This window comes from Hypanus sabinus, unplaced genomic scaffold (genome assembly GCF_030144855.1).
Source record: "Hypanus sabinus isolate sHypSab1 unplaced genomic scaffold, sHypSab1.hap1 scaffold_1964, whole genome shotgun sequence".
Taxonomy (NCBI): domain Eukaryota; kingdom Metazoa; phylum Chordata; class Chondrichthyes; order Myliobatiformes; family Dasyatidae; genus Hypanus; species Hypanus sabinus.
In genome coordinates, this window is record NW_026780062.1 from 1 (window position 1) to 56,557 (window position 56,557).

A 56,557-nucleotide genomic window follows, 5' to 3' on the forward strand; every position below is an offset into this window, starting at 1 on the left:
TTCTACAGTGGAATAATTTCTCTGGTGCACATTGAACTTCCTCGAGAAATAAGCCGCTGGGTGTTCAATTTCGTCCTCAGCTTATTATTTTCAGTAAGACTGCCCCTTCAGCTCGACACCAACCTTTTCAGTCAGTGGAACACCCCAATGCCCTTTCAGACTCTTGACTTTCTTCTGCTTGAAATTAATCTCTCGACAAAGACTAACCTTTCTCCTCCTCCGCACTCTCCGAATCCTGCTGTAAAAGGAAATGTAGAAAAGTCTCCGAAAAACTTCCATAAATTAAACTCCTGTCTTTGACAACGGCGTCTGTATCTGTTCTTGGGTTGCCAGCTACAAGCCTGCTCGTTCGCTGGTCTCCCGACTTAATTTCACCCGGGATTGGCGCCAATTTAATGTTTACCAAGCTCAACCCTATTACTAAGCTTAAGAAGACCATGTTTACATTCTGAATTCTTATTCACTTTGCCTTTCACCCTGACAGGAACATGCAAACTCTGCACTCTCAAAATTTCCCCTTTGACGGCCTCCCACTTACCTACGACATCCTTGTCGAAGAACAAGCTGTCCCAATCCACGCCTTTTAGATCCTTCCTCATTTTTTTTTTTCAAATTTGGCCTTTTGTCAGTTCAAAACCTCAACGCAAGGACAAATTCTATCTTTATCCATGATCGAGTTGAAAGTAATGGCGTTAGAATCATAGGAACCAAAGTGTTCCCCTACACACACTTCCGTCCCCTGTCCTAACTCGTTTCGTAATAGGAGATCTAATTTTGCATTCTTTATAGTCTGTGCCGCTATAGTCCTGAGTCTCCCGCTCCTAATCTTAAGGAGAGAGAGAGAAAGAGAGAGAGCGAGAGAGAGAGAGAGAGAGGGAGAGAGAGAGATAGAGAGAGAGAGAGAGAGAGAGAGAGAGAGAGAGAGAGAGAGAGAGAGAGAGAGAGAGAGAGAGAGAGAATGCGGCGAGAGATGAGCAGCTGCAGCAGGCAAACCTTCAGTTGCCTTTTTGTTCCGTTCTACCATTGTGGTCACCGATTATGACCCTTCCGTTGCAGGCCAGACAATTTTTCAGTGGTGTTTCGTCACCCAGCCGAGGGTGGACACACACACAAGCCCACATTGGCCTAACTTCACACACTGTGGGCCTCTGAAAGATTCCCCCGAATCGACCCTCCAAGCCCCCAACTTCCTGTGGGTGCACAAAACTCGTTCAGTGTCCTGAGGCGTGTCTGCCTGTGTCTCAGCAGATTCGTCTTTTATCTCTGCTGCCGGAGTTCCAGCCATCCATCAACTGATCATGTCCATGTCCAACAAACTGGGCCATTCCTTGCTGTCACCAGCAGGCACCAGACACCACTCCGCAGTGTCAGCAGGGATTCACACAAGCAAGCAAAGTTCTGAGGAATTAAAGTCAACAATCAGCGAACTACAGCCATAACTATAAATCTTTGTTTCTCTCTCTCATTATCAGCATGTGCAGCATGGTGCCTCTCTCCCTCTTTATCTCTCTCTCTCTTGTTAGTAGCATAGCTCAGAGAGGGGTCAACTTTGGACCCCATCTCCTCATGTTTTGTTCATCACACACAACAATGACAAAGGTTTACCATACCTCCAATATCATCCGAGCAAAACGTGAACAATTTCCAACTTAATATCTGGATAAACAATCAGCTGTATTGTTAGTAACTTTCGCAAGCTTTATTTTTAAAAAAGTCGTCAGATTCCCGCAAAACCTGTCTCTGTTACTCAACGTGGCGTTTGGTCAACCATTGTCCCTTTTCCACTTCGGAAGAGAACTCTTAACCATCACGTGATCAGCTCGAACAGGGATTTCACGGACGCCCTGAACTTTACCCTGCGCTGGTGCTAACTCGTCACTCATATTTTCCAAAGTAAGCACATTCATTAAATCCCCAGACATGCCCTTCGTTTCAAACAAGTCATGAATTTTAGCTTGAAAATCTTCAGTTGGAAATGTTTCCCAAGTAATACCTGCACATAGTCTCTCCAAATCACAAACTTGAACATCACCAAGTTGTTTATCTTTAAATACCAAAATATAGCTTTAGAAATCAGCATGTACAGTCTCAGCATCTGACAGGTCGGTGTGAAGGGAATTCACTCTCTGTCTGATCCCGAGACTGTGTGACGGGACGGTATGGAGGGAGCATCACATCGAGTCTGACACCGGGAGTGCGTGCTGGGACGGTGTGGAAGGAGATTCACTTCGGGACTGACACAGCAAGTGTGTAATGGAACAGACTGGAGGGAGCTTCACTCTGTATCTTACCGCAGATCCCTGTGAGGGGCGGTGCGGACGGAGATTCACTTCGGGTCTGACCAAGCAAGTTTGTGATGGAAAAGTCTGGAGGGAGCTTCTCTCTGTGTCTTATCGCGGGACTGTGTAATTTGATGGAGTAGAGGGAGCTTCACTCCGTGTCTGATCCCAGGACTGTGTCAGGGGACGTTGCAGAGTGAGCTTCACACAGGTTCTGATATCGGGCTTGTGAGATTGGACGGTGGTGGGTTGGCTGTTGGAAATGTTTCTCAGAGATAGAATCTGTCAGAGGAAGGCTTTTTACTCAGTGAGTTATTGATGCGTGGAATGCACTGCTTGAGTCAGTTACACTAGTGAAATTTAAGAGACTACTAGACACGTATATGGAGGAATTTACGGTGGGTGGTTATATGCAAGTCAGGGTATAAGGGTCGGCACAACATTGTGGGCCGAAGGGCCAGGACTGCGCTGTACTTTTTTCTGTTCAATGTTGTCCCGGGGTCAGACACAGAATGAATCTCCCTCCACAAAGACCCATCACACACTCCCGTGGTCAGACACAGAGTGAATCTCCCGCCACACCATCCCATCACTCACTCCCGGGGTCAGATACTCTCCGCCCCATCCCGATACATACTCCCGTGGACAGTTATGAAATAAAATACTCTCTGCACCATCCCGATGCCCAATCCCCGGTCAGATATGGAATTAAATACTCTCTGACCCATCCCGATGCACACTCCCGTGGTCAGATAGGAAGGGAAATAGTCTCTGCACCAACCCGATGCACACTCAATTGGTCAGATAGGGAATGAGACACACGGTGCACCATCCCGATGCACACTCCCGTGGACAGAAAGGAAATGAAATAATCTCTGCACCATCCCGATGCATACTCCCGGGGTCAGATAAGCAATGACGAAATCACTGCACCATCCCAATGCACACTCCCGAGGTCAGTTAGGAAATGAAATACTCTCTGCTCAATCCCGATGCATACCGCCGTGGTAAGATAGGAAAAGGAATACTCTCTGCACCATCCCGATGCCCAATCCCCTGGTCAGATAAGGAATTAAATACTCGCTGTCCCATCCCGATGCACACTCCCGTGGTCAGATAGGAAATGAAATACTCTCTGCACCATCCCAATGCAGGCTACTGAGGTCAGGTAGGAAATGAGACACTCGCTGCTACATCGCGAGGAAAACTCCTGTGGTCCGACCGTATACAAAATATCCTCTGCCCCTTCCCGAAGCACCCTTCCGTGGTCAGATAAGAAATGAGAAACGCTCTGCACCAACCCAATGCACACTCCCGTGGTCAGATAAGAAATGAGAAACTGTCTGCACCATCCCGATGCATACTCCCGTGGTCAGATACGCAATGACAAAAACTCTGCACCATCCGAATGCACACTCCCGAGATGAATTAGGAAATGATATACTCTCCGGCACATCCCGATGCATACACCCGTGGTCAGTTAGGAAACGAAAAACTCTCTGCACAATCCCGATGCATACCGCCGTGGTAAGATAGGAAAAGAAATACTCTCTGCACCAACTCGATGTATACTCCCGTGGTCAGATAGGAAATTAAATACTCGCTGACCAATCCCGATGCAGACTTCCGTGGTCAGATAGGAAATGAAATTCTCTGCACCATCCCGATGCACACTCCCGAGGTCAGTTAGGAAATGAAATACTCTCCGCCCCATCCCGATGCATACCGTAGTGGTCAGTTAGTAAATGAAACACTCACTGCACAATCCCGATGCATACCGCCGTGGTAAGATAGGAAAAGAAATACTCTCTGCACCATCCCGATGCCCAATGCCCTGGTAAGATAGGGAATTAAATACTCTGTGCCCCTTCCCGATGCACACTCACGTGGTCAGATAGGAAATAATATACACTCTACACAATCCCGATGCATGCACCCGTCGTCAGATGCGAAAGGAAATACTCTATCCACCATCCCAAAACACACTCTCGTGGTCAGATAGGAAATGAGACACTCTCTGCACCATCCCGATACATACTTCCGTGGTCAGATAGGAAATGATATACTCTCTGCACCATCTCAATACATAATCCCAAGATCAGATAGGAAATAAAATACTTTCTGCACCATCCCCATGCTGACTCCCGTGGAAAGATAGGAACTGAAACACTCTCTGCGGCTTCTCGATGTATACTCCCGTGGTCATATAGGAAATGAGACACACGTTGCAACATTCCGATGCACACACCCGTGCTCAGATAGAAATGAGAACTCTGCATCATCCCGATGCATACTCCCGTGATCAGATAGGAAATGAAATACACACTGCCCCATCCCGATGCGCACTCACGTGTTCAGATAGTAAGTAAAATACACCCTGCATCATCCCGAAACACTCTCCCGTGGTCAGACAGCAAACAATATAAACTCTGCACCATCCCGATGCATACTCCCGGGGTCAGATAAGCAATGACGAAATCTCAGCACCATCCCAATGCACACTCCCGAGGTCAGTTAGGAAATGAAATACTCTCCGCCCCATCCCGATACATACTCCAGTGGACAGTTAGGAAATAAAATACTCTCTGTACCATCCCGATGCCCAATCCCCTGGTCAGATATGGAATTAAATACTCTCTGACCCATCCCGATGCACACTCCCGTGGTCAGATAGGAAATGAGATACAATCTGTACCATCCCGATGCATACTCCCATGTTCAGATATGAAATGAAATACTCTCTGCCCCATTTCGATTAATACACCCGTCGTCACTTAGGAAATAAAATACTCTCTGCATCATCCCGATGCCCAATGCCCTGGTAAGATAGGGAATTAAATACTCTCTGCCCCACCCCGATGCACATTCCCGTGGGCAGATAGGAAAGGAAAGAGTCTCTGCACCAACCCGATGCACACTCAATTGGTCAGATAGGAAATGAGACACTCGGTGCACCATCCCGATTTATACTCCCGTGTCAGATAGGAAATTAAATACTCTCTGCACTATCCCGATTCGGAATCCCGTGGGCAGATAGGAAATTAAAAATTCTCTGCACCATCCCGATGCATTCTCCCATGGTGAGATAGGAATTGAAATACTCTCTGCACCATCTCGATTAATACTCCCGTCGTCACTTAGGAAATAAAATACTCTCTGCACCATCCCGATGCCCAATGCCCTGGTCAGATAGGAAATGAGAAACTCTCTGCACCATCCCGATGTATAATGCCGTGGTCAGATAGGAAAGGAAAGAGTCCCTGCACCAACCCGATGCACACTCAATTGGTCAGATAGGAAATGGGACACTCGGTGCACCATCCCGATGCACAATCACGTGGTCAGATAGCAAAAGAAATACTCTCTGTCCCATCCCGATGCACAATCACGTGGTCAGATAGGAAATAATATACACTCTGCACCATCCCGATGCATGCACCCGTCGTCAGATGCGAAAGGAAATACTCTATCCACCATCCCAAAACATACTCTCGTGGTCAGATAGGAAATGAGACACTCTCTGCACCATCCCGATACATAATCCCAAGATCAGATAGGAAATAAAATACTCTCTGCACCATCCCCATGCTGACTCACGTGGTAAGATAGGAACTGAAACACTCTCTGCGGCTTCTCGATGTATACACCCGTGGTCATATAGGAAATGAGACACACGTTGCAACATTCCGATGCACACACCCGTGCTCAGATAGAAATGAGAACTCTGCATCATCCCGATGCATACTCCCGTGATCAGATAGGAAATGAAACACTCTCTGCACCATCCCGATGCATACTCCCGTGATCAGATAGAAATGAAATACACACTGCCCCATCCCGATGCTCACTCACGTGGTCAGATAGGAAATGAGAGACTCTCTGCCCCATCCTGAGGCAAACTCCCGTGGTCAGTCGGCAAACAAAATACACTCTGCCCCATCCCGATGCATACTCCCGTGTTCACATAGGAAATGAAATACACATTGCACCATCCCGATGCACATTCCCCTGGTCAGATAGGAAATGAAACAATATCGGCACCATCCCGAAGCACACTCCCGTGGTCAGATAGGAAATGATATACACTCTGCACCATCTCAATGCATAATCCCGAGATCAGATAGGAGATAAAATACTCTCTGCACCATCCCGAAGCAGAATCCCGTGGTTAGATAGGAAATGAAAAACTCTCTGCACCATCTCAATGCATAATCCCGAGGTCAGATAGGAAATGAGACACTCAGTGCAAAATCCCGATGCACACTCACGTGGTCAGATAGGAAATGAGAAACTCTCTGCACCATCCCGATGCATACTTCCGTGGTCAGATAGGAAATGAAACACTCTCTGCACCATCCCGATGCATACTCCCGTGGTCAGATAGGAAATGAAATACCCTCTGCACAATCTAGATTCATACTCTCGTGGTCAGATAGGAAATTATATACTCTCTTCACCATCCCGATTGTTTACTCCCGTGGTCTGATACGAAATAAAACAATCTCTGCCCCATCCCGATGCATACACCCGTGGTCAGATTAGAAATGACACTCTCTCTGCACCATCCCATCACATAATTGCGTGGTCGGATAGGAAATGAAATACTCACTGCGCCATCCAGAAGCACACTCACATGTTCAGATAGTAAATAAAATACTCCCTGCATCATCCCGAAACACTCTCCCGTGGTCAGACAGCAAACAATATAAACTCTGCCCCATCCCGAAGCATACTCCCGTGGTCAGATAGGAAACTAAACACTCTCTGCCCCATCCCGATACATAGTCCGTTGGTCAGATAGGAAATGAGATACTCTCTGTACCATCCCGATGCACACTCCCCTGGTCAGATAGGAAATCAGACACTATCTGCACTATCCGGATGCATACTGCCGTGGTCAGACTGGAAATGAAATACTCTCTGCACCATCCCGAAGCACACTCCCGTGGTCAGATAGGAAATGATAGACTCTCTGCTCCATCACAATGAATACTCCCGTGGTCAGATAGGAAATGTGAGACTCTCTGCACCATCCTGAGGCAAACTCCCGTGGTCAGTCAGCAAACAAAATACACTCTGCCCCATCCCGATGATACTCCCGTGTTCACATTGGAAATGAAATACACATTGCACCATCCCGATGCACATTCCACTGGTCAGATAGGAAATCAGACAGGAAATCAGATAGGAAATCAGGAAATGTATAACGACAAGATGATGAGAGGCATTGATCGTGTGGATAGTCAGAGGCTTTTTCCCCAAGGCTGAAATGGTTGCCACTAGAGGACACAGGTTTAAAGTGCTGGGGAGTAGGTACAGAGGAGATGTCAGGGGTAAGTCTTTTACTCAGAGAGTGGTGAGTGTGTGGAATGGGCTGTCGGCAACGGTGGTGGAGGCGGATTCGATAGGGTCTTTTAAGGGCCTTTTGGATAGGTACATGGAGCTTAGAAAAATAGAGGGCTATTGGTAACCCTAGTAATATTTTTGAAGGCAGGGACGTGTTCGGCACAACATAGTGGGCCGAAGGGCCTGCATTGTAATGTAGGTCTTCCATGTTTCTATCTTTATTTTATCTTGCTAATGAACCCGCCTTGCTGATTGGTTGTTGTTCAAACAAACGCGGGGCACTGGTTTATAATGGACACATTTCCCGCTCTCGAACTCTGATTGGAGGCTGTCCCAAGGGGGAAATATATATGAGTCTCTGACACCGTCAGTCAGACCCTGAGCGAGACTCCTCCATACCATACCATGATACAAACCCGGAGTCAGACGCTGATTGAAGCTCCCTCACCAACATTACATCACACAGGTTCCGGGTCAGACAAGGAGTAAAGTTCACTCCGCGCTGTCCAAAATTTTCGGAAAAGGAGTGAAGCTCCAACTCACAGTCATATAGCGTATTTCCGGAGTCAGAGAGAGACTGAATCTCCCTCCACGCCGTGCTAAAACACACTCCCGGGATCAGACACAGTGTGAAGATCCCTCCACACCGTCCCATCACACACTTTTTGGAGCAGACACAGAGTGCAGCTCCCTCCACGCCGCCCCATGGCAGATCCTTCGACACTGTCCCATCACATTCTTTCTGGTACAGACACACAGTGAATTCCCTGTTCCCATCCCTTCACTCACGCATGATTCAGATATTGTTTAGTTCAACTACAACTCTCCAACTCAAAACCCGCACAATCACTTCATACACTACCCAGGTCAATCGGAGAGCTAAACCCCTCCGTCCTCCACTCTCCCCTCTCAGCAATTACCAGCACTCCGCCATCCCAGTCGTTTGGAATTCTGTCCCGGATACTGTGTGTGCGCGTGACAGGATGTGGATTATTCAGCGCGCGCGTGCTCCCAGTTTTAATCAGCGACTCCAAATCCCGGGCTGGTGTCTGTCCCTCTGCAACGGGATGATAGACTCCCTCATCCGGAAACCACAGTCGGCAGCAACGTTATCGAGCCACAGGTTTTGTTGAGAAAACAAGGGGCTGGTGAAGGACTCAGGCAAAATCGGAGAATGAGAACAGATGGGGCAGATAGAATACATTGCCGGGAATCGTTTGGTCCTGCAATTTGAAAATAAGATAAATAAAAGCATCGACTATTTACTAGATGGAGATGATTTCTTTTTTAACGCAGGCAAACAGTTATATTTTCTATTCCTTAACAGAATAGTCCGGGACAATTTCAACGCGGCCCAATAATCCCCTCATAACAGGTGTCTACACAAAATTCAGAACCACAGATCTGCTTAGAATGTATAAATTGCCTGTCTGACATTAATAAATGGAATGATATACCCTTAATTAATGTTTCAGAGATCAAAAATCCATTTCAATAGATATGGATCTAATCTGACCCGGAGCAGCTTCAATGTACAAATATTTGTTGCACCTGTACAAAAGTTTGAAATTTTTAGGTATTTCCATGTTTGAGCATTTTGGGTCATTTTAGGAAAAGTCATCAAATTTCGGCTGAGAATGGCATTTGGGTGTTTTTACTGCTGTCACATGTCAGAACGGGTCAAACATGACCGGCAGAGTATGTAAGGGTTAAAAACAATTTGCGGTGCAGAGGGACTTGGGAGACTTCGTGCAGCTTTCCCAGAAGTTTAACCTGCAGCTTGAGCCGGTGGTGAGGAATGCAAATGCGATGACATCATTCATTTCGAGAGGACTGGGACGTAAACGCAAGGACGTCAGTCTCAGGCTCAATACGTCACTGGTGAGGAGACATTTGGAGTTCTGTGAGCAGGTTTCCATCGCTTATCTCACAGGGGATGTGAGACATTGGAGAGGGTTCACGGGAATGATAACGGGATTGGACGTGGTATTGTAGGAGGAGTATTTGACAGCTCCGCGAGACAGAACACCCACACACAGAGATTCAGCAAAAGCTTCTTCCCATTCGCCATCTCATCTTTCAACATATCAGCAAAAACTCGACATATTTGCGGTGTTTATTAATATTTGCAGTTTACATTTATTGTGCATCTTTGCGCCGTACTGATCCTTCAAAAGAACAAATTCCAGGCGTTATAAGTTTCAGATAATAAATGAAATAGCGATTCCTGAGGAAAACATCCGATAAGAGTGGACAGGACACTTGGCCCGCTGGTCTTCACCAGTCACACTGAGTACAGGAGTCGGGAGGTCACGTTGCCGTGGTACAAGAGGGGCACAGACAGAGGGAATGCGGACAGACTTTCACCCAGGGTTGGGTTATCGAGCACCAGACGGGACAGGATTGAGGTGAGAGTGAATTGAAAGCAGAAAGAGAGAGGGAGAGAGAGATCAGGGAGACGGAGGGTTCAGAGAGAACGGGGAGGGTAGAGAGAGAGTGTCTGGGGGAGCGAAGGAGAGAGGGATGTAAGAGGTGTGCAGAGGGAGAAGAGAAAGAGTGGGCGGAGAAAGTTTGAGGAAATAAGGGGAGGCGAGGGGGTAGAGAGAAAGGTAGAGGGAGCGCGGAAGAGCGGGACGGGGGAATGGCGAGAGAGAAGGGGATAGACGGCAAAAGGGATTTGTCGGTGTCTGGTGGGGAGAATATGGTTGCAACAAGAGGAGATGTAGGAGGGAGGGGCAGAGCATGTGGGGAGGGAATTTGAAAGGATTTAGGAGTGAGTGAGAAGGAGGAGAAAATGGGGGCAGTCACTTGATTCATGTCGACTCCACTGGCTGTTGGCAAAGACCCTGGATCTTTTCAGGAACATCCGGGAACAAAGGTGCCGACTTCTCGCAGATGAACCGCCGATCAGGAACAGCACAAAGGTTACCACTTCCACACTGACTGCAGACGGGCTTTCCAGAGTTCTTGTACAGGAGACTCTGGCCCACATTCCTATCCAGGAGAGTTAAACAATTTCAACAAACAAAACAGCTTCAGTAGAGGACCCGAGCGGAGTCCGTCCTCAAGCTAATCCCATGAATTCGATCTCTCCTAATTGCCTGTGTGAGTCCCCAAACATACCACACAACCACTCTCCCCCACGTCTCCGTGCCGGTATCCAGAAAAATACCACGTTCCCAATGTCTCCCCACAACCCTGTCAGTTCCCTAACTAATCGTACTGACCCAATGTTTCCCCACAGCCCCGTATCCCCCAAACTAATCCCACCGAACCGCTTTCTCATAACAGTCCCCTTTCAGTCCCCGAACAAACCCCACTGTCCCACCGTCTCCCCACAGACCTATGACTGTCCGAAATGAATCCCACTGTTCCACCCTCTCCCCTCTGATCTGTCTCAGTCACTGAACAAACACCACTGTCCCACCGTCTCCCCACAGACCTATGTCTGTCCGAAATGAATCCCACTGTTCCACCCTCTCCCCTCTGATCTGTCTCAGTCACTGAACAAACCCCACTGTCCCACCGTCTCCCCAAAGACCTATGTCTGTCCGAAATGAATCCCACTGTTCCACCCTCTCCCCTCTGATCTGTCTCAGTCACTGAACAAACACCACTGTCCCACCGTCTCCCCACAGACCTATGTCTGTCCGAAATGAATCTCACTGTTCCACACTCTCCCCTCTGATCTGTCTCAGTCCCCGAACAAACCCCACGGTTCCACCGTCTCCCCACAGACCTATGTCTGTCCCGAAATGAATCCCACTGTTCCACACTCAGACCTCTACCCAGAGCTTCGAGTCTGTCTCCTGACATATCCCACGACACCGCGCTATCCCCATACCCTCTGGTCCCCCTCCAGACTTATACCACTGGCACCCTCTCCCCCACAACCTTGCCTCATTTCGCAAACTAATTCCGTTAACCCACTGTGTACCACCGCCCTGTATCTGTCTCCAAACTAATCCAAACTACTCTCGCCACTCAGATACATGTTATTCACCAAACTCATCCCACTGTTGCTCCCTTTGCTCACAGCCAGGCGACAATCCCACTGCACGTCGCTTACCTCACCCACATGCGTCAGCACGAAAATAATCTCTGTCACTGATCTCTCACCACTGCACTCTGTCAGTTTCCGAAATATTCCCACTGCAGTGTCCACCCCGACAGACACGTGTCGGCCCGAAAATGTTCCCATTGTACAGCACGCTCCCGAAAAACTCGGACAGTCTACAGACAAATCACAATGCCGTTCCCCTTTCCCACGAAACTACTTCAGACCGTAATCCCATTTTCTCCATTCAGGACTATGTCAATAACCAATCTTCACCCCACAGATAAGTGATAATCTCACCCGTTTTCGCATTTTCCAATCCAGTAAGCAAGTTTGCTGTCCAGAAGATTGTGGGATACAAAGCGCTGGGAAGTTAAATTAACTTGATTAATGCCTAGAATCGAAAAATATGTACTTCTCTCAGCTGACACCGGGAATGTGTGATGGGACGGTTTGTAGGGTGAATCACTCTGTGTCTGATCCCGGGAGTGGATGATGTGATGGTGTGGAGCGAGATTATCTCTTTGTCTGACCCAGGGAGTGTGTGATGGAAAAGTGTGGAGGCAGATTCACTTTGTGTCTGACCCCGGGAGTGTGTGATGGGACGGTGAGGAGGGAGGTTAACTCTTTGTCTGACCCGGGGATTTTGTGATGGGACGGTGTGGAGGGAGATTCACTCTTTGTCTGACCCCGGGAGTGTGTGATGGGAAAGTGTGGAGGGAGATCCACTTTGTATCTGACCCCGGGAGTGTGTGATGGGACGGTGAAGAGGGAGCTTAACTCCTTGTCTGACCCGGGGATTTTGTGATGGGACGGTGTGGAGGGAGAATCACTCTGTTTCTGACCCCGGGAGTTTGCGATGATTCCTGTGTTACTGTGTGATCTTCTCGAGCTGTGACACATACCGCTTCATCACTTGAATTGATTTCCAGCAGCCTTGAATGAAGGTTTGAACACTCTTGTTCCGCTTTTTGGAAAGATGTATCAAACGTGGATACGTAATAACACTGGTCTTTATTTGTGACCCAGTCCTTGAAACACGTTTGCTCTGGAAATCAGGATAAGAAACAGTGAGACACAGTGTGAATCTCCCTTCACACTTTCCTGTCACGCACACCCGGGGTGACACACAGAGTGAAATTCTCTCCATGGGGTACAATCACGCACACCTGAGGTCAGGCACAGAGTGAATATCCCATACATAACGTCTCATTGTAAATTTACAAGGATCAGACACAGTGAATTTCTCTCCACACCATCCATCACACCCTCCCGGAATCAGGACACAGGATGAATAGAACATGGAACATACAATAATACAGCACAGTACAGACCGAGTGGCCCAAAATGTTGTGCCTATACTTAACCCTTCCTCCCATATATCCCCCTACCTTAATTTCCTCTAGAAACCTGTCTAGTAGTCTCTTCAATTTCACTAGTGTATCTGCCCACCACTGACTCAGGCAGTGCATTCCACAAACCAACCACTCTCTGTCTCAAAAGCCTCCCTCTAATATCCCCCTTGAAATTTCCACCCCTTACCTTAAAGCCATGTCTTCTTGTATTCAGCAGTGGCGCCCTGGAGAAGAGGCGCTGGCTGTCCACTCTGTCTATTCCTCTTAATATCTTGTATACCTCTATCATGTCTCCTCTCATCCGCATTCTTTCCAAAGAGTAAAGCCCTAACTCTCTTAATCTCTCTTCATAATGTATACTGTCTAAACCAGGCAGCATCCTGGTAAATTTCCTTTGTACCCTTTCCATCCTTCCTCTAGTGAGGGGATCTGAACTGGATACAGTACTCCAAGTGTGGCCTAACCGGAGTTTTATGGAGCTGCATCATTACCTCGTGACTCTTAAACTCTATCCCTCGAGGAATGCAAAATAACAGTCCTTAAGCTTTCTTAACTACCCTCTCTACCTGTGAGGCAACGTTTAGGAAACTGCAGACATACACCCGCAGATCCCTCGGCTCCTGCACAGTACCAGTTATCCTGCCATTTACATTGAACTCTGCCTTAGAGTTTGTCTTTCCAAAGTGTAGCACCTCACACTTCTCCGAGAGGAACAGAATCTGCCGCTTCTCAGCCCACTTCTGCATCTTGTCAATGACTCTCTGCAGTCTTCGACAATCCTCCACACGATCCACAACACCACAAACCTTCGTGTCGTTTGAAAACCTGCCAACCCAGACTTCTAATTCCACATCCAGGTCGTTAATAATATTCACGAAAAGTAGGAGTCCCAGAACCGACATTGTGGGAAACCACTAGACACAGCCCTCCAATCCGAATGTACTCCCTCCACCACGACCCCCTGTTTTCTTCAGGCAAGCCAACTCTGAATCCACCTGGCCAAACTTCCCTGGTGCCCATGTCTTCTGACTTTCTGAATAAGCCTACCGTGTGGAACCTTATCAAAAGTAGGTTCCGGTGAGTTTTGTTTCGTTAGTTTAGAGTTATAGAACATGTCAGGCAGGATGTTGGAATGTACTCCTTGAAGGGTGAGGGTAGTCAGGGAGACCTTCTCTGTCGCTAACAACGACACCTGCAGGAAGTGCATCCAGCTGCAGCTCCTAACCTCCGGATCAATCCCGAGAATGATGAGTTTATAGACAGTGGTTTCAGGGAGGCAGTTACGGCAAAGAAGCAGCGCACCGGTAATTGGGTTATCGTCAGGCGATGGAAGGGGGAAAGGGCAGACAGAGCAGGGATCCCCCGTGGCCTTTCCCCTCAACAACATGTATAACGATTTGGATGATCTTGGGAGGGATGACTTACCAGCGACAAGCTGCGGCTGCCGGATCTCTGGCACTGAGGCTGGTTCTGCGGTGCAGAAGGGAGGGGGTAGAGGAGGAGAGCGGTAGTGCTAGGAGACTCGATAGTTGGAGGTATAGAGTTAAAAAAAAGCTTCCTTTAATATCCCCCTTGAACATCCCACCCCTTAACTTAAAGTCATGTCCTCTTGTACTGATCAGTGGTGCCCTGCAGAAGGTGCTGGCTATCCACTCTATACATTCTTCTTAATATCTTATACACCTCCGACATGTCTCCTCACATCCTCTTTCTCTCTTTGTAAAACCCTCGCTCCCTTAATATCTGATCATCATCCATACTCTCCAAACCAGGTAAATCTCCTCTGTACCCTTTCCAATGCTTCCACATCCTTTCAATAGTGAGGCGACCAGAACTGGACACAGTACTCCAAGTGTGGCCGAACCAGACTTTTCTAGATCTACACCATTACCTCGTGACTCTTAAACACAGAACATCGAATAGTACAGAACGTTACAGGTCCTTCGGCCCACAATTCCTCCATATACTTATCTCGTAGTTTATTAAACGTCACTGGTGTATCTGTTTCCCCCACTGACTCACGCAGTGCATTCCACGCACCAACCACTCTCTAAGTGAAATACCTTTCTCTAATATCCCCGGTGAACTTTCTTCCCCTTATCTTAAAGCCATATCCTCTTGTATTGAGCAGTGGTGCCCTGGGAAAGAGGCGCTGGCTGTCCACTATATCTATTCCACTTAATATCGTGTATACCTCTATCATGCCTCCTCTCCAGGCATGCGTTAACGTTCCATGTGTCAGACACACGCATGAACGCAAACCCAAAACCTCTCACCCAACCCCCATTCCCGCCATAGCTACTCATCACACGCGCATAGTGTCAAACTCAGAGTCCCATCGTACATACACAGAGTGAGACACAGTTTTAAGTTCCCTGCACCGTCCGATCACACACTAACACGGTCAGACGCAGATTGAATCTCCCTCCCCGCGGACCCATCACATACTCCAGGCGTCAGACGTGGAGTGAAGCTCCGTGCTCACTGCCTTTTATAAACGCCCGGGCTCAGATGTGGAGTGAAGCTCCGTGTTCACTGCCTTTTATAAACTCACGGGCTCAGACGTGGAGTGAAGCTTCCATCCATATTGTTCCATCAAACACTCTCGGAGACAGACACAGACACTCATTCCAGCGGTCAGACGTGATGTGAAGTTTCTTGCACACCATCCTGTCACACTTTTCCCAAGTCAGATTCTGAGTGTTCCTCCTAGTTCACCGCCCCTCACACACTCCCGGGGTTAGGCACAGAGTCCGGCTCCCTCAACACCGCCCCTCACACACTCCCTGGATCAGAGAACAGAATTTAGATCCTCTACAAAGTTTAATCACACACAGCTTGATTAGACACAGCGTGAGACTCTCTCTCCACGGCCCCATCACCCTCTCCAGCGGTTAGAGACAGAAGGAAACTCCCTCAGCGCACACGACGAATATCGGAGTGAGAGTGATTATCCATCGTCTGCTTCTCAACGCAGCAAATTTCAGACACAGAGTGAAGCTGCCTCCACACGCCCCCATCTCACAATCCCGAGTATACAACAGTGTGAATCTCCGTCTTTACGTCCCATCACGCAATTCCTGGAGGGTCACAGAGTGAGGCTCTCTCTGAACCATTCCATCACAACCACCTGTGTTTTCACACAAAGCGAAGCTTCGCCCAGACCCTCCCATGGCACACTCATGGGGTCAGACTCCCTCCAATCACACAATCCGGTGTCACATAGAATAAACATCCATCTGTACTGTCCCATCACCACTCCTGGAATCAAACACAAACTCTCACTCTCGGCGATCCCTTCATACACTCCCGGATTCAGACACAGATTGAATCTCCCTCCACACAATCCCGTCAAACACTCCCGGAGTCAGAAACAGAGTGAATCTCCCTCCACACCGTCCCATCACACACTCCCAGGTCAGACACAGAGTGATTATTCCTCTACACGGTCCCATCAAACACTCCCGGGGTCAGACACAGAGTGAATCTCCCTCCACACCGTCCCATCACACACTCCCGGGGTCAGACACAGAGTGAATCTCCCTCCACACCGTCCAATCACACACTCCCGGGATCAGACACAGAGTGAAACTCCCTCCACACCGTCCCATCACACACTCCCGGGGTCAGAGTGAAAAGCTCTCTCCACGGTGCCATAACACACTTCACGGATCAGACATGGGGTGTATCTCTCTGGGCAGTGTTCCGTCAGACAATCCCGCTGTCACACACAGAATAAATTTGGATCCATTAGACACTCCCAGAGTGAGACATGGAGTGAAGCAGCAATGTTACGTCTCACAATCCCGAGTTCAAAAACAGAGTGAATCCACCTCCACAACCTCCCATCACACTGTCCTAGATTCAGTGACAGAGGGAAACACCCTTCATGTAGTCCCATCATGCTCGCCGGGTCAAAGACAGTGTGAATCACCCTCCATCCCAACTCTTCACACACTCCTGATGCTAAGCACAGAGTACCGCTTCCTCTCTCCATGCCTACCGTGTGATGAGGAGCAGGTGAAAGAGGGGGATGATGCATCACCTCTTCTGCTGATCAGCAATTCACAGATTTGAGCTTTGGCTTCTTTGACAGATCTGTATTTCGTTTCCATCTCAGTGAACTGGAGACGGAGATCGTTGTTCATTCGTTTAAGATCGGACAGATTAGATTTTCGGTGACATGTTTCGTAAGACTGACGAATCTGTGACACTGAGAGAGATGGTGAGGGATGTTTAGCGTTTACAGTGATACATGAGTCAGCGTCACGCTACCGAACGGGTCACAGAGAGTGTTTTGTCAGTGTCACGGTGAAGAGTGTCACAGTGAAGGATGTGCTGTTGGCACAGTGAGAAGCGTCGGCGCCACATTGTCGGGCGTGTATGTTTCACACTGAGGGGTATATCAATGTCCCGGTGAAGGTGTTGTTATTTCCATGGGCGAAGAAAATGTGTGGGTGAGGGGACTTGTGGTGTCACGGTGGGTGGAGTATCTGTGTCATGGTGTGAGGTTCGCTGGTTCCACAGAGAGGGGTATGTCTGTGTCACGGAGAGAGACATGACATGGCCACGGTGTGAGTGAGAGGGTCACACTGAGATGTGTGTCGGTGTCACGGAGAGCACTATGTCGGTGTTATTGTGAACTTAGGTGTCTGTATCCCGGTGATGGTTTTGCCTGTGTCAGGGTGAGGTGTGGGTTATTGTCTCAGTGATCTGTGCATCGGCGTTATGTTAAGGAGCGATACTCTCACGGTAAGGGGTGTTACATAGACGTCTGAGTCTTTTTCAAGATGCGGTGCGGAGCGGATCACATTGAGGAGCGTGAAGATGCCACGGTGTACGCAACCACAGCGTCACGGTGAAGAACGTGTCAGTGTCACTGTGAGGTGTGTTTGTTTGGTGCCTTGAGGAGTTTATCAGTAACACCGTCAGGGACATGTCGTTGTTACTGAAGGGTAACATATGGTCAGTGTGACAGACTTGTGCGTGTCACTGCGATGGTCGTGTCGGTTTCGCGGTTAAGTGTGTATCTATGTCTCTTTGAAGGTCGTGACCGTAATACGGTAAGAGCATTGTCAATGTAATGGTGAATGGCGTGTCGGAGTCAACATGAGTCTTGATTGTGTTACGGTAAAGACCGTGTTCTTATCACGGTCAGGGGAGTGTCCGTGTTTTAGGAGATAGAGCATAGAATTGTACAGCACAGTACACGCATTTCGGCCCACAATGTTATGCCGACCCGTAAACCTTGCCTCGCATATAACTCCCCACATACCTGTCCAGCAGCCTCTTAAGTTTCTCTGATGAATCTGCCTCTGCTATTGACTCAGGAAGTGCATTCCACGCACGAACCACACTCTGAATATTTTTTTAAAAAAGAATTTCCTCTAATATCCCCCTTCAACTTCCTAACACTTACCTTAAAGCCACGTCCTGTTGTATTGAGCAGTGGTCCCTTGGGGAAGAGACGCTAGCTGTCCACTGTACATATTCCTCTTAATATCTTGTATACCCCTATCTTGTCTCCGCTCATCCTCCTTCTCGCCAAAGAGTAAAGCCTTAGCTCCCTTAATCTCTGATCGTAATGCACACTCTCTAAACCAGGCAGCATCCTGGTAAATCTCCTCTGTTCCCTTTCCAATGCTTCCACATCCTTCCTATGGTGTGGCGATCAGAACCGTAGACAGTACTCCAAGTGTGGCCTAACTTGAGTTTATAGAGCTACACCATTACCTCACTTAATTATGCTGTTGGCGAGGAAAACCGACCAGGTGTGAGCCACAGTGACAGGGCCTCTGGCACTGAGTCTGACCCTGTGGTGCAGAAGGATGGGACGGGGACGAGGAGAGCTGTTGTCATTGGAGACTGTATAGTCAGGGGAACAGACAGGACATTTTGTGGATGTGAGAAGGAAACCCGCATGGTTTGTTGCCTCCCAGGTTCCAGAGTCCGGGATGTCTCTGACCGAGTGTTGACATCCTGGCACGAGACGGAAAGCAACCAGAAGTCGTGATACATGTTGGTACCAACAACACAGGCTGAAAGAGCGATGAGGGTCAGAAGAGTGAGTTACGGGAACTAGGCAGAAGGCTAAAGAACAGGACCTCAAGGGTTGTGTTCTCAGGATTACTGCCAGGGCTACGTGATAGTGATGGTAAGAATTGGAAGAGTTGACAAATGAATGCGTGGCTGAGGAGCTGGTACATGGTGCAGGGTTTGAGATTTTTGGATCATTGGGATCTATTCTGGGGATGTTAGGACGTGTGCAGATTGTATGGGTTGAACCTAAACTCAAGGGGGAGCACTATCCTTGCATGTATGTTTTCTGCTATGGTTCTGGAGAGTTTAGACTAATTTGCAAGGGTGATGGGACCCGGTGCGATAGGAAAGTGCAAGAAGTGCATGGAGTAAAGCCAGATCTAAAATATAGGGAGGCACTGAGGAAAGAGAAGCCGAATAAAGGGTTTAAAGATAGTAAAGTAGAAGGGCTAAATTGTGTGTACTTCAATGCAAGAAGAATCAGGAACAAAGGTGATGAATTGAGAGCTTGTGTACATACATGGAATTATGATGTAGTGGCCATGACAGAGACATGGTTGGTACCAGGGTAGGAATGGATTCTCAATATTCCTGGTTTTCAGTGCTTTAAAAGGAACAAAGAGGTGGGAGAGGGGCGGAGGGGTGGCATTACTGGTCAGGCATACTATTACATCTACAGAAAGGGTTTGTAATGTTGCAGGATCCTCTTTTGAGTCAGTATGGGTGGAAGCCAGGAAAAGAAAGGGAGCTGTTACTGTACTGGGGTGATTCTACTGGTAGCAGCAGAGGTACAGCGGAACAGATTGGAAGGCAGTTATGAAAGGTGCAAAAATAACAGGGTTGTTATCATAGGTGACATTAACTTCCCTAATATTGATCGGCACGTGTTTAGTTCCAAGGGCTTAGATGGGGCAGAGTTTGTTTACTGTGTCCAGGACGAATTACTATCACAGTATGCTAACTTGCCGACTAGGGGGAATGCCATACTAGATCTAGTATTAGGTAACGAACCCGAGAGAGTCACGGATCTCTCAATGGGTGAGCATCTGGGGGACTGTGATCACCGCTCCCTGGCATTTAGCATTATAATGGAAAAGGATAGAATCAGAGAGGACAGGAAAATTTTTAATTGGGGAAGGGGAAATTATGAGGCTATAAGGCTAGAACATACGGGTGTGAATAGGGATGATGTATTTGCAGTGAAATGTACTATGAATATCTTGCAGGACTTTAGGGATAAATTTGTCCCGGTGCAGAAGAGAAAGAATTGTAGGGTGAAGTGAAGTGGAAAATCTAGTCAGGTGAAAGAAGGCAGCATACATGAGGATTAGGAAGCAAGGATCAGATGGGTCTATTGAGGAATACAGTGTAGAAAGAAAGAAGCTTAAGAAGGGGTTGAGCAGCGCAAGAAAGCGTCATGAGAAAGCCTTGGCGTGTAGGGTAAAGGAAAGCCCTAAGGCATTCTTCAATTATGTGAAGAACAAAAGGATGACAACAGTAATGGTAGGACCAATCAGAGATAGAAGTGGGAAGATGTGCCTAAAGGCTTTGGAGGTGAGCGTGGTCCACAATGAATACTTCTCTTCGGTATTTATCAATGAGCGTGAATTTGATGACGGTAAGGACAATATGAGTGAGTTTGATGTTCTAGAACATATTTATATTAAGGGAGAGGAGGTGTTGGGGTTGTTAAAATGCATTAGGACGGAAAAGCCCCCGGGGCCTGACGGAATATTCCCCCAGGCCGCTCCACGAGGCGAAGGAAGAGATTATCGAGCATCTGGCTAGGATCTTTCTGTCCTCGTTGTCCACGGGAATGGTAGCAGAGGACTGGAGGGAGGCGAATGTTGTCCCCTTGTTCAAAAATGTTAGTAGGGATAGGGATAGGGTAGTAGGGATATAAAACTCTGCTTAGGCCAAACTTGGAGAACTCTGTCCAGTTCTGATCACCTCACTATAGGAAGGATGTGGATTACTGGAAAGGATACAGAGATTTACCAGAACGCTGCTTGGTATATAGAGTATGGATTATGATCAGAGATTAAGGGCGCTAGGGCTTTACTCTTTCGAGAGAAGGAGGATGAGAGGAGACATGATAGAGGTGTACAAGATATTAACAGGAATAGATACTGTGGACAGCTATAATTATATTAATTATAGCAAGTGAGCCTTACGTCTGTGGCGGGAAAGCTTTTGGAAACGATTCTTAGAGATAGGATCTATGGGAATTTAGAGAATCATGGTCTGATCAGGGACAGTCAGCGTGGCTTTGTTAAGGGCAGATCGTGTCTAACAAGCCTGATAGAACATTTGAGGTGGTGACCAGGCATATAGATGAGTGTAGTGCTGTGGATGTGATCACCATGGATTTTAGTAAGGGATTTGATAAGGTTCCACACGGTAGGCGTATTCAGATAGTCAGAAGGCATGGGATCCAGGGAGGTTTGGCCAAGTGGATTCAGAATAGACTTGCTTGCAGAAGGCAGAGGGTCGTGGTGGAGGCAGTATATTCAGAATGGAGAGCTTTAACTAGTGGTGTCCCACAAGTATTTTTTCTGGGACCATTAATTTCCGTGATTTTTATTAACGACCTGGATATGGTGGTAGAAGTGTGGGCTAGCAAGTTTGCGGACGACGCAATGGTTGGTCGTGTCGTAGATAGTGTAGGGGATTGTCGAAGTTAAGGAGACGGAAGTTCAAGGGGATATTAGAGGAAGGTTTTTCACTCAGAAAGTGTTTGGTGCGTGGAATGCACTGCCTGAGTCAGTGGTGGAGGCAGATCTAAGAGAGAAGTTTAAGAGGCTACGAGACAGGTATATGGAGAAATTTAAGTAGGGGGGTATATCGGATGCAGTATTAGATATTTGGCACAGCATTGTGGGTTGAAAGGCCTGTAATGTGCTGTACTATTCCATGTTCTATGTTCTCACAAATCATAAACTCTACCTCTCGAAATTTGATTGCTAATACCCCATACGCTGTCTTAAGTACCCTATCTACCTGTGAGGCAAACTTTAGGGATCGGTGGACATGTACACCCAGATCCCTCTACTCCTCCACACTACCATGTGTTCTGCCATTTACGTTTTACACTGCCTTGGAGGTTGTTCTTACAAGGTGTACCACCTAACACTTCTCGGGGTTGAACACCAACTGCTTCTTCTCAGCCAACTGCTGCATCCAAACAATGTCTCTTTGCAATCTTCGACAATCTTCTACACTATCTAAAACACCACCAAACTTTTTGTCGTCTGCAAACTTGCCAACCCACCCTTCTACCCTCACATCCAGGTCGATAATGAAAATCACAAAAGGTAGAGGTCTCAGAAAGGATCCTTGATGGACAGCATTGGTCACAACCTTCCAATCCGAATGTACTTCTCCCCTCCCCCCACAACCCTCTGTTTCCTGCAGAAAAAATAAATACCGCATTCACCTGGCCAAATGGCCCGGTATCCCATGCCTTCTGATTTTATGAATTAGCCTACAGTGTGGAACCTTGTCAAACGCCTTACTAACCGCCATCTATATCATATCTACTGCAATACTCTCATCTGTAAGTTTGGTTAACTCCTCAAAGAAATCTATCAGGCTTGTTAGACACGATCTGTCTTTCATAAAGCCATGCTGACGGTCCCTGACCAGACCATTATTCTCTAAATTCCCATAGATCATCTGTCTAAGAATCTTTTCCAACCGGTTTCCCACGCCCGACGTGAGGCTCACTGGTCTATAATTACCCGGACTATCCCTACTACCTTTGTCGAGCAAGAGGACAACTTTCGCCTCCCCCCAATTCTGCGGTACCATTCCGGTGGAGAACGAGAACATAACGATCCTAAACAGAGGTTCAGCAATCATTATCCTCACATCGTGGAGCAGCCTGGGGAACATTCCGTCAGGCCCCTTTACTTACCCGTTCTCATAAATTTGAACAACAACACGTCATCTCCACTACAATCAACATGCTCCAGAACATCAACGTCCATCATATTGTCCTCACCGTCATCAAGTTCTCTCTCATTGGTGAATACCGAAGATAAGTATTCATTGAAGACCTCGCTCTCTTCCGCAGTCTCCAGGCACAACTTTATCCCACCTTTCTCTTTAATTGGTCCTTCCTTCACTCCTGTCTTCCTTTTATTCTTCTGATAACGGAGGAATGCCTCACCCTACTCGCAAAGGCCTTCTCATGTCCGCTTCTGGCTCTTCTGAGACCCTCTTAAGCTCCTTTCTTGCTATCCTTTATTCTTCAATAGACACATCTGTCCTTTGCTTCCTAAACAGCAGGTATGCTGCCTTCTTCCAACTGACGAGATTTTCCACCTCACTAGTTACCCATGGTTGCTTCACCCTACCGTTCTTTATCTTAGTCTCAAGACAATGTTATCCCTAACATCCTGCAACAGATCCCTAAACTTCGACCATATAACCTGCCACAATTTGTGTGGTTGTGTCTAGTAGGATCAGTGCTGGGTCCATTTTTATTTGTCATCTATATCAATGATCTGGAATGTAAAGTAGTAAATTTGATCAGCAAATGTGCTGATGATACCAAGATTGGAGGTGCAGTGGACAGTGAGGAAGATTTTCAAACTTGCAGAGGTATTTGTACCAGCTGGTAAAATAGGCTGAAGAATGGCAGATGGAGTTTAATACAGACAAGAGTGAAGTATTGCAATTTGGAAGGACAAACCAAGGAGAAAATACAAGGTAAATGGTAGGGCACTGAGGAATGCAGTAGAACAGATGGATCTGGGAATACAGATACAAAATTTCCTAAAAGTGCCGTCACGGTTAGATAGGGTAGTAACGAGAGCTCTTGGTACATTGGTCTTTATATACCAAAGTATTGTATATAAGAATTGGAACGTTATGATGAGGTTGTATAAGGCATTGGTGAGGAAGAATTTGGAGAATTGCGTGACGCTTTGGTCACCGAATTACAGGAAAGATATTAATAAGGTAAGAATGCTGAGAAGGCTTACATGGATGTTGCCGGGATTTGAGAAACTGAGTTAAAAAGAAAGGTTGAAGAGATTTGACAAGGTTCGACATGGAAGGTTAGTTAGGAAGTTTCAATCGTTAGGTATGAACATTGAAGTAGTAAAATGTATTCAACAGTGGCTGGTTGGGCGATGCCAGAGAGTAGTAATCGATACATCGTTGTCAGGTTGTAGGCCGGTGACCAGTGGTGTGCCTCAATTGTATTTATCATATACATAAATAATCTGGATGATGGAGTAGTAAATTGGATTAGTAAGTATGCAGATGATAATAAGATAGGTGGCGTTGTGGACAATGAAGTAGGTTTTCAAAGCCTGCAGAGTGATTTCAGAGAGGTTTAGTCTAGTTAGAGGAGTGGGCTGAGCGATGGCAGATGAAGTTTAATGCTGATGTGTGAGGTGTTTCATTTTGGTAGGACTAATCAAAATAGGACATACATGGTAAGTGGTAGGCCATTGAAGAATGAAGTAGAACAGAGTGTTCTAGGAATAATGGAGCCTAGTTCCTTGAAGATGGAAACTGAAATGGATAGAGTGGTAAAGAAAACTGTTGGTATGCTGTCCTTTATAAATCAACGCATTGAGTATCGGAGTTGGGATGTATGGTTAAGAATGTACAAGGCAATATTTGGAGTATTGTGTACAGTTCTGGTCAACGAATTATAGGAAAGATGTCAACAAAATAGAGAGAGTACAGAGGAAATTTACTAGAATGTTACCTGGGTTTCAGCACCTAACTTACAGAGAATGGTTGACCAAGTCAGGCCTTTATTCTTTGGAGCGTAGAAGGTTGAGGGGGTCTTTGATAGAGGTATTTAAAATTAAGAGGGGGATAGACAGAGTTGACGTGGATAGGCTGTTTCCATTGAGAGTAGGGGAGATTCAAACAAGAGTACATTAGTTGAGATTTAAGGGGTAAAAGTTTAGGGGAAACACCAGGGGAGACTTCTTTACTCAGAGAGTAGTAGCTGTGTGTAACAAGCTTCCAGTAGAAGTGGTAGAGGCGGGTTTGATATTGTCATTGAAAGTAAAATTACAGAGGTATATGGACAGCAAAGAAATGGAGGGTTATGGGCTGAATGCAGGTCGGTGGGTCCTGGTGAGAGTAAGCGTTCGGCACGGATTAGAATGACCGAGCTGGCCTGTTTCCTTGCTGTAATTGCTTAATGGTTATTGAGTTTAGATTAAGACTTTATTCTCTGGAGCGTAGAAGAATGAGGGGATATTTGATAGAGTTATATTCAATTGTAATGGGTATAGATAGAGTGAATGCAAGTGGGCTTTTTTTCCACTGAGGCCAGGGAAGGAAAAAAGAGAGGACATGGGTTAAGGGTGAAGGGGGAAAAGTTCACTTTTAACTTTTAAAATGTACATGGATGAGAGGTGTATGGCCAGTGTGACTGGCCAGAAAAATGTTTAGGCACACCCAATAAGGGACAAAAGACCAGTTTCTCTGCCGCAATGTTCTGCGGTTCTATGTCCATAGTTTATTTCCCTGCAAATTATCATCGCAATTAACACCCGCAAATTCTAGTCTGATAGCTTCACATTTTCCCTTCCCCAACTAAATTATTTACTGTCCTCTCTGAATCTAGCCTTTTCGATGATAAATCTAAAGGCCAGGCAGCGGTCGTTACTTCCCCCCAGATGTTCACCCACTGAGAGATCTGTGACCTGACCCAATTCGATTTCTAAAACTAGATCTATTTGGGCATTACCCCAGTCGGCCTGTCAACACTCTGTGACAGAAATCCGTTCTGGACACACATATCTGACTCTGCCCCGTCTAAGCTATTGGAACTAATCAATTCTCAATCAAAATTAGTGAGGTTAAAGTCATCCATGATAACAACCCTCTTAAATATGCACCTTTCCAAAATATGCTCCTCGCTATCTCTACTGCTACCAGAGGGCATATAGAATACTGCCAATAGAGTAGCTTCTCCCTTCTTGTTCCGGAATTCCGCCCATACTGACTCAAAAGAGAACAGTACTACATTACCCACCCTTTCTGCAGCTGACCAGTCATGCCACCCCTCCTCCCCTTCCAGAAATATTGAGAATCCATTCCTGCCCTGGTGGCAGCCAAGTCTCCGTAATAACCTTTACATTATAATTCCGTGTATGGATCCAAGCTCTCAATTCATCACATTTGTTCTTGATGCTTCTTGCATTAAAGCCGACGCACTTTCGCCCTTCTTTCTTATTACTTTTAGACCCTTTATTCTTCTACTCTTTCCTCAATGCCTCTTTGTATGTTAGATCTGGCTTAACTCCATGCACTTCTTTCACTGCTCTATCGCTCCGGGTTCCATCCCCCTTGCAAATTAGCTTAAATCCTCACGAACCATGCTATCAAACCTACCAGCATGGATATTGTTTCCCCTCGGGTTCAGGTGCCACCCATCAAATATATACAGTTCCCACCTTCCCCAAAATGGATTCCAATGATCCAAAAATCTATAAGCTTGCCCCCTGCACCAAGCCCACAGCCGCACATTCAACGGCCATCTCCTCCAGTTCTTTCCTTCACTATCACGTAACAGAGGCAGCAATCCAGAGAACACCGCCCTTTAGGTCCTGTGCTTCAGCCTTCTGCCTATTTCCCCAAACTCACAATTCAGGACCTCATCCCACTTCCCTATGGTGAGCTGTTTTTAATCGGTGTTACGTTAAGGGGGGATGTTGGTTTCACTGTTGTGTTTTGCCATAACAATTTATTCCACTGTCTTTATTAATGGTCTGACTCCACTCGGAGCCCGTTCCACTCACCATGGATTGAGAGACCCACCACCACCACCATGAGGGCGGACGTAACTAGGCAGAGTAGGCAGATCAGAACGTACGGTCTATTTCCGATCTTCATTTTCGACTCCTGTTCTTGCGCCGCTGCGGAGAGACCATACAACCATAAGACGATAATATATACTTTATAAATCCACAGGAGCAACTTAATGATAACTTCACTTCAGTGACTTAGTGACTGTAGTGATACTTGCTGCAGACTGAAAAGCTTGAGGATGTGGATATTTAGAAAGAGAATATGCTGGAGTTTTAGGAGAACTTCAAGTTGGATAAGTCGCTTGGAACGGACGAAATGTAAAAAAGGCTAATGTGGGAAGCGAGGGAGGAGATTGCTGAGCCTCTGGCGATTATCTCTACATCATTAATAGGGACGGGAGAGGTTCCGGAGGATTTGAGAGTTGCGAATGTTCTTCCATTATTACACAAAGTGAGTAGAGATAGCGCAGGAAATTATAGACCAGTGATTCTTACCTCAGTGGTTGGTAAGTTGCTGGAGAAGACCCTGAGAGGCAAGACTTATGAACGTTTGGAGAGGTATATAATATTTAGGAGTAGTCTGCATGGCTTTGCCAAGGGCAGGTAGGGCCATACGTCCGTGATTAAATTTCCGTGAGGATGCGGCTGAACAATTTGATGAAGGAAGAACAGTATATCTAGTATATATAAATTTCAGCAAGGCTTTTGATAAGGTACCCCATGAAAGGCTAATTGAGAAAATAAGGAGGCATGGGATGAAATGGGATTTTGCTTAGTGGATCCAGAACAGGCTTGCATACTGAAGACAAATAGTGGTTGTAGACGGATCACATTGTACATGGAGGTCCTCAGTGGAGTACCTCAGGGATCTGCTCTGTGACCCTTATTCTTCGTGATTTTTATAAATGACATGGATGAAGAAGTGGAGGGATGGGTTAGTATGTTTGCTGATGACACATAGTTTCGAGACTTTCTGGGTAGTGTGGAGGGTTGCAAGAGGTTGCAGCGGGATATTGATAGGATACAAAACATGGCTGAGAAGGGGCAGATGGAGTTCAACCCGATAGGTGTGAAGAGGTTCATGTTGGTAGTTCAAATATCATGGCAGAATATAGCATTAATGATAAGACAGTTGGCAGTGTGGAGGATCAGAGGGATCTTGGGGTACGAGACCATATGAAGCTCAAAGCAGCTCCACAGATTGACTCTGTGGTTAGGAAGGTGTATTGGCCTTCATCAATCGTGAAATTGAATTTAGGAGCAAAGAGGTAATGTTCCAACTATATAGGACCTTGGACAGACCCCACTTGGAGTACTGTGCTCAGTTCTGGTCGCTCACTAGAGGAATGACGTGGCAGCCATCTAACATTTGCAGCGGAGATTTACGAGGATGTCTCCTAGATTGGGGAGCATGCCTTTTAAGAATAGGCTAAGTGAACTCGGCCTTTTCTCCTTGGAACGAGGGAGGATGAAAGGTGACTTGATAGAGGTGTATAAGGTGATGAGAGACATTGATCGTGTGGATATTCAGAGGCTTTTGGCCCAGGGCTGAAATGGTTGCCACAAGAGGACACAAGTTGAAGGTGCTGGGGATTAGGTACAGTGGAGACGTCAGGGGTATTTTTTTTACTCAGAGAGTGGTCAGTTCGTGGAATTGGCGGCCAGCAACTGTGATGAAGCCGGATAAGATAGGGTATTTTAACAGATTAGTATTGCGCTGTAGGTTTTCTATGTTTCATAAGATATAGTAGCCGAAGTAGTACTTTCGGACCATCGAGACTGTTCCGCTATTCAATCGTGGGCTGATCTAATTTTTTCAGTCATCCCCACTCCATTGTTTTTGCCCAGACCCTCTGAAACGCTGGCTAATCAAGAACCTATCTCTCTCTGCCTTAAATGCACTTGATGACTTGGCTCCCACAGCTGCTCGTGGCAAAAAAATTCCATACATTTACCTCCCTCTGACTGATGTAATTTCTCCTCAGTTCTAACAGGACGTCCTTCAATCCTGAAGATTTGCTCTCTTGTCCTAGAATTCTTTACCAACGGAAGGAACTTTTCCATATCTAGACTGTTCGTAAATGTTCAGCATTCGGAAAATTTCTGTGAGATCTTCGCGTATTCTGCTGAACCCCAAGGAATACAGACCAAGAGCTGCCGGATGTCCCTAATACAGCAAATCTCTCATTCCTGGAATCATTCTAGTCAATCTTCTCTGAACCCTCTCTGATGTCAGTATATATGAGGAACCCAAACTGAATACAATACTCTAAGTTTCTTCTCACCAGTGCCTTTTGGTACCTCAACTAATTTCAAATTCCTTGACTTGGTAATGGCTGACAGGTGCCTGACGGAGTCCAGAGATCTGTCAGATCTCCCCTGTACCTCCTCCGCTCCAGAGAAAGCAGCCCAGGTGTCCGACCTCTCATTGTAAGAAATGCCATCTTATCCCGGCAGAGTCCTGTTAAACCTCTCCGGAGGCTCCCCAACGCCCTGACATCCTCCCGATAATGGGGAGACCAGAACTGTATTCAATGCGCCTGATTCAGCATAACTAGTGATTTTTATGAAATTGCAACATAACTCCCTGACATTTGTACTCAATGCATCGACTAATAAAGGCAAGAAAGCCATCGGACTTCTTAACCATCCCATCAAACTGTGCAGCCACGTTCAGGGAGCTATGAACATGGAGCCCAAGATCCTCTGCCCCTCTAAAGTAAGGAAACGTTCGGCACAGCATTGTATCCGAAGGGCCGGTTCTCTATGTTTCTATGTTACAATACTGTTTATGGTTTTGGCTTTGACAGTGTGTCATTTCGTTCATTAGAGTTACCGAGGTGCAACATTTTATGTTTGTCCCTGTTAAACTCCATGCAACTCCCGGTTTCCAAACCATATCTGTAACTGATCTGCATCCCACTGAGAATACTTTGCCGGTCTTCTCCGCTCTCCACAGCGCCACTTCTCGACGTATCATCAGCAAAGCTACTAACCCACCCATCTGTAATTTCATGCAGATCATTTATATACATTTAAGAGCCGAGTGGTAATTTTGCAGTTCCTGTTCAGACCCCACTTAGAGTACTATGCTCAGTTCTGCTCACCTTGGAAACACGTCGAAACCATAGAAAGTGTTCAGAGGACATTTGGAAGAATGTTTCCTGGATTGAACAGAATGCTTGATGAGAATAGGTTGAGTGAATAAAAACACAAAATGCTGGCAGAACTCAGCAGGCCAGACAGCAAGTATGGGAGGAGGTAGAGACGACGTTTCGGGCAGAAACCCTTCATCAGGAGGGTTGACTGAACTCAGTCTTTACTCTTTTGAGCGACCTAGGATGAGAGGTGACCTGATAGAGATATATAATGTTATGAGAGGCATTGATTGTGTGGATAGTCAGAGGCTTTTCCACAGAGCTGAAATGGCTCGCAAGGGAGGATATGGTTTTAAGGTGCTTGGAAGTAAATGCAGAGGAGATGTCAGGGGTAGGTTTTTTAGCAGCGAGTGGTGAGTGCGTGGAATGGGCTGACGGAGGCGGTGGTGGAGGTGGAAACGAGAGGATCTTTTAAGGGACTTCTTAATGGCTGCATGGAATTTAGAATAATAGAGGGCTATGGGTAAAGCCCAGGTTGTTCTAAGGTAGGGACGTGTGCGGTCAGTTTGTTGGGCCGAAGGGCCTGTATTGTGACGTATGTATTCTATGTTTCTATGATTCTAACACACCCATCTAAAATTTATATACATCACAGACAGAAATTTAACTGTGGAGTCGAGTGACAACGTTTTATTACCCAGATGTTGTAAGTCTATGGGACACAGAGACAGATGCATTAGAAACTTGGACAATTGCGAGTATGACACGTGATCCCTCCAGACGACGTCATCACTGTGAACACTAACCTGTTTGTGCAGTGGTTGACAACCCGCCAGGTGCCGAGGCAATGGGAGGGTCTTCACGCTGATCGATGCGGATTTCCTTTTTCCGAACGTTCAAATCAGAGTAGGTGGAGTTCAGATCGCCTGGGAGAGAGAGAGAGAGCAGGTAAGCAAGAGAGTGAGAGCGGTAGAGAATGGGGGAGGGTGTCAGGAAGAGAGAGGAGCGGGTGAGAGAAGAGAGAGAGGCAAATGAGGGAGACAGAATGAGTGAGAATTCGAGTGAGAGGGTCAGGGAGAGTGGTAGAGACTCAAGAGGCTCTCGGGGGCAGCAGAGGAGAGCGATGGACAGAGAGAGGGTTGTAGCGACAGTGGTGCTGGGAGGGAAGATGAAAGACAAAGTATCAGAAGGGAGATCGGGGTGAGAGAGGTGGAAACAGAGTGAGAGGGGCGGGGAGAGAGTCGGGAACAGTGAGAGGGCAGGGAGAGGTGTGAAAAAGGGCGAAAAAGACGGGGATTGAGAAGAGGGAGTGAGGGGAGAAGAAATGCGAGAGGGTGATGGAGAAGAGTGAAGAAGAAAATTTGAGAGAGAGGGCGAAGAGCGAGGGGACACAGTGTAGGGGAAAGGGCATGACCCATGGATCGTCAGGAGGAGAGGGCGTGAGGGGAGTTCAGGGGCAAAATTAGGGACAGAGCCAGGTTGTAAGACCGGAGGGGCGGACAGGGAAGGTTGAGAGGGAGCGGAGAGAGATGGACAGAACGCAAGGGGGAGACCGAGAATGGTAGAGACGGTGACTGTGATAGAGGAGTGACTGGAGGAAGGGGGGCAATGAGAGAGGGCGAAGAGAAGGGGACAGTGGGGGAGAGTAGGGAAAGCGGGGAGAGAGGGGGAGAAACGGAGAGCGGAGAGGGTGTGAGGAGGTGAGGGAGCGGAGAGGAGGGGAAAGAGTGTGGGGTTAAGAACATTGAGAGAGCAGTTACGGATTTATACAGCGCCTCATCCTCACCGTTTCTCCCACTGCGTCCCTCCTCACCCTCCTCCCTCCTCACGGTGCTCACTCATCACCACAAACCCACCCTACAGCGCTCACTCCTTAGCGCCCCTTCCTCCACAAGGCACATACCATTCTAGATCTCCTCACCGACCCTCAGCACACACTCATCAAACCATCCTACGGCGCTCCCTGTATACTGTCCCTACCAGGGCGCTCACACCTAACGGCACCCTCCCCACCGTTCCTCCCACAAAGTCCACCCACCCATCGTCTTTCCCATGCGTTCCCTCCGTCTTATGCTCAAACAAGCAATCCTTAGGGTGACTGTACGTTTGCCCTGAGATCTCTGGACAGGATTGAACACGTCAGCTAAACAGTGTCAAACCAACAAAGATGAAACTGACCTCGATCTTTCCGCACCCGGGGCGCAGAGCGGGTCTTGAAATTCAGTTCAGCGTACGATACATCAGGTTCAGCTGGGGACAGAACAGCGAGGGTCAGAGACAGACTGAAGTTCCCTCCACACAGTCGAATCACACACTCCCGGGGTCAGACACAAAGTGTAGCACCCTCCACCGCGTCCCATCACACACACCAGGATAAGCTACAGAATAGATCAGTCACCTGTCTCTCTGCCCCACTCACCTCGGGAAGGGGACCGTGCGTCCGTTTTTCCCAACTTCACATTCATGTGACTCTCGTTCCGGTCCATCCTGCCGAGTATTCTCTGCGTCTCTGAGCTCAGGTAGCTGAAACAACCGTTGTCAGAGGAAGCCTGTGTAAACAAGTGGTTTTGACCGGTAACAACCAACGCCGGATGAAGAGCTGATGAGAGTGGGGAGAAAGAAGAGAAGACTGGGGTCGGGGATAGAGAGGTTGTGACAATGGACAGACTGGGGAGAAGGAAGCGAGTGAATGGGTGTGTCCAGAGAACAGGGAGGAAGGAGTGATGGAGATGGGGGATAATGAGCGGAGAGGGTGAGACTTGGAGAAATTAAGGCAGTAGAGTTGGGGAGTGATTGGAGAGAGAGGGTCGGTGAACGGAGGTAATGGTGAGAGATCAGGATGGAACAAGATAGCGGGGAGGAGGAGAGGAGGAATGGAGATCGCCGTTCAGATGGAGGAGGAATTCCGGAAGGTCTGAAGAAATGTGGAAACGAAGAAGGGACAGAGAAAGTAAAGGATTTGGAGGAGATGAGTTGAGAGAGGAATGAGCTGAGAGTGCAGGAATGAGAAAGGAGGGAACGACCGAGGGATTTTGTCACTCGTACAGAGTCAATTATCAAGGACAGATGCACCTCCAGCTGGTTTCTGCTTTGAGCATTGGACTTTCCCTCCCTCCGAGTGAGGTGAACAATTCACCTCGAAACACGGTCCATTCAGAGCGTTTCCTCGCTTTCCTCGTCCAGTGGCGCACTCTCTCATTGTCCCTCCTTATTCCGTGGCATTCCCTGTCTCTTCCTCTCGTTCTCCTTCGACAAGCTTCCCCCACTCTCCACTTTTCATTCTACTTTTCCCTCCCACAATTCTTTCTCACTTTCTATCCCATCTCCCTCCCCTCCTCAAACCTTGCTCTTTTCTCTACCTCCTCTCTCCCATATTTGCCCCACTGTCTCCCCATCCCCATTGTCTTAATCCACTCTGTCACCCGTCTGCCACTCCCTTTTGCTTCTCTCCACGACCGACACTTCTGTCACCTTGACAAGCAGATGTGCTTACACACTCACAGATCCTTTCAGTATTCCCCGTCCCTTCCGACTGTCTACCTTCATTTCCTTCGGCCCATCTCCACCCCTACTCCCATCCGAGATTCCCGTTCTCTCCCAGCACACCTTCCTCCTTCCCGCCCCCACTCTTTCTCTGCCTTTCGTTTTCCTCAGTCCCTCGCATCCTTCTCCCACCCTGGCCTGGCACTGGCTCCTTCTGTCCCACACAACTCAGCCCCTTCCACGGCTTCCCTATTACGCACCTTCCCTCTCCCCTTCCTCTACACTATCCACTTTTAACGATTTTACCGGCTTTCTTTCCTCCTCTTCTCTTCCCTCATATTTCCACACCCACTTCAGTTATGCCTTCACTCGCCCTCTTGGATGCCGTGTTTCCTTACTTTCTCAATAATCCTCCCATGGGATACCTTATCAAATGCCTTGCTGAAATCCATATACACTACATATAATGCCCTTCCTTCATCAATGTGTTTAGTCACATTCTCAAGGAATTGAAGCAGGCTTGTAAGGCACGACCTGCCTTTGGTAAAGCGATGCTGACTATCCCTAATCATATTATACCTCTCCAAATGTTCATAAACCCTGCTTCTCAGGATCTTGTGCATCCACTGGTCAATAATTCCCTGGGCTATGTCCAACCCTTTCTTGAATAAAGGGTCAACATCCGCAACCCTCCAATACTCCGGAACATTTCCCCTCCCCGTTGATGATGTAAAGATCTTCGCCAGAGCCTCAGCAATCTCCATCCTCGCCTTCCATTGTAGCCTAGGGCACATCTCATCCGTTCCCGGCGACGTACCGACCTGATGCTCTCCAAAAGTTCAAGCTCATCCCCTTTCTTAAAATCCACACGCTGAAGCTTTTCAGTCAGCTGCAAGTGATCGCTACAATCACCAAGATCCTTTTCCATAGTGAATACTGGAGCAAAAATCTTCATTAAGGACCTCTGCTATTACCTCCGGTTCCATACACACTTTCGCTCTGTCACACTTGATAGGTCCTATTCTTTCGCGTCTTATCCTCTTAATCTCCACACACTTGAGGAAAGCCTTGGGGTTTTCCTTAATCCTGCCCGCCAAGAATTTCTCATGGCCCCTTCTGCCCCACCTATTTTCCTTCTAACCTCATTCCAGTTAGCCTTATAATCTTCTAGATCTCTAACGTTAGCCATTTCTCTCAATCTTTTTGCAAGATGTTCATTTTCGTCTTGACTAGATTTAGTACAGCCTTTGTACACATGGTTCCTGTGCCCGACCATAACTTCCTTGTCGCGTTGGAACGTACCTTTGCCGAACTCCACACAAATATCCCCTGAACATTTGCCTCATTTATGCCGTATTTTTCACTGAGAACATCTGCATCCAATTTAAGCTTGCAGTTTCCTGACTGATAGCCTGATGATTCCCCTTACTCCAACTAAATGCGTTTCTAACTTTTCTGTTCCTATCTCGCTCCAACGCTATTGTAAGGAAGATAAAATAAAGTTCGCTATCTCCAAAAAGGTCTCGCACTGAGTGTTGTGCTACCTGACGAAGTTCATTTTCCAATGCCATAAGAAGTGCATCGTCTCCTCTTATAGGCTTATCTACATATTATGTCAAGAAAATTTCATGAACAAACCTCAGAAACTCGATTCATCTAAATTCCTTGCTCCAGGGAGATACCAAATGATATTTTGGAAATACAAATCTCTCATCACGACCTCTTTATTATTATTACACCTTTCTACGATTTTCTTCCCAATCTAGTCCTCGATATCCCTGTTGCTATTGGGCGGCCTAAAAAAAAACACCTGGTAAAGTTATTGACTGTTTCCTGTACGTAACCTCCACCCACAGAGATTCCTTAGATAATTCCTCTATGCTATCCAACTTTCCTGGAGCTTGGTCACTATCTCTTTTGCCTCCCTGCCAGTACTTCTTGACTGTCTCTAAATATCCAAGTATCTGTAATGGCCAAAATGTCATATCTCCAAAGGAGATAGTGATCACACACTACATCCCTAACCATAGCATTGGAGAGGGATAGGTGGAGATAAGTTAGCAAAGGGTTTAGTTGGAATCGGGGTAAAATATGAGGCTATTACTCGTTTACTCTCATATTGTGTACTGTTTGCAAACATCGCCGAATATCCACCCAAACGAGATTTCGTAAGTTTATCGGTCCGGGGGCTACCATCACCCAGATGAATCCGGGAGCCGAACCGATGATCGCATTCCCACTATCTTTTTTTTTTATTTTCTTGTAAACCCTTTCTTTAGCTTTCACAAGAGCTTCGAGTTCCCTTTTCGGTTTGAATTGGATACTTCTTGAGAACTGAGAACTTATTTATTTTTGGAATACACTTGTCCTGCACCTTCCTCGTTTTTCACAGAAACGAAAGCAATTGCTGTTGTGTTGACAACCCTTGCAGATGTGGTTGGAGAAATGGCAGAAGAGTTCAACCCGGACAAATAGAAAGATAAAGCACAGTATTAAAGACAAGACCGTGTCGATGAGCAGAGGGATCTTCCGGTCCGTGTCTGTAGCTCCATGAACGTGGCTCCGCAGTTTGCAGACGATATGAGGATAAGTGGAGGGGAAGGCAGTTTTGAGGAAGTAGAGAGGCTACAGAGGGGCTTAGACAGGGCAATGTAATGGCAAATTTACTGTTGTGTTGAAATATGTATGGTCAGGCACTTTGGCAGAAAATAAAGGTTTGACTATTTTCTAAATGGAAAGGAAACATAAAAATCACAGAGAATCAAGGGGAATTTAAAGTCCCTGTGCGAGATTCCCTAAAGTTTTTTAGGGAAGTCTAGAAATCTACAACACATTCCCGGCTCCTCAGCCCACAATGTTGTGTCGATGATGTAAACTTCTCAGGTAGAGTCTGTGATGAGGAGGGCAAATGCAAGTCAGCATTTCGACGCTGAAGCTTTATAAAGCACTGCTGAGGCCTTACGTAGAGTGTTGTGAACAGTTTTGGGCCTCTTATCTTAGAAAGATGGTGCTCAAAGTGGAGAGGGTTCAAACGAGGTTCACAAAACTGATTCCAAGATTGAAGGGCGGCATATGGGAATTGCTGGATATCTCTAGTCCTGTACTCACTGGAATTTAGAAGGAAGAAAGGTGACCCCATCGAAATCTATTGAATATTTAAATTCCTTGATCGACTGGGTATGGAGAGGATAGTTTCTATAGTGAAGGATTCAATTACCAGAGGACAGAGACTTAGAAGAACTGCGCGTCACAAGGAGAACTTACTACAGCCAGTGAGTGGTGAATCAGTGTATTTCTTTGCCACAGGCGGCCGTGGAGGGCAAGGCATATTTTTATGGCAGTAATTCTCGATTGGTCAGGGCGTGAAGGAATACAGGGAGAAGGCAGGGGATTGAGGCTGAGAAGTAAAATGGATCAACCACAATGAAATTGAGGAGAAGTCTCCATGTGTCGATTAGTCCAATTCTGCTCCTAAATCTTACGTTCTTATGATGTTACTTCTGTTTTATTGTGGAAAGGCTAAATGCTATTGCTCGGTTTGACTGTCAGAAGACTGAGGTCACGAAAGTCACAGGATAAGATGCAGAAGCTGCCTTGCTTGTGTGAGCTAACAAAAGCTAGCAGCATTTCATACTATGAGCTAATGTTCACTTTTACCCAACACTGCCTTGGTAATGGAGGAACGGACTGCAGACGTGCAGTTCTAATTTTCTGCACTGCCCGGTCGCATCCGTAGACTGGCTGATACTGAACAAGTGCTTCTTGAAATCGCTCACTGACTATATTTGGCTGTTGGCTCGTGTCCAAAATACACTGTACAATTGTAAGAGATAACCTGATATTGGCGGAGTGGAAAGGCAACGGGATCACCTATTCGAGGGTTAACCATACACCAATGTCTGTGTATTTACTTCTGATTGATCCCAGGATAAATGCTTTTAAAGTCCAATTTGGTAAAACAGGGTAAATTATATCGAGAGGAATGATGTGGGACCCAGGGAGAGATGATCGACTGATTTGATTGTGCATGACCTATTTTTCCATTGGTCTATGTAACATACATAGACATGTTCATTAAGAATATCCCAGATGGTAGACACCCTGGGAGATGGAAGTTTCGGAGAGACGGACATGAACTGGAGTGGTGAGAGAGGGAAAGAGAAGAGGAGATTTGGAGCGTGGAACATCGAAGGGGAGGGAGATATCAGATGGCGTGAGACCCAGGGACAGTTGTCGGTCTGATTTGACCGGGGAAGGTAGATCACGCACGGATAGTAGATGTAATTTTCATGGAATTTAACAAGGAACTTGACAGGGTCCAGTTTGCAGACTTCATTGGAGGATGATGTGGAACCCGCGAACACCTCTCTGAGCAGTTTGATTGCGTTCAGCAATATGGCGGTTTCCCCGAGAATGTACACTGTGCAGTTAATAACCTTGCCGAACAGAGTAATGTTGGTGGCGTTGTCAACAGAGAGGACAGTTATCATTGACAGGAGGATCCTAATCAGCTGAGGAAGTTTGCCGAGCGCAGCCGCTTGCAGGTTAACTCGTTAAGGGCGAGCAGACATATTTCAGGACGACAAACCACTGCCAGACTTTCAGAGTGAACGGGAGGGACTCTGGAAATTATAGTAGTGCAAATGGACCTATGCATCCAGGTACACGTTTCCCTGAAAGTGGAGTCACATGGACCCTGGGGAGTGTTGTAGAGGAAACCAGGGGTACAGAGAAATATAAATTAAAACATTGAGCGCAATGCAGGCCCTTCGGTTGACAATGTTATGTTGAACGTGTACTGACTTTAGAAATTGCTTAGGGTTAACCATAATCCTCCAATATTGACGGCTCCATCGAGGAGTCTATAACAAGTTCCAATTGTATCCGCCTGCAGCAGAGTCGGATGTAGCACATTCCTGCCCACACCACTCTCTGCGTAAAAAAAAAACGGCTCCTAACATCCCCTCTGTCCTACTGCAAGCACCTTAAAACTGTTCCCTCTCCGGTTAGTCATCTCAGCCCTGGGAAAAAGCCTCTAACGATCCACACGATCAATGCCTCTCTTCACTTACACACCGCTATCAGGTCACCTCACATCGTCCGTCGCTGCAAGGACAGAACTCCGAGTTCACTGAAACTATTACCAGAAGCCATGATTCCCAATCCAGGCAACATCCTTTTTAATCTCCTCTGTGCCATTCCTATAGGTTCTACATCATCCCTGTTGTCGGGTGACCAGAACTGAGCACAGTTCCCCAAGTGGGGGTGGGGTGGGTGACCGCTGTGCATCATGGCTGTAACATTACCTCTCGCTGTTGAACTCAGTTCCACGGTTGATGATTACTAATGCATTGTATTCGTAAACACAGAGCTAAACTGCGCAGCAGCTACGAGTGTCTGATGGAATCGGACTCTAGGATCCCTCTGATCGTCCACACTGCAAGGTTTACCATTAGTAATATATTCTGCCATTATATTAAACCTACACAAATGAACAACCTCCCACTTACCTGGGTTGAACACAATCTGCCACTTCTCAGACCAGTTTTGCATTTATAAGACCATAAGACAAAATAGCGGAAGTCGACAATTCGGCCCATCGAATATGCTCCGCCATTTTATCATGAGCTAATTCATTCTGCCATTTAATGCCACTCCCACGCCTTCTCACCTTATCCTTTGATGCCCTGGCAACTTAAATAACTATCAATTCTCCCACCCAATTACTTGAAATCCACTTCCGCACGTGGCAACAAATTCCACAGATTCACCACCCTCTAGATAAAAAAATAAATCTTCTCATCTCTGTTCTGAATGGGCGCCCTTCAATCCCTAACTCGTCTCCTCTCGTACTGGACACCCCCACCATGGGAAACAACTTTGCCAAAACCAGTCTGCGTATGCCTATTAACATTAGAAATGCTTCTATCAGTTCCCGCTCATTCTGTTAAACTGCGAGGAGGGCAGTTCAAGAACCGACAAATGCACCGCATATATTAACCCTCTCATTCCCGAAATCATTGTAGTGAAGCTTCTCTGAACCCACTCCAAAGTCAGCTCAGCCTTTTTTTTTAAATAAGGTGCCCAAAACTGTACACAGTACTCCAAGTGAGGTCTTACCAGTTCTTATAGAGCCTCAAAATCACATCCTTGCTCCTGTACTCTATTCCTCTGGAAATAAATGCCAACATTGCATTCGCATTCTTCACCACCGACTCAAGCTGGAGGTTAACATTAAGGGTATCCTGCACGAGGACTCCCATGTCCCGTTGCATCAGAGAATTTTGAATGCTCTCCTTAGTTAAATAATATTCTGCCCGTTTATTTCTTACCAAAGTGCATGAACGTACACTTTCCAACATTGCATTTCATTTGCCACTTCTCTTCCCATTCTCCGAATCTATCTATGTGTCCCTGCAGACTCTGTTTCCTCAGCACTACTGGCATCTCCACCTATCTTTGTATGATCAGCAAACTTAGCCTCAAAGCTATCTATACCATAATCCAAATCGTTGACATCCAGAGTAAAAAAACGCAGCCACAACACGGACCCGTGGGGAACATCATTACTAACAGGCAGCCAAGCAGAATGGGATCCGTTTATTCCCACTCTGTTTCCTGCCAATCACACAACGCTCTGTCCACGTATGTAACTTTCCCGCAATTCTATAAGCTTTTATATTTTTTAGCAGCCTTATGTGCGGCACCTTGTTAAAGGCCTTCTAAAATTATGAGCCTTCTACAACAACTCTTTGCCTTCTGTGGGCAAGCCAGTTCAGGATCTCCAAAGCAATGTCCCCTTGGATCCCCTGCATCCTTTCTTTCTTAATAAGCCTTGCCTGGGGTACTTTATCAAATGACTGTGCGAAATCCATTTCCATTAAATCTACTGTTCTTTCTTCATCAATGTGAATAGTTACATCCTCAGAAGATTCAATCAGGCTCGTAAGGCACAACCTGCCCTTTACAAAGTTATGTTGTCTATTGCTAAACATATTATACCCTCCCCACATATGCATTAATTCTGCCTCTTACGATCTTCTCCATCAACCTAACAACCACTGAGATAGGACTCACAGGTCTAGAATTTCCTGGGCGCTACTACTCACTTTCTGGAATAAAGGAAAAATATCCGCAACCCACCAATCTTCCGGAACCGCGCACGTCCCCATTGATGATGCAAAGATCATCGCCAAACTCTCAGTAACCTCCTACCTTACTTCGCCGAGTAGCCTTGGGTACATCTCATCCGGTCCCGGTGACTTATCCAAAAGATGCTTTCCTAAATATCCAGCACATCCTCTTTTTAATTGTCTACTTGTTCAAGCTTTTCAGGATGCTGCAAGTCATCACTACAATCACGAAGGTCATTCTCCACTGTGAGATCTCACTAAAATCTAGCAACTCCCCAAGTTAATGTTCCAATAACAAATCAAGAACAATTTCCCGTCTTGCAGGCTTATCTACATAATTGTAACAATAAACCTTCCTAAAAACACCTAACAGACACCAACCCATCCAAACCTCTTGCGCTATGGAGATGCCAATCGATATTTGGGAAATTAATATCTCCCATCGCGGCAACTCTGTTATAATCATAGCTTTCCATGAACTGTTTCCCTATCTGCTCCTCGATATTCCTGCTACCATTGGGCGGCCTATGAAAAAAACAACTAGTAAAGTTATTGGATTTATCCGTAGGTAACTCCTCCATGGCGTCTGCCTTTCCTGCAGCTGTGTCACAATCTCTGATCAACGGTGCCACGCCCTCAGCTCTTTTTCCCACCCGCGCCCGTTCTGAAACATCTAAGAGTTGGCACATGACGTATCCATTCCTGTCTCTGAGCCTTCCAAGTCTCTGTAATGGCCACCAAATCATATCTCCAGGTGATTACTCTGGAAGATTGAACGGGGCACGACGCGCAAGCGCGTGAGGCAGCAGGAGAGTTTAAAAAGCGAGCAGATTAACAGAGCGGGGGACGAAGTGGAGGGTAGGAATGCTTTGGCTCCAGAGTCTTCGGCGAGCTGATGTTGAGGACTAGCTTCCTTGCAGTGAGATAGGGCCAGGTAATCTCCCTCAATTAATCTAATTAATTTAGGAATAGGTAATGGAGGCAGCAGTTAGGGCAGTCGAGTGTTCCGTTAACAATATGTCGAAAGTCCAGGCGAGCACAAACGTGCCTGATGACCACACCTGCAAAAGGTGCATCCAGATGCAGCTCCTCACAAAACGTGTTAGGGAGCTGGATAAATTTCAGATCATTCGGGAGGCAGAAGGAGAAATAAACAGGAGTTACAGGGAGACATTCACCCCTAAATGCCAGGAGGCATGTAGCTGGGTGACTGTGAGCGGAGGGAAGGGGAATAGACAGAATGAGCAGAGTACCCCTGCGGCGGTTCCCACCAATAATAAGTATACCGTTTTAGACACTGTTGGTGGGGACGACCTACCAGGGACAATTTTTAGTGGTCACGTCTCTGGCAGTGAGACTGGATCCTCAGCTCAGAGGGGATGAAGTGAAAAGAGGAGAGCAGTAGTGGTAGGGGATTCGATGGTTGGGGAGAGAGATAGGAGGTTCTGTGGGAGAGATCCAGAATCGCGGATGGTCTGTTGGCTTCCTGGAGCCAGCGTCCGCGATATCTCGGAACGAGTTCTCAGTATTCTCAAGTGGGGGTGTGAGCAGCTGGATGTCGTGGTCCATGGAGGGACAAATGACGTGGATAGGAAGTAGGAGGCTGTCCTGCAAAGAGTGTTTAGGGAGTTAAGTGCAAAGTTGGAGGAAGGGACCTCCAGGGTTGCCATCTCAGGATTGTTACCCGGGCCACGTGCAAGTGAGGGCAGAAATAGGAAGATCATGCAGCTAAATACGTGGTTTGGGACTTTGTGCAGGAAGGATAGATTCATGTTTCAGGAGAATTGGGCCTTGTTCCAGGGAAGGTGGCGCTTATACCGATGAGACGGGTTGCAACTGAACTGGTGGGGGACTAACATCCTTGCGGGAAGGTTTGCTAGTGCTGCACCGGGGGATTTAAACTGGATTTGCAGGGGGAGGGGAACCAGAGTGTTAGAGCAGATTGTGAGTTGGAGCAGTATAAAGGTCATGCGCGAGCTGCAAGTACAGTACATGGAGTAAAGGCAGATCCAGCATTTGAGGAAAGAGAAGCAGAATAAAGTCTGTATAGATAGTTAGGCAGAAGGGCTAAAGTGCGTGTACGACAATGCAAGAAACATCAGGAACAAAGGTAATGATATATTGCCCTTACTATATCTCAGTTCTATCCATACTGACTCTACATCTCCTGATTCTATGTCACACCTCGCAAGGGACTGAATTTCATTCTTCACCAGCAGAGCCACCCCATCCCTTCTGCCCATCTGTCTGTCCTTTCGATGGAACGTATACGCTTGATTGTTCATTTCCCAGTGAAAAGTGGCAGATACGTTCACCTCGGAGAAATGTGAGGCGGTATACTTTGGAAGGACAAACTCCAAGGCAGAGTACAAATAAATGGCAGGATTCGTGGTAGTGGGGAGGAGTAGAGTGATCTGGGGGCGGGGTACATGTCTACAGTTCCATGAAAGTTGCCTCACAGGTTGATAAGTTAGATAAGAAAGCCTATGGGGTGTAGGCTTTCATAAGTCGAGAGATAGAATTTTAGAGTCGCGATGCAAAGATTCAGCAGTATAAAATCCTGCTTAGGTCACACGTGGAGAACTGGTCGCCTCACTATAGAAAGGATGTGGAAGCATTGTAGACGGTGCAGATGAGATTTACCAGAATGTTGCCTGGTTTAGAGAGTGTGCATTATGATCAGAGATTCAGGGAACTAAGGCTTTACTCTTTGGAGAAAAGGAGGATGAGAGGAGACATGATAAAGATGTACCAGATATTAGGAGGAGTAGATAGAGTGGATTGCCAGCGCCGCTTCCCCAGGGCACCACTGCTCAGTACAAGAGGACATGGCTTTAAGGGAAGGGGTTGGAAGTTGAAGGGGGATATTAGAGGAAGGTGTTTTTACTCAGAGAGTGGTTGGTGCGTGCAATTCACTGCCGAAGTCAGTGGTGGAGGCAGATACATTAATGAAATTTAAGAGACCACTAGACAGAGAAATGGAAGAATTTAAGGTGGGGGGTTATATGGGGGGCATGGCTTAAGGGTCGGCGGGGCATTGTGGGCCAAAGGGACTGTAATGTGCTGTATTATTCTATGTTCAATGTTGTAACATTGCCAGACATTTCTTATTCGTCACTTCCGCCTATGAAGCCTCACTTAGACGAATTGCCTTGCCTGTCCTGACTGTTCACTACAGTGACATTTTCTCAGCCTAGTGATGGCACCCCTCCTCCTTTAATTCCTTCCACTTTCTCACGGCTAAAAATAGGGAAACCCGAAATATCTTGCTCTCCTGCTTGCTCCTCCTACACCCAACTCACAGTAATGGCTACAATGTCATAATTCACGCATTGATTCATTCCCTGAGCTCAGCCGCCTTTTTTTAAAGCGTCCTGCAGTGAAATATACGGAGCTCAGGGCACCAGTCGCATTATGTCTAAACTCTTGACATCTGAATTTTTCTGCGATCTTACCATCATCTGTCTCCATAGCGACTCCGCTATTTGCTCTGGAGCTCTGCATCCCATCCCCCTGCAACTCCCAAAAACTCTCATGCACAGCACTGACAAACCATCCCGCTAGGGTATCAGTTCCCCTCCAGTTCAGGTGTAAACAGTATTACATCTCTTCTATCTAGACCCATCTTCCTCGGAAAAAAATACAATGATTCCATGTTTTAGAGCCCAAACACTTATACTACGTGCTAATCTGTATGGCCTTCCTCTGTCTGAACACACTGGGACGGGTAGTGGTCTTGTCCTTTAATTTAATACCTAAATCCCTGTCAACACTTTGCAAAACCACCTTCCCATAGATACCCAATTTATTTGTACATATATGCTGCTCACTCACTTAAGAATCACAGAGAAGGAATGGTGTGCTGAGAAAAGAGGAAGGAAGTGTAGGAGAGTGGGGCCACAGAAAGGGTGTTCAGTTTGCAGCCCTTGGTTCAGAACTTGTGAGTTACCATTTTCTTGCTCCCTATCTTTGCTTGGAGCCAGCTTAAAATCCGAAATCCACTGACCCATGACTCGGAGTCAGAGACAGAGCGAGAATCCCTCCTTATAATCCCATCACACACTCCCCGGGTCAGACACAGACAGAATCTCCCTCCGCAACGATCCTTCACACACGCCCGGGGTCAGGCGCAGAGTGCAGCTCCCTCCACTCTGTCCCAACACACACACCCTAGGGCATACACGAAGCGAAACTCCGTCCACACCGTCCCAGCATAGTCTTCCAGGGTCAGTTAACCTGCGAAGCTCCCTAAATATTATCCCATCACACTCCCGGGGTCGGACATGTGAAGTACCTCCCGCACCGTCGCAGCACACCCTACCGGAGTCAGCAAAAGTACGAAACCCTCTCCCTCATCCGTTTCCCCCACTCACCAATACCCAGATTTTCGGCTTTCCAGTAGTCTTGAATGGTGTGTGTGTCTCGGAGATGGTGTGTGTGTGAGCGGATTGTGTGCTGCCGTTAGAGGAAGGAAGGGGAGGAGGGAGAAGACCAGAGAAAGGGTGCTGAGAATGCAAACACTGATGCAAGTGGTGTAGAACACGTGACCGGACTGAGATGCAGAGTTGTGGAGAGTTTCAGATCCTGGTGATCGATATCCGGTGCAACAGGTGGGGAGGTGAAACACCACCCATCATCTCTCCCTCTTACTACTCATAATTTCCTGTGACACAGAGTGGGAGGAGAGTGGTGGGACGACTTAGATGGGGAGCGTTTTGCACATGGAGTGTATCACCGAGATGGGGAAGGGACGTATGGTTACGTAAGGGATGATGGAGACGGCGAAGTGTGCAGAAGGGGGTTTGGGTCACGGAGACGGGTTTGCTTGGAACTGAGGGATGGGTGACGGAGACGAGAGTGGTGTATTGCAGACAGTGTGTGACGGTGACAGGAAGCACTGTAGGGGAGAAAGCTTGACGGGGTTGGATAGGGATTTTGCAGAGAGAGTGTTTTATGCATACGGATTGAAGTGTTTTCGATTGCTTTGGAATTACATTGCAGGATAACTTTCTCCGAATATTTCCTTCCTATCAGATCCTCGGCATCCCGAATGACCCTGAGTTCATCCAGTTCCATTTCCAACTCCTCAAAGCGGAATGTTAGAATATGCAGCTGGATGCTCTTAAGAACATAAGACTCAGGAGCAGAGGTCGGCCATTCGACCCATCGAGTCTGCTCCGCTATTTTATCATGAGCTGATCCATTCACCGATTTAGTTGCACTTCCCCCGCCTTCTCACCATAACCTTTGATGCCCTGGCTACTCAGATACCTACCAATCTCTGCCTTAAATACACCCAATGACTTGGCCCCCACTGCCGCTCGTGACATCAAATTCCAGAGATTCAAAACCCTCTGGCTGAAACAAAAAAAAAATCTTCGCATCTCTGTTCTGAATGGGCGCCCTTCAATCCTTAAATCATGCCCTCTCGTAATAGACTCCCCCATCGTGGGAAATAACTTTGCCAAATCCACTCTGTCCATGCCTTTCAACATTCGAAATGTTTCTACGAATGTTTCTATTCGAAATTCTTCTAAAATCCAAGAAGTACTGTGCTAGAGCGGTCAATCTTTCGTCATATGTTACCGTCTCATTCCCGGACTCATCCTACTGAAATTTCTCGGAACCCTTTCCAACGTCAGCACATCCTTTCTTAAATAATGTGCCTAAAACTGCACACAGCATTCTAACTGAGTTCTTACCAGTGCCTTATAGAGCTTCAACATCACAGCCTTGCTCCTATAATCTATTCTTCTAGTTGTAGACAATAGGTGCAGGAGTGGGCCGTTGGTCTTTTCGAGCCAGCACCGCCATTCAGTGTGATCACGGCTGAACATCCACAATCAATACCCTCTTCCTGCATTCTCCCAATATCCCGTGACGGCGCTATTTTTACGAGTTCTATCTAACCCTTTCTTGAAAGCATAGAGAGAATTGGCCTCCACTGCTTTCTGAGGCAGAGCATTCTATAGATCCTCAACTCACTGGGTGTTTTTTTTTTCTCTCTCCCGAACTCCGTTCTGAATTGGTTACTCCTTAAACTGTGCCCTTTGGTTCTGCACTCCCCCATCATCGGGAAAATGTTTCCTGCCTCTAGCGTGTCCAATCCCTGAATAATCATATATGTTTCAATCAGGTCCCCTCTCATCCTTCAAAATTCCAATGTATACAAGCCCAGTTGCTCCAATCTTTCATCACCCGACAGTCCCGCAATCGCGGTAATCAACCTCGTGAACCTTTGCTGCACTCCCTCAATAGCAAGAATGTCCTTCCTCAAATTTGGAGAACAAAACTGAACACAATACTCTAGAAGTGGTCTCACGAGGGCCCTGTGCAACTGCAGAAGGTACTCTTTGCTCTTATACTCAACTCCCCTTGTTATGAAGGCCATCATGCCATTAGCTTTCTTCACTGTATGCTGCACCTGCATGCTTACTTTCAGTGTCTGATAAACAAGGACACCTAGATCTCATTATACTTCATTTTTTCCCAACTTGAAACCAATCAGATAGTAATTTGCCTTCCTGTTCTTGTCACCAAAGTGGTTAACATCAAATTTATCCACTTTAAACTGCATCTGCCATGCATCTGCCCACTCATCCAACCTGTCCAAATCACCCTGCATTCTCCTAAAATCCTCCTCGTATTTCACACTACCACCCAGCTTTGTTTCATCTGCAAATTTGCTTATTTTATTTTTAATCCCTTCATCTGAATCATGAATGTATACTAAAAATAGCTGCGGTCCCAACACTGAGCCTTGAGGTACCCCACTAGCCACTGTCTGCCGTTCTGAAAACGACCCGTTACACCCTACTCTTTGTTTCCTGTCAGCCAACCAATTTTCTATCCATGTCTGTACTCTACCCCCAATACCATGTGCTCTAATCTTGCCCATTATTCTCCTGTGTGGGACCTTATCAAAGGTTTTTTGAAAGTCCGGGTACACGACATCCACTGACTCCCCTTGTCCATTCTCATAGATAGATTCTCATAAACTTCCAGAAGATTAGTCTTGCGGAGTCAGACAATAGATGTGATACCCACCACACGGACCCAACACACAGAGCCTAGGTCACAGACTGAGTAATCCTGTCACTCTCTCTCTCTCTCTCTCTCTCTCTCTCTCTCTCTCTCTCTCTCTCTCTCTCTCTCTCTCTCTCTCTCTCTCTCTCTCTTTCTCTTTCCTTTCCTTGAGAGTAGGAGCGGGGGAATGGGGGATTTTACCTCACCTTTCCTGCTGGTCAACGTTGAAAGAATAATTTGCTTTCGGGGATAGACCAATGTGGTTGAGGACGCACATATTTCTGAGACTGGTGGTCTGGCAGAAGTCCCGAAGTGAATTTGCGATTGTTCTGGATTCAAGGGCCGAATACAACTCAAGGGATTTTAGTCGATATTGGCTCCGGGTCCTGTTCATCTCCTCATATTGTTCCACAAGTCTCAGCTGGTCTCGTTCGGAAGAGATCAGGGAGGGGCGAAACTCTGTCAAGAAGAAAAGAGAAATTTGCAAAAGTTTCGGAAGGCTAGGTATTTTTTAAAATATTATAAGGCTAGCAGGAAGGATCTTAAGAGGGAAATTAGGAGAGCCAGAATGGGCCATCTGAAGTCCTTGGAGGCAGGATTAAGGAATAATTATTCGGGACTGGATGAGATGTACCCCAGCTACAATGACAGGCGAGAGATGAGATTGCTGAGCCTCTGGCGATGATCTTTGCATCGTCAATGGAGACGGGAGAGGTTCCGGAGGATTGGAGAGTTGCGAATATTGTTCCTTTATTCAAGAAAGGGAGCAGAGGTAGCCCAGGAATTTATAAACTAGTGAGTCGTAACTCAGTGGTTAGTAAATTGATGGAGAAAATACTGAGAGGGAAGATTTATGAACATTTGGAGACGTATGATATGATTAGGAATAGTCAGCATGTCTTTGCTTAGGACAGGCTGTGCCGTACGAGCCTGATTGAATTTTTTGAGGATGTGATTAAACACATTGATGAAGGAAGAGTAGAAGATGCAGTGTATATGGATTTCAGCAAGGCATTTGATACGTTACTCCAGGTAATGGTTATTGAGAAAGTAAGGAGGCACGGGATCCAAGGGGACATTGTCTTGTGCAACCAAAACTGGCTCACAGAAGGTAATGAGTGGTTTTAGACGTGTCATGTTCTGCATGCCAGTGGTGTGCCTCAGGGACCTGTTCTGGGACCCTAACTTCTCGTGATTTTTTAGTGACCTGGATGAGGAGGTGGAGGGTTGGGTTAGTACGTTTGCTGCTGACACAAAGGTTAAGGGTGTTATGTACACTGTGGAGGACTGTCAGAGTTTACAGCGGGAACTTAATAGGATGCAAAACTGGGCTGAGAAGTGGCAGATGAATATCAACCCAGAGAAGTGTAAAGCGGTTCATTTTGGTAGGTCAAATATGATGGCAGAATATGGCATTAATGGTAAGGCTCTTGGCAGTGTGGAGGATCAGAGGAATCTTGGTGACCGAGTCCATAGGACGCTCAAAACAGCTGCGCCGGTTGACTCTGTGGTTAAGAAGGCGCATGGTGTATTAGGTTTCATCAATCGTGGACCTAAATTTAGAAGCCCAGAGGTAATCTTGCAGCTATATAGGTCCCTGGTCAAACCATTGGAGTACTGTGCTCAGTTGTTTTCGCCTCACTGAAGAACGGATGAGGAAGCCATAAAAAGATTGAGAGGAGATTTACAATGATGTTGCCTGGAATGGGAACCTATTTGTGAATAGGTTGAGTAAACTCGGCTTTTTCTCGTAGGAGCGACGGAGGATAAGAGGTGACCTGACAGAGATGTATAACATGATGAGAGGCACTGATCGTGTGGACAGTCAGAGACTTTTTCCTACGGCTGAAATGTCTATCAGGAGTTGGCACAGTTTTAAGGTGCTTGGAAGTAGTTACAGAGGAGATGTTAGCGGTAAGCTCTTTACTGAGAGAGTGATGGGCTGCCGGCAACGGTGGTGGATGGGAATACGATAGGGTGTTTTAAAAGACTTTTGGATAGGTACATGGAGCAGAGTAAAATAGAGGGTTAGTGGTAAGCCAAGTAATTTCTAACGTAGGTACATGTTCAGCACAACTTTGGTGGCCGAAGGACCTTATTGTGCTGTAGGTTTTCTGTTTTCAGGAAAACTACACAACTCAGAACATGGGTCCCAGCAACATATCATCCAGGACTCTCATTTCCTCCACAGAGTATCCTTTTGTTACCCTTGTTAACGAATCCCGACAGCTCGCCTCTGCTCTTCTTCAAATTACCTTCTGAGCCACAGAACAGAACATTAAACAGAGCCGCCAAATTGCTGTCAGCAACTACCACCACACACACACACACAAACATGCATTCGAAGTGGGTGGTGATCTAATGGGTCCTACAGGGAGTGGTGTCCACGCAGACATGGGTTCACTGATGCAAAGCTCCTCCGGCACCATCGCAGCACACTCTAATGGAGCCTGAAAAACTGTGCAACTCTCTCCCTCCTCCGCGCTACCCACTCACCAACACCCAGCCTATAGGCGTACGAGTGTCCAATTGAGTGTGCCTCTCCAAGATGGTATGTCTCTGCGTGTGTGTGTGTGTGTGTGTGTGTGTGTGTGTGTGTGTTTGTGTGTGTGTGTGTGTGTGTGTGTGTGTGTGTGTGTGTGTGTGTGTGTGTGTGTGTGTGTGTGTGTGTGTGTGTGTGTGTGTGTGTGTGTGCTGCGAGAAGACCAAGGAAGGGGAGGAGAGAAATGGCCAGGGAAAGGGTGTTAAGATTGCAGATACTGAAGCAAGTGGTGTGGAACCACACGACCGGCCTGTGCATACAGAGCTGCTGAGAAGCTCAGATCCTGTTGGTAGATATCCAGTGGGAGGGCGATGTGTGATACTAGGCGTCATCTCTCCCTTATACTGACCAGAATTGCCTGACACACAGAGAGGGACGGGGGAGTGAGCGGAGTCGACGTAGATGGGGATCGTTTAGCAAACGGAATGTATCTCGGATACGGAGATGGGCGTAGGGAACGTACAGTATGTGAGAGCGGGTAGAGAGAGTGTGTCAAATAGAGAGAGAAGGGAGTCAGCGCAGAAAGAGAGACAGGGAGAGGGAAGTAGAGACATAGAGATTTGGATGTGGGCAGAGAGTGTGTGTGTGGGCGTAGAGTGAAGCAGGAAGAGAGAGAGGGAGGGAGAGAGAGATAGAGAGAGATATAGATCTATAACCCATGGAATGTCCGTACAGACAGGACCGGGGTCAGACAGAGTGAAGCACCCACAATTCCGTCCCATCAATCATACCCGGAGTTAGACACAGAGTGATGATCACTCCACACCGTCTCATCACAGTAATCTTGCGTCAGACACCGACCCTTTCGTTCTCCGGCTATCTGTAGCTATCTGTTTGTCTGTCTGTCTGTCTGTCTGTCTGTCTGTCTGTCTCTCTCTCTCTCTCTCTCTCTCTCTCTCTCTCTCTCTCTCTCTCTCTCTCTCTCTCTCCCACATACTCTATCCTTAAGGTTAGGGGCGTGGGAGGGGTGTTTTACCTCACCTATCCTGCTGGTCAACAGTTGGCAGAATTTGCTTTCGGGTACAGAGAGATTCTTGTTGAATGTGTAACCACGCTTGCGACAGTTGGTCTGGCCGAGGACCAGAAGTTAATTCGGGGTTATCCTCGATTCAACGTGTGAATGCATCTCATGGACATTTAGACGATATCGGCACCGGTTTCTGTTCAACTTGTCCCCAAAGGTTTCTTGTCTCGGTCGGAAGTGATCGGAGAGAGACGAATATCTGTCAAAAAGAAAAGTAAAGCTTACAAAAGGGGTTCGTAAAGTTTGGTAATTTTAGAGATCTCGAAGATTATAAGGCTACTAGGAAGGTGCTTAAGAAGGAAATTAGGAGAGCCGGAGGGGGCCATGTGAAGGTGTTGGCGGGCAGGATGAAGGAAGACCCCAAGACATTCTACAAGTGCGTGAAGAGCAAGAGGGTAAGTCGTGAAAGAATTGGACCCATCAGGTGTGACAGTGGGAAAGTGTGTACGGAACCAGAGGAAATAAGAAAGGTACTTAATGTATACTTTGCTTCTTATTCCCTATGGAATAGGATCTTGGTGATAGTAGTGATAACTTGCAACAGACTTAAAAGCTTGAGCATGTGGAAAAGTCACTCGGACCGGGTGAGATTTAAACTAGTCTACCATGAGAGGCGAGGGAGGCGATTACTGAGCCTCTGGCGATGATATTTGAATCATCAGTGGGGACGGGAGAGTTCCTGGAGGATTGGAAGGTTGCGGATGTTGTTCCTTTATTCAAGGAAGGGAGAAGAGATAGCCCAGGAACTTATAGACTAGTGGGTCTTACACCACAGGTTGGTAAGTTGATGGAGAAGATCCTGAGAGGCAGTGTTTATCAACTTTTTGTGTTGAGTGATATGATTAGGAATAGTCAGAATGGCTTTGTCAAGGGCAAGTTGTGCAGATTTCAGCAAATCAATGTTAAGTTTCCCCATGCATGGCTTATTGAGGAAGGAAAGAGGCATGGGATACAAGGCGACATTGCATTTTGGATCCAGAACTGGCTTGCCCACAGAAGACAAAGTGTGGGTGTGGACGGTTCATTTTGGGCTTGTAGGTCGGTGACCAGTGGAGTACCTCAGGGATCTGTTCTGGGACCCTTACTGTCCGTGTTTTTTTTTTAAATCACCTGGATTAGGAAGTGGAGCGATGGGCTAGTAAGTGGAATTGATAATGCAGTGGTGGTTGGGAGTGTGGAGGTGTGGTGACATCTTGAGGTCCGAGTCCATAGAACGCTCAAAGCAGCTGCGCAGGTTGACGCTGTGGTTGTGAAGGCGTATGGTGTATTTTCCTTCATCAATCGTGGAATTCGATTTAGAGCCGACAGGTAATGTTGCAGCTATATATGACCCTGCCCAGATCCCACTTGGAGTACTGTGTTCAGTTCTCGTGGCCACAATACATAAGTAATTTGGAAGCCATAGAAAGGGTGCAGAGGAGATTTACATGGATGTTCCTTCTATTGGGGAGCTTGCCTTCTGATAATTGGTTGAGGTATTCTCCTTGGAACGACGGAGGATGAGAGGTGACCTGACAGACATGGACAATATGATGAGAGGCTTTAATCGTATGGCTAGACAAAGATTTATTTTTTTCCCTAGGGCTGAAGTGGTTGCCACAAGAAGGCACAGTTTAAGTAGCTGTGGTGTAAGTACACGGACATGTCAGGGGTATATTTTTACTCAGAGGGTGATGAGTCTGTGGAAATGGCTGCCGGTAACGGTGGTGGATGGGGATAGGATAGGGTCATTTGGGAGACTTTCAGATGGGTACATGGAGATGAGTGAAGGGCTATAGGTAAGCCAAGTATTTTCTAAAAGAGGGACATGTTCGGCACGACATTGTGGGCCGAAGAGCCTGTATTGTGCTGTAGGTTTTCTATGTTTCTATGAAAACTGCGCAACTCAGAACATGTGTCTAAGCAACATACCATCCAGGACTCCCATTCTCTCCACAGAGCCCCCGTTTGTTACCCATCACAGGGCGCTGAAAGCAGCTGCGCAGGTTGACCCTGTGGTTAAGCAGGCGTACGCTGTATTTGCCCTCATCAATCGTGGAATTCAAATTAGAGCCGAGAGGTAATGTTACAGCTACGTAGGACCCTGGTCAGTCCCCCCTTGGAGGACTGTGCTCACTTGCCGTCTCCACACTACGGAAAGGATTTGGAAGCCTAGAAAGGGTGCAGAGAAGATTTACAGGGATGTTTCCTCGAGTGGGGATCATGCCTTATGATAATACGTTGAGCTTTTCTCCTTGGAGCCAAGGAGAATTAGAAATGAGACAAGCAGGTGGAAAATATGATGAGAGGCATTAATCGTATGGATAGACAAAGCCATTTTTCCCCATGGTTGGAATGGTTGCCACAAGAGGACACTGTTTAAGTAGCTGGGGTGCAACTACAGAGGAGATGTCAGAGGTATATTTTAATTCAGAGAGTGGTGAGTGTGTGGAATGGGCTGCCGGCAACGTTGGTGGAGGCAGATACAATAGGGTCTTTTAAGAGACTTTCAGATGGGTACATGGAGCTTAGTGAAGGGCTATAGGTAATGTCTAAAATTACCAAGTAATTTCTAAAAGAGGGACATGTTCGTCACGACTTTGTGGGCCGGAGAGCCTGTATTGTGCTGTAGGTTTTCTATGTTTCTATGAAAACTGCGCAACTCAGAACATGGGTCCCAGCAAGATACCATCCAGGACTCGCGCTCACTTATGGCAGCCTCCGTTTGTTACCCATATGAACGAATCCCCTGTCACGACAGCTCGCCTCTGCTGCCCCTCATATTCCCTTCTGAGCCACAGAACATTAAACAGAGCCGCCAAACTGCTGTCAGTAATTACCACATACACGCACAAACACACCAGTATCCGAGGTGTGTAGTTGTGTATGTTCGTAGGGGGCGGTGTGGGGAGCTTGAGGCCGGATTGGGAATATATGGGTTGTACTATATTGGGTCCTACAGGTTGTGGTGTCCACGGACATGAGGACACTGATGTAAATTTGCTCCGGCACCATTGCAGCACACTCTAATGGAATCAGAAAATCTGCGCAACGCTCTCCCTCCTCCGTTCTCCCCACTCACCAATATCCAGCCTTTATGCTTTCGAGTGTCAAATTGAGTGTGCCTCGCTAAGATGGAATGTGTGTGTTTGACTGGTTAATGTGCGCCGAGAAGACCAAGGAAGGGGCGGAGTGAAGAGGCCAGGGAAAGGGTGTTAACTTTGCAGAAACTGAAGCAAGTGGTGTGGAACCACACGACCGGCCTGTGCATACAGAGCTGCTGAGAAGCTCAGATCCTGTTGGTAGATATCCAGTGGAAGGGCGATGTGTGATACTAGGCGTCATCTCTCCCTTATACTCACCAGAATTGAATGTCACACATAGAGGGACGGGGGAGTGAGCGGAGTCGACGTAGATGGGGATCGTTTAGCAAACGGAATGTATCTCGGATAAGGAGATGGGCGTAGGGACCGTACAGTATGTGAGAGGGGGTGGAGAGTGTGTGTCAAATAAAGGCAGTACAGCAAAAGAGAAGAGAGTCAGCGCAGAAAAAGAGAGAGGAGAGGGAAGCAGAGACATAAAGATTTGGGTCTGGACAGTGAGTGTGTGTTGGCGTAGAATGAAGCAGGAAGTGAGAGATGGAGGGAGTGAGAGACAGAGAGAGAGAAAGAGAGAGAGACAGAGAGTGTCAGAGAGACAGAGAGAGAGAGAGAGTGAGATAGAGAGAGAGATACAGAACAATAACCCATGCAATGACCGAACCAACATGACCGGGGTCAGACACAGAGTGGAAGCTCCCATGAACCGTCCCATCAATCACACCCGGAGTTATACACAGCGAAGATCCCTTCACACCGTCCCTTCACAGTATCCGTGGGTCAGACACCGACTCTCTAGTTCTCTGATTCTCTCTCTCTCTCTCTCTCTCTCTCTCTCTCTCTCTCTCTCTCTCTCTCTCTCTCTCTCTCTCTCTCTCTCTCTCTCTCTCTCTCTCTCTCTCTCTCTCTCTCTCTCTCGCTCTCTCTCTCTCTCTCTCTCTCTCTGCTCTCTCTCTCCTCTCTCTCTCTCTCTCTCTCTCTCTCTCTCTCTCTCTCTCTCACTCTCTCTCTCACACTCCTCTCACACACACTCTATCCTTAAGGTTAGGGGCGTGGGAGGGGTGTTTTTACCTCTCCTATCCTGCTGGTCAACAGTTGCAGAATTTGCTTTCGGGTACAGAGAGATTCTTGTTGAATGTGTAACCACGCTTGAGACAGTTGGTCTGGCCGAGGACCAGAAGTTAATTCGGGTTATCCTCGATTCAACGTGTGAATGCAACTCATGGACATTTAGACGATATCGGCACCGGTTCCTGTTCCACTTCTTGTTCCCCAAAGGTCTTCTAGTCTCGGTCGGAAGTGATCGGAGAGAGACGAATATCTGTCAGAAAGAAAAGAAATACTCACAAAAGGAGTTCATAGAGTTTGTTAATGTTAGAGATCTCGAAGATTCTAAAGCTAATAGGAAGGAGCTTACGAAAGAAATTAGGAGAACCAGAAGGGGCCATGTGAAGGCCTTGGCGTGCAGGATTAAGGATGACCCCTATGTGAAGAGCAAGAGGGGAAGACGGAAAAGAATTGGACCCATTAAGTGTGAGTGGAAAGTGTGTATGGGACCTGATGAAATAGCAGAGATACTCAATGTATACTTTGCTTCAGTATTCACTATGAAAGAGGATCTTGGTGATAGTGGTGATAACTTGCAACAGACTGAAAAGATTGAGCATGTGGAAAAGTCACTGGACCGGATGAGATGTAACCCAGGCTACCATGAGCGGCGAGGGAGGATATTACTGACCCTCTGGCGATGATCTTTGAATCATCAGTGGGGACGGGAGAGTTCCTAGAGGATTGGAGGGTTGTGGATATTGTTCCTTTATTCAAGAAATGGAGAAGAGTTAGCCCAGTAAATTATAGACCAGTGAGTCCTACACCAAAGGTTGGTAAGTTGATGGAGAAGATCCTGAGAGGCGGTAGTTATGAAACTATTTGAGAGGTCTGATATGATTAGGAATAGTCAGAATGGCTTCGTCAAGGGCAATTTGTGCCGTGCGAGACTGATTGATTCTTCTGAGCATGTGACTGAACACGTTGATGGAAGGAAGAGCAATAGATGTAAACATATAACCATATAACATATAACAATCACAGCACGGAAACAGGCCATCTCGGTCCTCCTAGTCCGTGCCGAACTCTTAATCTCACTTAGTCCCAGCTACCCGCACTCAGCCCATAAACCCCCACTCCTTTCCTATCAATATACCTATCCAATTTTACCTTAAAGGACACCACTGAACTGGCCTCCACTACTTCTACAGGAAGCTCATTCCACACAGAAATGTAGAGCATATGGATTTCAGCAAATCATTTG

The 56,557-nt window shown here is 46.9% G+C and overlaps 1 protein-coding gene across 3 annotated transcripts; it reads right to left on the bottom strand.

The window, feature by feature from the left end:
• Nucleotides 1-1,205: 1,205 nt before the first annotated feature.
• Nucleotides 1,206-53,311, bottom strand: LOC132387542 (oxidized low-density lipoprotein receptor 1-like). 3 transcript variants are annotated; one of them, XM_059959920.1, is made up of 9 exons: nt 53,081-53,311; nt 51,122-51,368; nt 47,810-48,062; nt 32,381-32,484; nt 32,140-32,211; nt 30,768-30,887; nt 26,855-26,971; nt 17,041-17,250; nt 1,206-1,398 (listed from the first exon to the last, which is right to left on the bottom strand). In XM_059959920.1, exons 3-9 carry the CDS (start codon nt 47,995-47,997, stop codon nt 1,379-1,381), a joined length of 831 nt encoding a protein of 276 aa, XP_059815903.1. In that variant the 5' UTR covers nt 47,998-48,062; nt 51,122-51,368; nt 53,081-53,311; the 3' UTR covers nt 1,206-1,378. The 3 variants fall into 3 exon arrangements, with proteins under 3 accessions (XP_059815903.1, XP_059815901.1, XP_059815902.1); XM_059959918.1 differs by lacking the exon at nt 1,206-1,398 and adding an exon at nt 9,722-12,730 and having other exon boundaries at nt 51,127-51,368; XM_059959919.1 differs by lacking the exons at nt 1,206-1,398; nt 51,122-51,368; nt 53,081-53,311 and adding an exon at nt 9,722-12,730 and having other exon boundaries at nt 32,381-32,510; nt 47,810-47,948.
• Nucleotides 53,312-56,557: the final 3,246 nt, after the last annotated feature.

Coding starts and splice junctions, on each gene's coding strand:
- LOC132387542 (XM_059959918.1), bottom strand. CDS start 47,997: ATGAACAGGACCCGGAGCCAATATCGACTAAAATCCCTTGAGTTGTAT. Junction 32,212..32,380: donor CGCACGGTCCCCTTCCCGAG/GTGAGTGGGGCA, acceptor TTCTGTCCCCAG/CTGAACCTGATGTATCGTAC. Junction 12,731..17,040: donor CACCTGCTCCTCATCACACG/GTAGGCATGGAG, acceptor CCTGATTTCCAG/AGCAAACGTGTTTCAAGGAC.